Genomic DNA, 72,089 nt, shown 5'->3' on the forward strand with positions numbered 1-72,089 from the left:
GCGTTGCGGGACCATGTGGCACCACACAGGGCCCCTGTCACTAGCCCGGACCAGGAACAGCCTACCACCTCTGCCGGCGCTAGTGGACAGGAGGCCCCAACACCACGTCAGGCCACCAGAACCCCACCTCATGCTGAAGAACAACCACCCCGTAAGAGGAGCCTGAGATCCAAAAAAAAGACAGAGTAGGATGTCAAGACCCCCGCCAGCAGGACATACCCCCTGAACTCTTCCCACTGTCCCACATTGCCACCCTGTCCAACCATGAACTGCCTCTGCTCCATCCTTCCACAGGCAAAAGGACAATGCACCTGTGAGACTGAGAACTGGACTCTGCCATGGACATTACTCCACCCCCACCCATCACCCTTATAATCACATGTACCAATATCTAGCACTGTAAATAAATCACATATTGCACACAAATCAGTTTGGAGTCATGCTGTATTATTAGCAAATGTATTACATATTACTGTTCAATATCTGTTCTGTCAATTAGTGATGACAACATACCAATGTCAATACGCTGTAGTTCATGGGCAAACCAAGCAGAAGTCAGGCACTGAGTCATACAGCACTGAGAAGGGAAGGGAAAAACAAAAATTACCCAAATAGCTCTGGTGGGAACTACAGAAAGTACAGATGCAGGAGGCTATAAGCAATTGTGAAATGGCGTGGGTGATTCTTACCTGGGTGTTACTGGAAATACTGTTGTATCACTCTGTCCCTATTGTCTGTGTCGTCCTCTGAATCTTCCTCCTCTTCACTCTCCACAGGCTCCACGGCTTCTACAACACCACCATCTGGACCATCCTCCTGCAGGAAAGGCACCTGGCGTCGCAAAGCCAGGTTGTGAAGCATACAGCACGCCACGATGATATGGCACACCTTCTTTGGTGAGTACATTAGGGATCCACCGGTCATATGCAGGCACCTAAACCTGGCCTTCAGGAGGCCAAAGGTTCGCTCAATCACCCTCCTAGTACGCCCATGGGCCTCATTGTAGCGTTCCTCTGCCCTTGTCCGGGGATTCCTCACTGGGGTCAGTAGCCACAGCAGGTTGGGGTAACCAGAGTCACCTATTAGCCACACACGTTGTCTCTGTAGCTGCTCCATCACATAGGGGATGCTGCTATTTCGCATCACATACGCGTCATGCACTGACCCTGGGAACTTGGCATTTACATGGGAGATGTACTGGTCAGCCAAACAGACCACCTGGACATTCATCGAATGATAACTTTTTCTGTTTCGGTACACCTGCTCATCGTCTTTTGGGGGTACCAAAGCCACATGGGTCCCATCTATGGCACCAATGATGTTGGGGATATGTCCAAGGGCATAGAAATCACCCTTCACTGTAGGCAAGTCACCCTCCTCTGGGAAAATGATGTAGCTCCGCATGAGTTTCATCAGGGCAGACAACACTCTGCTCAAAATCTTAGAAAACATAGGCTGAGACATTCCAGATGACATGGCCACTGTGGTCTGGAATGACCCACTTGCCAAAAAATGGAGGACTGACAAAACCTGCACCAGAGGGGGAATCCCTGTGGGTTGGCGGATGGGGGACATCAGGGCTGGCTCCAGCTGGGCACACAGTTCATGGATAGTGGCACGGTCAAGTCTGTATCGAAGTATTATATGGCGTTCTTCCATTGTCGACAGGTCCACCAGCGGTCGGTACACGCGAGGATTCCTCCTTCTCATCGCAAGTCCCAGCGGACGGTGCCTAGGAAGGACAACATGGAGCACAGAGTCAGCCAAACCACAGGTACGTACAGACAGCTTGCACAGTTAAAGAATGGCAATGGGTTGAAAGGCGTGTATGTGTGGCAATGCAAGGCCTAGGCCTGTGTGTCGCAGTCAAAATTAAGCCATGTAGGCCCTTCAAATGGCGGCTGCCTGACCTGTGAAGTGGGACAATGGGATGTGAGGTCAATGCGCTGGCGGGGCACACCGTGGCGGTAGGCGGTCGAAGACCGTGGCGCAAAGCCGCATCGGTTAACATTGAAGCCTATGGGTTTCAGGAGCCAATGACGAAGTGCGCCGGCGGTCGCGGTACGCACCGCCGCGGGCGTGACCGCCATTTTCTATCTGCTTAATCACTCGAGACCTGATCATCCACAGGAGAGGACCTATACTGCAAGTGCTGCTGTGACCTCGGTCTGGAAGATACAATGGCTGCTGCGACTGGGGAAAGGGCCCCTGCCTTCACGTCTGAAGAGTTGGAGAAGCTCGTGGATGGGGTCCTCCCCCAGTATGCGCTACTCTACGGTCCTCCAGACCAACAAGTGAGTACACCGGGTGCACATGGAATGGGCTATGCCTGTGTGGATTGGTGTGGATGTAAGTTGGTGGGGTGGGGGGCGAATGAGGAGTGCAACGCCCGACAGATGAGAGCATGTGCCATATGGCAAAGTTGGTGGGGGGGGCCAATTACATCTAACATGCAGGTCATTGATGAATTCCTCCTTTCCACCCTGTACATGTCAAATAGGTCAGCGCCCATCAGAAGATCGAGATTTGGCGTGCCATCGCCAAGGAAGTCCGGAACTTGGGGGTCCACAACAGACGGGGCACCCACTGCCGCAAGAGGTGGGAGGACATCCGCCGCGGAACAAGGAAGACCGCAGAAACACTGCTGGGGATGGCCTCCCAACCTAGGAGGGGTGCCAGTCGCACCATGACCCCCCTGATGTCCCGGATCCTGGCGGTGGCCTACCCTGAATTGGATGGGCGCTTTAAGACATCACAGCAGACACAAGGGGGTGAGTATCAGCACATTCTCCTATCTTTCTGCGCAGTGGAGGCGTCTGGGTGGGGGAGAAGGGCTGTGGGTGACATAAGGCCAGGGCGCTTTCTGTAGTGTAGTCCTCTCCCTTAGGCATGGCCCTGTGCCCCCGGCCCCCACCTCGGTAGGGTGACAAGTACAGCCATTGAAGGTCCAGCATCTCCCATGTGCGCGTTTGACGTCTCTTGGCCTGTTGTCTTAGTCAGTAGTACTGAGTAGTGTACCCCGAATGCGCGGCTTAGTGCATTAGGCACCTGTGTCTGTCCTCTCCGCCAACGGTGTTGACATTGCATGCACTCAACCTGGTCTTCTTTTTTCTCCCCCCACCCTTTCTCTTCATCTTCTTGTGCATGTGTGCATTAGCATCATCAGGCGGAGGAGATTTGGCATCGGAGCACGAGGGAGCTGCAGGACACAAGGCCCCGGTGGGCCCAGGAACAGACACCGAGGGCACCAGTGATCCGGAGGGCGAGGGGAGCACCACGACGGGGACCGCTGGTGAGAGCAGCGAAAGCGACACGTCCTCGGATAGGAGCTCCCTAGGGGTGGCGGCAACATCCGTGCCCCCCGCCTCTACAGGTACAGCCGCCACCCAGCGCACCAGCCCCGCCCTCCCAGCAGCCCCTCAGTCTTCGCTCCGTGCTGGTTCGCCCAGGCTAACCTTGTCCTCTTTCCCCCCGATGAGCTCCCCCATCCATCTTCAAAGAGTCCCAAGAGCACAGCAGCCACCACCAGCCCAGCTTCGGGTGTCACTGTTGTGCATGGGTACTGGAGCCCACCCTTTGCCAGCAGTGACACATCGATCAGCAGCAAGGACACGTCCAGCCCCCCCCCGGCAAGAGGACCGCCGTGCGAGGACCGACAGGGCTGCCCCCAAGGAGCAATGTGCGGCCACTTCACCACCCACACCATCTAGGGGAGGCAAGGGCCCGAGAGCCCCATCAAAGGAGCGGAAGGGCAGCAGGAGCGCGGAGAAGGTGGACCCCACATGCCACATCCCAGCTGGGAAGGAGGACACTAAGGAGGCCAGGAGTCCGTCCCCGAAGGGTCCAGAAACGTCACGGTCCGAGGGCGACTGAGCAGGGAGTCCAGGCCAGGTCTGGCTCCCTTGACCTGCTGGATGAGCACCGCTGAACAGGGCCCGCCGTGGAGAAGAGCACCGCTGAACAGGGCCCGCCGTGGAGAAGAGCACCGCTGAACAGGGCCCGCCGTGCAGAAGAGCACCGCTGAACAGGGCCCGCCGTGCAGAAGAGCACCGCTGAACAGGGCCCGCCGTGCAGAAGAGCACCGCTGAACAGGGCCCCGCCGTGCAGAAGAGCACCGCTGAACAGGGCCCGCCGTGGAGAAGAGCACCGCTGAACAGGGCCCGCTGTGCAGAAGAGCACCGCTGAACAGGGCCCCGCCGTGGAGAAGAGCACCGCTGAACAGGGCCCGCCGTGCAGAAGAGCACCGCTGAACAGGGCCCGCCGTGCAGAAGAGCACCGCTGAACAGGGCCCCGCCGTGCAGAAGAGCACCGCTGAACAGGGCCCGCGGTGAAGAAGAGCACCGCTGAACAGGGCCCACCGTGCAGAAGAGCACCGCTGAACAGGGCCCGCCGTGGAGAAGAGCACCGCTGAACAGGGCCCGCCGTGCAGAAGAGCACCGCTGAACAGGGCCCCGCCGTGCAGAAGAGCACCGCTGAACAGGGCCCGCCGTGGAGAAGAGCACCGCTGAACAGGGCCCCGCCGTCTCAAGCACCGCTCCGCTGGGCCCTTCATCTCAAGCACCGCTCCGCTGGGCCCCGCCGTCTCAAGCACCGCTCCGCTGGGCCCTTCATCTCAAGCACCGCTCCGCTTGGCCCTTCATCTCAAGCACCGCTCCGCTGGGCCCTTCATCTCAAGCACCGCTCCGCTGGGCACCGCTGTCTCAAGCACTGCTCCGCTGGGCCCTTCATCTCAAGCACCGCTCAGCTGGGCACCGCCGTCTCAAGCACCGCTCCGCTGGGCACCGCCGTCTCAAGCATCGCTCCGCTGGGCCCTTCATCTCAAGCACCGCTCCGCTGGGCCCTTCATCTCAAGCACCGCTCCGCTGGGCACCGCCGTCTCAAGCACCGCTCCGCTGGGCACCGCCGTCTCAAGCACCGCTCCGCTGGGCCCTTCATCTCAAGCACCGCTCCGCTGGGCCCTTCATCTCAAGCACCGCTCCGCTGGGCCCTTCATCTCAAGCACCGCTCCGCTGGGCACCGCCGCATCAAGCACCGCTCCGCTGGGCCCTTCATCTCAAGCACCGCTCCGCTGGGCCCTTCATCTCAAGCACCGCTCCGCTGGGCACCGCCGTCTCAAGCACCTCTCCGCTGGGCACCGCCGTCTCAAGCATCGCTCCGCTGGGCCCTTCATCTCAAGCACCGCTCCGCTGGGCCCTTCATCTCAAGCACCGCTACGCTGGGCACCGCCGTCTCAAGCACCGCTCCGCTGGGCACCGCCGTCTCAAGCACCGCTCCGCTGGGCCCTTCATCTCAAGCACCGCTCCGCTGGGCCCTTCATCTCAAGCACCGCTCCGCTGGGCCCTTCATCTCAAGCACCGCTCCGCTGGGCACCGCCGCCTCAAGCACCGCTCCGCTGGGCCCTTCATCTCAAGCACCGCTCCGCTGGGCCCTTCATCTCAAGCACCGCTCCGCTGGGCACCGCCGTCTCAAGCACCGCTCCGCTGGGCCCTTCATCTCAAGCACCGCTCCGCTGGGCCCTTCATCTCAAGCACCGCTCCGCTGGGCCCTTCATCTCAAGCACCGCTCCGCTGGGCACCGCCGTCTCAAGCACCGCTCCGCTGGGCCCTTCAACTCAAGCACCGCTCCGCTTGGCCCTTCATCTCAAGCACCGCTCCGCTGGGCACCGCCGTCTCAATCACTGTTTATGGTTAACTGTGCCCACCATGCCTCCTCCTTGACCAGTGGAGACTGTCATCCACCTGATGGACTGTGGCTTTGCACTCCCCAGGATGGTCCAGTGGGCAGCCCACCCACTGTAGAGACATTGAGAGACTGTGGCTTTGCACTCCCCAGGATGGTCCAGTGGGCAGCCCACCCACTGTAGAGACATTGAGAGACTGTGGCTTTGCACTCCCCAGGATGGTCCAGTGGGCAGCCCACCCACTGTAGAGACATTGAGAGACTGTGGCTTTGCACTCCCCAGGATGGTCCAGTGGGCATGGTGGCTCCTCGTGGATCTGGCGTCGTGGACTCATGTGGCTGTGGTGCCCCCCCCTTCCCTTCCCCCTGAGGTGCCTGTAGTTTTTACATCTGATGCCCCTGCAGTGTTCTCTCCAAAGGACTCAGGTCTCCTGTGTGGGCTTTGCCCTTGTTTCTCAAAACTTTGGCCCACGGACATGATGAATTTGTAGGATGTGCAGGACTTGTTACTTCAGTTATACACTGATGTGTATGTCATTTGTTTTCTTGTGAATATCCTATGGACCACTGCCTGCTCTGAAAAATACCGAAACAAAAGGTTTCGGGTTTTTTTCTAAGTGCAGCTCGTTTTCCTTTAAGGAAAACGGGCTGCAGATAGAAAAAAAAAACTGCTTTATTAAAAAGCAGTCACGGACATGGTGGTCTGCTGTCTCCAGCAGGCCACCATCCCCGTGAGTGCCCATACTCGCAATGGGGTCGCAAACTGCGACCCACCTCATAAATATTTATGAGGTGGGACTTTGCGACCCCATTGCGAGTTGCAGAAGGTGTCTGAGACACCTTTCTGCATAGCAAATTGCGACTTGCAATTTGCGAGTCGCACGGACTCGCAAATTGTAAGTCGCAATTTGCTTTTTTCCTACATCTGGCCCCATAATATTAAATGCAGTTTGATGGTTCCTGCTAAACTCCGGATCCAATATGACGGCATAGTTCACTTCTACTATTTGCCACAAGCAATAACGGAATGGCTAGAGTTTCTGCGTCAGAGCTGGGAACAACAGAATCTTGAATGGCAAGAACGGGGACGGCGTGGAGTGCGCCACTCAAGCAGGAATGAGGCGGTGTAGACAAACATTCCTAGGACCCCTACCTCAGAGGGAGGGAGCCTTATCCTGGTCTGTCCAGATGGGACCTTACAAAATGAACCAATGGAATTGGTATCCCAGAACTCCTTTTCTGAAATGCATATGGTTCCTGTTACCCTGAGTGACAGTACTGTTGCTGGGTGAACAGTGGCGATCCATAAGTTGCTGATGGGTTTTTGATGGGTAACAGGTAACAAATATACTGTGGACCATATAGATTGGTAAAGGGAACAGGGTGTCCTCATTCTGCTATTGTGGAAGGAGTTGGTTATGTATATACTTCATGGCTGAGAGAGGCCTAGAGCCCAATCTACTCTGGATTGCTGAATACCGTCCATGGTCTTTCTACTTGTAGAGGTCTTAGCAACTCAAGCAGTATCTACACCCAGAGCTGATATAGTGTAGTATTTGGGAGAAGGAGAAGTGGGAGATTGGGGCTGGGTCCGGTACCCCTTTGGCCATTAGATGAGTCAGGGTGGTCCTGCACATTCTGCCTGAGAGAGGGTGGGGGAACTATTGTTGTGGGTTATGTTGCACTTCATTGTTTTGATATCTTGTGGGGCTTCCAATGCCAACTAGTGCAGTCAGTTATAATGCTGGTCATTGCCACACATATGGTGGGCCTGGTCACTTTCACAGGATCTTTATGGGAAGCCTGGAAACTAAATACAAATACTTAACCTGGAATGAATGAGGGATTAATAGGCCAGAGAAAAGACAAAGGGTACATGCGTACCTACAGAGACACATTTGTGGGTGAATTGCATTAAAAGCCTGAGGAAAATATGGTGGGGACTGATTTATGCGACGTCCTACTCTGGTTATCTGTGAGGGGACCTGACATGGATTGCTGCAGGGGTCCCTTTTCAAAAGATGCATATACAGATGAATGCTGATGGGAGGTTTGTCATTCTGTTGGACATACTGGATACGATGGGCTGTGCTTTATAAATGTTTACATGCCTAAAACTCATGATGGTACATATTTTGGCATGGTGTTAGGGCTGCACAGAGCTACCTAATGGCAGAGGATATCATGGCAGTAGTATTTTTGGATGGTAGACGGCATGGTTGACATATAGCTACCTTGTCGAGGCACAAGGCCCAACATGATAGCAGCGCTTGAACAGGCTACAACGGGTCTGGGGTTGGTGGACGTTTGGCGAGTGCACCAGCCGCAGACACTTGCATACTCCTTCTACACTCTAGCGGTAGCACTTACAGTAGACTAAACTAATGTTTTACCCAATCAGATGCTACACAGCAGGAGGTCGACTCGGCTTACTTGACCCTTTACATATCAAATCACTTGCCCTTGTTAAATATATACTCTCTACACCAGCTGATGTCTAGGATTCCGTTATGGTGACTCAGATTGGAGATGCTGATGGACCAAGGGGCATATTTATCAGAGGCTTGCTTGACTGTTGTGACACTTTTAGCAATGCAACTTGATGCAAACTTTTCAACCATATCTATGAGGTCCTGCACAGCCACTTTGCGTAGCTTTGTAAGGCCTCATAGATATTGAGTAAGGCAAGGCAGCACAAATCATTGCTTTGCCTTACTGTGCATTAGGGAGGCGCTGCAAGGGCATTGAGGTGGGTGTTCACATCCAACACCCATGAATTTTGATACACACACAGGGGAGACAAAACGAGGAGAAATATCTTTATTTCTCCTCATTCTTTCCTCTTTCTATGTGTGCTTCGTTCTGCACTACACATAGAAAGAGGAAAATGCAGTCCCATGATTGTTTATGTACTGGAAGGTGTCCCTTCCTGCACAAAAACAATTCTGCCTACAACGCAGACACCCTTGCACCAAAATTACATCAGTGCAGTGGGACAGGACATGATTGTGCTGTATTGCATAGATACATTGCATTTCTGCCCTTTGCCTTTGACGCAGGGCAGAGCGCAAGGTGACAAGTCTTTTGGGAGACACTAACAGATGCCTTAGAAGTTTATTTTGAACATAACTGCGGCAGTGCAGGCAGCAGAGCTGTGGAATGGGATGCCATGAAAATGGTCCTTAGGAGTGTATGTTTGGCAATATCAGTAGTTATATGCCAGACCCTGGAGAGAGGTTTGATGCACAGTGAAGCAGTGTTGACAACCCTTGAGAAAGCACTGTCCACCAGGCCAAAGGTCTTAAAGGACTGGAATCAATTGGAAAAACATGTCAGACTTACCGGTCAGAGGAGGCTGTGCATGGAGGGTGACAGAGGGGGGCATCTACTGGCATGGTTGATTAGATCCAAGGCCTTAATCTGACCTATATTGGTTGTGAAGGACTGAAAGGGGAGCATTGTTTCTACCGAAGAGGCTATTAATATGGTCTTCATCTGAGGGGTGTATATGCCACACCTAGTCGAACTGGCCCACACATACTTCCTGACTATCTGGAGGAGTTGCGCTTGCTGGGGCTCTCTCCAGAGGAGTATGCAGAGTTAGTAATAATCCATCTTTGCAAGTGGGTTTTTGAGAGTTTACAGTTACTGAAAGACATGATGTGTGTTTTGAAGGGAGTAGAGTATGGTAGGGTACTTTGGCAAGGACAAAGGACAGCTAATGAACTGAGAAGAAAAGACTCCTGCTCCAGACACCAAGAGACCTTTCAAAGCCTTCAACATGTCCAATTCATGGGATGTGATGTTTGACTGGAGTTCCCAATCTCAACTTTTGAGGAAGATGGAAATCTACTGATGTTGATTACATGGACTTCTCAAAGGTTCTATAGGTTTAATTGGTGTTCACCTAGTTAAAGAAGGGCAGATTTCCTTAATCCTTGGACGGTTACAGACCTCTCTACTTTTTATTCCTTTGTGTGGTTTTATGCCATACACCACCTTTCTATCAGAACTTCTACTGAGTATTCTATGATGCTGACACTTTCCTGTATTTCCTGAGACCTAATTAGTATTTCCCTATAGCTTTGTTTCGGGTATTTAGATTGATTTAGATTCTCCAATTATGAGTTAAAAGGATTGCAGCTTATATACAGACCATCCAATTTTGTTTCTCATCTTTTATATTGCTTCACCTAAAATTCTTGTACGTCTTACTTTATATATGAGTTAAACTCATTCGATGCTTTACTTAACCTCTGGTGATTCTGTACTTATATAGCATGTGTTTGAGATTCAGTTACATCAGTTTGGTTTGAAATTTGTAATAAATATTTGAACTTTATCCTCTGCCTCCTGGATTTAATGTGTGACCAAATTGGTGTCACTGTTAATTGATTTTAAGGGTTTCTTTAACTCTCCTTTACCCTTCTTGTGCCTTAAAAAAACAGTCCGTCAGAAGAAGAGAAGCAAGGATATGGGCCCTGAGCATCATCAAATAGTAGTAATATGAGAATGGTTTGGGTCTAGAAGTAAGGAGAGCTAGAACCCTCTATTTTAGATCAGTTAGTTCTTAGAGCTAAGTCCCCAGGGCCAATATCCAAAATTTTGAAAATCAGCGGAGTTCTGGGGGTTTGGGAAAGAGTCACACCAGTGGATGAGTGAGTATCAATAGGGTTGTCAGTTGCAGTGATTCATGCTTAGCCTGCGGCGGTTTGTGGAGTTTGGATGATGTTTTGCGGGGATGTTTTGAATGTTGTGTGAGTGTGGTGTTTAGTAAAAGAAGTTAAAGTTGTTATCGGGCCCGACGTGACCTAAGATCACAGGATAGTATGAAAAAGTGTAGAAGATACTATATTGTAATTGTTTGGTGGTGCTTGTCATGAGACGTTGTTGGCTTCACATATCTTTGCATGAATATGAGATATGGTTGGTATAGTGAACATTAATGCACAGGGTGAATCTATATGAATCTAAATGATAATCTGCAGGTTGAAGTTTCACTTGTAGGGCTTGATTACTTTGACTTGTGTGATTAGATACTATTAATTCTTTAGTGGAGGAGACAAAGGTTATTTGTATTGGTTTTTGTTATATGTGTTTGATGCTGAGGAGAGTACAGATTGTAAAGGAGTGTGAGCCTCTGCAAGGAGCGGGATTGACGTCATTGTGTGCCACGCTGTTATTGGTTGGTTGGTATATTTCTGCACTGGTATTGGTTGTCTACATCATAAGCGGTCGTGCTACAATTGGTTGTTGCTGCTGAACGAAAATTGTGGCCATAAATATATTTCCTGGCCCAGAACAAAATTCTATCTCTGATTGTTAACATTTGATTGATAAATGAATTGGATAAGGGTCATACAAGACTTGTTTAGAAGAGATGTCCCTATACCTAGTAGAGAGGGAGATGAGGCACCTCCCGAAGATACCCCAGGTCATATGGCAATAAATGTAGAGCTCCACACAAGTATGTGGTTTAGTCAATGGCAAAAGATCACAGAGAATGAAGGTGCATTGAGGTTTCCACGTTATGGCACATTCAATCTGAGAATAATTGAAACTTAAAGAGGGTCTTATACGAGATGAGACAACCTCCTAGAGCTGCACAATATGCGGTGCTGAACGCTTGGAAGAGTGCTGCTCGTGCTAAAGAAAAAGAGAAGTATCAGAGAAGAGCTTGAAAGGCAGTGCATACTTATGTAGATGTTTGATGGGGTGCTGAACAAAAGAGATGAAGAATTGACATGATAGAGGGAGTGAGATTGTCCAAGCCTTAATGAGTGAAGCATTCATCAGAGAGAATGAAAAGAGAATGGACAGCGAGGTGAAGGATGGATAGTGAAAAGAGGCAGATGCTATGAGTGAGATCAGTGGAGTGATTCTGGTGATAGCCTCTTGGATGTATTGTTGTCACACCATCCACCTCTATATAATAAGACTCAAGTGGAGGGTGAAGATAGCACTAATGGATTGGCTACTTCTCCAATAAATGTAGATTCTGTTTCAGGGGGTTGCTCTGGTAACTGTGCATTGTGAACCAATGGGAGAAGGTTCAGGAAATTGGGTTCCTGCTAACTATTGTACTTAATATTGCTGATGATCTTACTATTCCAGTTACGACTGGTCCTGTGGGTCCATTTGTAAGCCTGAATCCCAGGGAAGATAGCTTATCATTTGGCTGTCTCCGATGCAGTAAGTACTTTAGGTAATGCTGCAGCAAGTTCTGATGCAAGAGGATTTGCTCCTCTAGTACCAGCACATAGAAGTTCTCCATGTGCTGATTTGACTTTGAATCTTACATGGTGCAGGACCATAAGTACATATCAGAGAATGCCAGCTTCTGTTAATCTTATATGAGAGCTGCCTTTAAATTCCAGTAGCAGTATCCCTGGAGATGGGAAATTGTCTAAGATCGTTGTAGTGTAACAGAGTCTTAGTATCAAAGAAATAGACGAGTGGATGAAAGCTTTTAATACTGATACTCCTTTGAGTGATAGAAGGAGTTTCGAGTTGAGTCAGGGAGTGATTCATTCACCTGTGGGAGGGAATTTGGTGAATGTGGCTAACTTGAAGTTAGAATTAGATGAGATGATCAGTGAGAATCTTGGAAGGACTTGTTTAGACTCTTACCAAGAAAAGGAACTTGTGTTCATGTGTAAGAATGTTACCAGATGTACAGGACACGTTCATGACAAACTATCTGAGTTGACTCAAAGATATGAAATAGACTTGAACAAGACTAAAGCCTTGCAGAAGAGTTATCAGGCATGCATTTATGAGGAAGACTTAGGCCCTCATTATGAACACTGTTGGCTGAGACTGCAATGCTGGTGGCGGCGGTAATGTATGCCACCGGCATGGCGGTCTCAGCCGCCAAATAATGAAGGCTGTGGGGACCGCCACAGGCGGCCTTCCACCACCGTCAGGCTACCGCCGACAGGTAGCCTGACGATGGCAGAAATCATTATCTGACAGGGCAGCTGTGCTTGCAGCTCTGCCCTCCGGATAATTAATCCTTTTCCTCCAATCTGTCCATGGCGGGGGAGGCTGGCGGATGGGGTGCTCCGGGGCCCCCCTGAGGGCCTCTGCACTGCCATGCACTCGATTTACAGGCAGTGATCTGCGCGACGGGTGCAGCTGCACCCGCCGCACAGAGGCATTGACAGCGGATCCATGTGGATCTGCTGGCAATGTCCTGGCCCTGCATTATGCTGGGCTGGCGGGCGGAAACAATGTTTCCGCCTGCTGGCCCAGCAGAATGTTGTTTATGCAGCCAGCAAGGTCTCGAGGGGGCTGGCGGTCAGTGAAACGATCGCCAGCATGAACACGGCGGTAAACACCGCCGTGTTCATAATGACTCCCTTAGCCTATATGAGAAACTTAAGTATACAAATACTAATTAAATAGCTAATTCAGAACATTCATAAATAGAAGGAGTTTGACAAATGAGAAAGTCAGTAGGTGAGGTAAAAAATAACCAAAGAAACAGACAGGGGAACCACCTCCTCCTCTAACAGGAGAGGTGAGCCCATGAAAGTTCCCACTGAGAGAATTGGCAGGTGGAGGTTATGGTCATGTGCCTTAGAGCAGAAGTGATCTTGCATCATTCACTAATGACTTTTCCGAAGCTGAGGGAAAAGCTGGTAGAGTAGTATAAGCAGATTAAGCGATTTCTGAAGATTTCACAAGTGTTGTCGGTCAATTTTAACACTCTGTTTGACATTGTGGTTCCGAGTGACTTGTGGGTCGAGTGTAGGATAGTCGTTGAATGGCCTGAGTCAGAACCACCAAGGGGCCTGGTGACAAAAGGCCTTTTGCTTCTGGTGATGAATAAGTATCAGCAGGTGATGACGTCCTTGAAGACAAAGGTTTCAACAAAAGACAGTGACAGAACAACTCAGGAATCTAAGGAGTCAATTCATACTTAGTATGGGAGATTGTTGCAGGCATTAAAGCAGTATAATCAAATGGAGACCCTTGAATCAAAGAATATTGACATTTTCTGTTGAGGTTTGTGATTGGATTGATACTGAAATTAGCATGATGATTCAGCAGACATTTGATGTGTTGGTAGACTAAATTAGTTGATGAGATCTTCAGGCATGCAAAGTACTGCAGTGATGAAATAGAGATGGAACAGAAGAAACTTAGGGCCAGATCTTCAAGCTCCTTGTGCCTCCTTGTGCCAGAATAGAGTAACTTTTTAATGCTAATGTGGTGTTAAGGAGGGCATTTCCCTGCATCATATTTACAAAGTGGTATAATACTAGCATTGCACCACTTTGTAACCCGTTGCACCACATTATATCTGTGCCAGGTATAATGTATGCAAGGGGGGGAGTGGTCACACACAGGGAGTCCGCAAAAAATGATGCGGTGAAATCTACAAGATTTCACTGAAACATTTTTTCTGTCATTTTTTATGCCTGCTTAGGGTAGGTGGTAAACTGATGGGCCAATATTAACCTATGGGCCTCCCTAGTGGTTTGCAGCACTAGTGCCATAATTTGTGCTGCTAATACAGCAAAGCGCTATAAAAGCATCATAAATGATTACGCTATTGTAAAAACAAACACCATGGTGCACTGTGTTGTAAATATGGTGCAACATGGCATTGTTAGGTGGGGCAGGGGCAGCACAAAAAAAGTGGTGCATCGGGAGAGATGCACCACTTTCTTGTAGATGATTTGGGTAAACCTTGAGGTGTCCCAATTGATACCAATACAGGGATGGATGTGCATAGTCTGAAGAAGACAAACCATTGTAATTGTTTTAACAAGTTGGGGCATTGGAAGAGCGAGTGTCGGCTTAATCCAGCTAATCATCTCCAAAATTCAGGGTTTGTTCGGCCCCTAGGTACTAACCCATTAAGTTGCAAAATGTGCAAAGACAGAAAGTGCAGAATTTCAATGAACCACAAGCTCCAGTGATGCAGGTTCCACAACCCCGATGCCACACCGAAATGCGAATGGCCCTAGATTGAATTCTAATCAACTTCCAAATATGAACGGAAATGCATTCCAAGATAACAATCCCTTCCAACAGTACCCTATATTCGAGATGTTTGAGAGCTAAGGGTCCAGTCAGTCAGCTTGATGGTGCCTGAGGGGAAGTAAGATTGGATACTTGACACAGTCTTAGAGGTAGACCAGAGTGGTCCATTCATGGATGGTGAAGTGATTGGCCACCGGATTGTTTTTGGTTGACACTTGTGCTAACTGTTCTACTCTGAGACCAGTAGAAATCCCAAACCTACCCCTCTTGGGAAAAATGATCCAAGTTATAGGAGCTGTATATAAATAAATGACAACCCCGGAAACAACCAAAGTGCTTGTGAAAATAGGGTCCTTTGATGAAAATCACCTATTTGTGGAGTGTGATTCTAGTACAGTGAGTGTCTTGGGGAGAGACCTCCTTTGCAAGTTTAACTGTGTCATCTATTGTATCCGAAAGGTGTCAAAACGCATGATGAGGATGTTACTTTTGAATTGGTGAATGATGGTTCTTACACTTCATTGTTTACCATGATAACCATTGATGATTTGCCCCCTGATCTTGAAGACACAGTCAAGTCTGAGATTTTTCAGGAAATGACATAGGGTTTATCAAAAATGTTAAACCTGTTCGAATCAAAGTGAAGCCAAATGCTGAATATCCAAGAACACCTCAATATAATTTGACACCAGAAATGATTGCTGGGATTATTCCTGTAATGAAACTCTGATTCCACAAGGTATTTTGAAGGAGATTATGGGGAGTCAATGCAAGTCAACCATTAGGGGCTTACAGAAGCCAAGTGGTAAATAACTGTATTGTTCAAAACCTGAAGAAAGTGAACAACATTGTTCTTCCTTGTTGACCCATGGTACATAATCCAGCTGTGATTTTGTTTCAGATGCCATGGGCCATATGTACTAACACTGGAAATAGTGATTTCCTAATTATAATTCTCTTTGATCGCAATTAGGAAATCAGTACGCCTGTGAGTTTCATTAGAGATTCCTAGTGGGTCATAAATAGACTTGCTCATGAAAATTAATGAGGTAGGTCACAATTTGCGACCCACTAGGAATCACAGCCATCACAGGGATGGTAGCTTTCTCAGCTTAGCAGACCACCATGTCTATGACTGTTTTTTTTTAAAAAGCAATGCTTTTCTAAAAAAAAACTTGCAGTCCGTTTTCCTTAAAGGAAAATGAGATGCATTTAAAAATGAAAAATGAAAAGTTTTCTTTTCATTATTTAAGAGAAGGCAGAGGTCCATGGGACCACTGCCTGCCCTTGAAAAATGTTTTTACAAACATTCACAAAGGGGAAGGGGCCCATTGGCGACCCCTTCCCATTTGCATATCAGTTATCACCTACTTGCAGTAGGTGGTAAAATGAGAATGTTTTGTGACCACATTTTGGTCACAAAACATTCTTACATACCACTACGATTCGGTATTATAAAGGGATGTCCTCAAAATGCCCCTTCCTAATACCAAATCAGTATGTATTTGCGATTCCAAACTGCGTTTCTGTAACATGTTACTGAATCATAATTTGGAATTGTTACAATGCAAAATGCAATTTTTCAGTTGCAAACGGCCTGATTCTGCAAACTGGGCCATTTGTGACCGGAAAAATGCATGATACATCTGGCCCCATGTGAGGCCTAGGGTTTCAAGGTTATCGATTGGTGCTAGGCTTTCTTCTCTATACCCTTGCATGAGGACAGTCAGTTTCTCTTCGCATTTTGGTTCGGCAGTCATGTATTGCCACGGTGTCGAGTCCCACAAGGGCATACTGAGAGTCCCTCCATCTTCAACCAGATTCTCAAGAAGACTCTGAAGTGTTTGGTCATGCCTTGTAACTCAGTCTTGGTCTAATATATCAATGACTTACTGGTGGTGTTGAATACAAAAGAATCTTTTAGGCAAGATCCCATCTCATTGTTGAACCATTTAGCTGAAAATGGGCATAAAGTGTCCCAAAACAAGTTGCAATGCTGTCAAACAGAGAAGCAGTATCTTGAACACAACATTGACACAGGAGTAAGTAAAGTGTCACAAGAGAGGATTTTGACCCTTGTGAAAATGAACCCGCTAACTATCCAGAGTGAGGTCAGGGTGTTTTGGGGAATGCTGGACTACTGTCACCAGTGCATATCCAACTTTTCCTTAGCGGCTAAGTCTTTGCAAAGTCTGACACACATGGTTGTGTCTAATCCGGTACCCAGGGATAATGATTGCTTGATTCTTTCCTAGGACTGAGAGAAATTCTCAGTAATGCCCCAGGTCTGGGAATGACTGATTACAATAAGTTATTTGCACTTTCCTACAGCGAGAGGAAGGGCTGCACTCTCTCTCTTGATCCCATATCTACCGTGCTGCCAGGCTTCCTTAAAATGGTGGGAGCCATCAGTGTCAGCATAGAGAGAAGTGAAAACATAGTCAAGGGTCACCCACCAGCTGTTTACATTCCCCATTTGGTGGCGTTACTGTTGATAAGGACTAGAACACAGCATTTGACAAGGAATCGCCTTACTAAGTATGAAAAAAACATACTTGCAGTGGAAAATGTGACTTTCAAGCGCTGTACTGTTCTAAAACCTGCTACACTATTGTTAAAAATGGCACTTTCTGCAGGGTTTCCCCTGTCTTTTTTGCTTCTGACCTCTTGTTTTTTTATCCTGTGCTGAATTTCATTTTTGCTAGCTTTAGGAATCTGGGCACTTTTCCACTGCTGACCAGTGCTAAAGTGTGAGTGTTCTCTGTCTAAATTAAATTGATAATTGGTTTATCCATGATTGGCATATTTGATTTACTAGTAAGTCCCTAGTACAGTGCACAGTGTATGCCCAGGGCCTGTAAATCAAATGCTACGAGTGGGCCTGCAGTACTGATTGTGCCACCCACATGAGTAGCCATGTCAACATGTCCCAGACCTGCCACTGCAGTGCCTGTGTGGGCAGTTTTAACTGCCAGCTCGACCTGGCAAGTGCACCCACTTGTGAGGCCCAAACCTTCCTTTTTACTACATATAAGGTACCCCTAAGTAGACCCAAGGTAGCCCCATGGGCAGGGTACAGTGTATTTAAAAGGTAGGACATGTACTGATGTGTTTTACATGTCCTGATAGTGAAATACTGATACATTCGGTTTTCACTATTACAAAGCCTAGCTCTCCCATAAGTTAACATGGGGATTATCTTGAACTATCTTTCAAGTATAATTTCACATTGGGAGCAGATAGAGATATGGGGTCTGATTCACAAAGGTAAACTTAGACCAAAAGTCTAAGTTTAGACCAAAAGTGCAAACTTGGACCAAAAGTCTAACTTTACCATCAGTAAAGTTTGACTTTTGGTCTACGTTTACACTTTTGGTCTAAACTTAGACCAAAAGTGTAAACTGAGACCAAAAGTCTAACTTTGATAAGACTAAAGTTAGACTTTGATCTAAGTTTAGAGTTTTGGTCTAACCTAGATCAAAAGTGTAAACTTAGACCAAAAGTCTAACTTTACTATGAGTAAAGTTAGACTTTAGGTCTAAACCTAGATTTTTGGTCTAAGTTTACCTTTGTGAATTGGGCCAATGGAGTTTGGAGTCTCTGAATTCACAATTAAAAAATACATCTTTGGTGAAGTTGGTTTCTAAATTGTACGTTTGAAAAGTACACCTTTAGAAAGTGGCCATTTTCTTGCCTAACCATTCTGTGCCTCTGCCTGTCTATGGAATACACATCTGAGTCAGAATGACAGTTGAGCAGTTTGTGAATTCACTCTAGACAGCTACACAAAGGGAGCTGAGGTGTGCCCTGCATATCCTGATGCTAGTGAGGAGGGAGGAGCTGACACTTTCACCTGAATTGGGCTGTGCTCTTTCCTTACACAAAGCAGTGTCTAACCCCCTGGAGTGGGTCATGGGCAAGGGCAGGAAAGGCAGGGTCTTGTACACTACAAAGTCTTTCAGTTGAAGTTTGCCTACTTCAAAGGTAGAAATGAGTATAGGTTTTGGGCCTCTGAGAGCACAACTTCAGAACACGTCAGGACTGAGGACCTTGTGCCAGGAAGAAGAGCTGAATGCTGTAGGAGGAACTGCCACTCTGCCTGTTGCATTGTTGTGCTGGCCTGCTGCTTCTGTCCTGGGAGTGAAAGGACTGAACTTTGTTTTCTACATCCTGCTTTTCAATGTTCTCCAAGGGCTTTGCCCTGAGCTTACCTCCTGTTAAGAAGACCCAGGGACATCAAAGACGTCATCTCCCAGTGCCTGGACTCTTCTTTTGAGAGTCCTTACTTGCCAAGTGGTGCCAAATCCGGTCCCTGGGCAGTTGGAAGTGGAAACTTGTGTCCTGAGGAAGAAAATCCATGCATCGGAACACCACTGCTGAATACTGACGCTGGGCGTGCGGCAGAAGGATCAACGCAGTGCCTCTTGGAAGGATGCAGCTCCTGTTCCACTGCAACTGTATCATCACAGTATGCCTGGATTTTCCCACGCATCATCCCAGTGTATCATTTTTGCATCGACCACCGCACTTCAGCAAGGAATCGAGGCTGTGTGACCAGAAACTAATGTGTCCCCTTTCCTGTGGGGAGACAACTGACGCATCACCTCCCCTGCAAGTAAGCAACAAATGCAACACCTCTCCTACCAGTGAGAAACCAATTCATCACCTCTCCTGCAAGGAGAGAATCAACACATCACCTCCCCATCAGTAACAAATCAACGCATCACCTCTCCTGCACCATAAGGAACTGATGCATTGCTTTGCTTTCCGGCGCCTCACCTCCTCTGTGTCCCACATCGTCTTTGTTTTTGATGCATCCCAGGTACTATATTAAAAACAGACAACCATTGATTCCTCTGGATTAAGACTCTTCACAACACTTTAAGAGTGATATCTTGGCTTGTGTATGTTGGATTTTTGTTGTTTTATTCAGGTAAATATAGGCTATTTTTCTAAACTGGTGTGGAATTCTTTTGTAGTGTTTGCACTGTATTACTGTGTGTGTGTGTGTGTATATGTGTAAGTGTGTGTATACAAATACTGTACACATTGCCTCTGCGATAAGCCTGACTGCTTGTGCCAAAGAATCAAGGGGTAAGCAGGAGTTATATTAGGTGTGTGACTCCCTTGCCCTGACTACAGTGAGAGTCCCTATTTGGACTGTAAATCATTTGCTATGAGTGGGTCTGCAGCACTGATTGTGCCACCCACATAAGTAGCCATGTGAACATGTCCCAGACCTGCCCCTGTAGTGCTTGTGTGGGCAGTTTTAACTGCCAGTTTGACCTGGCAAGTGCACCCACCTGCCAGGCCCAAACCTTCCCTTTTACTACATATAAGGTAACCCTAAGGTAGACCCAAGATAGCTCTATGGGTAGGATATAGTGTATTTAAAAGGTAGAACACGTACTGCTGTCTTTTACATGTCCTGATAGTGAAAAACGGATACATTCGTTTTTCACTATTACATGGCCTAGCTCTCCCATAGGTTAACATGGGGATTGCCTTGAACTATCTTTTAAGTATAATTTCCCATTGGGAGCAGATAGAGATATGGGGCCTGATTCACAAAGGTAAACTTAGACCAAAAGTCTAAGTTTAGACCAAAAGTGCAAACTTGTACCAAAAGCCTAACTTTACCACGGGTCATTGGTCGAAGTTTACACTTTTGGTCCAAACTTAGACCAAAAGTCTAACTTTGATAAGACTAATGTTAGACTTTAGTCTAAGTTTAGAGTTTTGGTCTCACCTAGAGAAAAAATGTAAACTTAGACCAAAAGTCTAACTTTGCTATGAGTAAAGTTAGACTTTAGGTCTAAACTTACACTTTTGGTTTAAACCTAGATTTTTGGTCTAAGTTTACCTTTGTGAATCGGGCCAATGGAGTTTGGGGTCTCTGAATTCACAATTGAAAAATACATCTTTTGGTGAAGTTGGTTTCTAGATTGTACGTTTGAAAATTACACCTTCAGTAGTGGCCATTTTCTTGCCTAACCAGTCTGTGCCTCTGGCTGTCTATGGAATACACATCTGAGTCAGGTTGACTGTTGGGCTGTTTGTGAATTCATTCTAGACGGTCACACAAAGGAAGCTGAGGTGTTCCCTGCATATCCTGATGCGTCTTCCTGGGCTAGAGTGGAGGGAGGAGCTGACATTTGAATTGGGCTGTGCCCTTTCCTTACACAAAGCAGTCTCTAACCCCCTGGAGTGCGTCAGGTGCCAGGGCAGGAAAGGCAGGGTCTTGTACACTACAAAGACTTTCCCTTGAAGTTTGCCTACTTCAAAGGTAGAAATGAGTATAAGTATTGGGCCTCTGAGAACCCAACTTCAGAACATGTCTGGACTGAGGACCTTCTGCCAGGAAGAAGAGCTGAATGCCGTAGAAGGAACTGCCACTTTGCCTGTTACATTGTTGTGCTGGCCTGCTGCTTCTGTCCTGGGAGTGATAGGACTGAACTTTGTTTTCTACATCCTGCTTTCCAATGTTCACCAAGGGCTTGCCTTGAGCTTGCTTCCTCTTAAGAAGACTCACAGACACCACAGACTTCATCTCCCTGTGCCTGGACTCTTCTGTTGAGAGTCTTGACTTGCCAGCTGGTGCCACATCCGGTCCCTTTGCCCTTGGAAGTGGAAACTGGTGTCCTGAGGATGAAAAGCCATGCATTGGATCACCACAGCTGAATACTGATGCTGGGCATGTGGCAGAAGGATCAATGCAGCACCTTTAGGAAGGACGCACCTCCTGTTCCACTGCAATTCTATCATCACAGTATGCCTGGATTTTCCCGTGCATCATCCCAGGGTATCATTTTTGCATCAACCCCCGCTACGCAGCAAGGAATCGAGGCTGTGTGACCAAAAACCAATGCTCCCCCTTTCCTGTGGGGAGAGAACCGATGCATCACCTCCCCTGCTATTAAGCAACCAATGCAACACCTCCCCTACCAGTGAGAAACCGATGCATCACCTCTCCTTTGAGGAGAGATTCGACACATCACCTCCCCGTCAGTAAGGAACCAACGTATCACCTCTCCTGCACAGTAAGGAACTGATGCATCGATTTGTTTTGTGGCGCCTCACCTCCTCTGCGCCCCACACCATCTTTGTTTTTGATGGATCCCAGGTATTTTGTTAAAAAGAGAAAAACATTGATTTCTCTGGATTAAGACTCTTTGCAACTCTTTAAAAGTGATATATTTGCTTTTGTATGTTGGATTTTTGTTGTGTGACTCCCTTGCCCTGACTACAGTAAGAGTCCCTACTTGGATGGGGTATAATCTGACTGCCAACTCTAGACCCCATTTCTAACAACTGTTACCTGTACCAGACAATGAAAATGATGATTGTGAAGTGCAACGTGCCTGTCTCGATGTCACTGAACTATGCATCAAGCCAACACCATATATTTGGGATGAGCAACTACTTCAGTCTGATTTTGTGGCATATGTGGATGGATTATGTTTATGAGAAAATGGAGGAAGTTTGAGAGCTACCTATTTAGTCTGCACAATTTCAGGAGTTGTTGAAGCTTCCTGGCTTCAAGGAATATCTTCCACACAAGTGGCTGAAATTATTAATGTTACTAGTGCATGCTGTGTTTGAAAACAGCTGACGATTTTCACGATAGTCACTGCGGCTTTGGAGTTGTGAATGACTTCGGACAGTTATGGTCCCAGAGGGGGGCTTTTGAAATCAAATTGATCCCCAATCCCAAATGTTAACAAATGATTAATCTTTTTGAGGTGTTACAGTTGCCTGAACAGATTGATCTGGTTAAGTGCCCTGCGAAATAATTATGTGGCATTAACAATAAATATGCTGATGAGGTCGCAAAGTACTGTGCTCACAATGTCTATTCCTTTAATGGAGAATATACCAATGAGAGAATAGCTGAGGCCAACTACAATCTTTGGTTAACAACTGCAGACACATGGGAAGTAGCAAAGAGGTGTCAGGAGGAGTTGTCAGAGAAAGAACAGCAAAGTTGGGTCAGAGGAGGTTGTGTCAAGTGAGAGGTTGATGACATTTGGGTTTAAATGGATGGAAGACCTGTGTTGCAAAATAGCTTGCTGCCCCAAAGAGCTAGGCATTTCCATGGTCCAGCTCGTGGTAGTAGAGATGGCATGGTCTCATTGTTTAGGGAAACATGGTTAAATCCCAATTACAGATTGATGGTTGAAGCATTGTATCACAGATGTGTTGTGTGCCAGCAGCAACAATGTTGGAAAAACAACTGCAGTAACACTACGTCACATAGGAAGACCAAATGGTCACTTTAACAGGATGCAGTTGGACTTCGTTGAGATGCCTGTGTGTAACTGGCCAAGATATGTCCTGGTGGTCATGTGTATCTTCTCTCATTGGGTTGAAGCGTACCTGACAAGAATAAATGATACTCTCACTATAGCAAAATTATTGTTAAGAGATCTGATTCTAAGGTTTGGGTTCCTGACTTCCCTAGAAACAGACAGGGGACTCATGTCAATAGCATTGCAAGTGGAACAGAGACTACATTGTAGCTATACACCTGAGGCTCTGGGTCTTGTTGAACAGCTTAATGGGACAGTGAAATCTAGATTGGTGAAAGAGTGTGCTTCAATATCTTTGAAATGGCCTGAAGCTTTTCCTCGTGTGTTGATGAGTCTTTGCAGTGTACCTGATCGGAAGACAGGACTGTCTCCCAATAAGATAATCATGGTCAAGCTAAGAGATTACCAGCTATTTCTGTGAATGCACCTGTGAACATTACACATGAGATGATCCTTGATTACTGCAAAGGGCTAGCTGACGTGGTATGTTCTATGTATCATCAGGTCGTGCAGCCACTGCCTCTCCACATCAGGAACAGTGTCATGACCTCAGCCCTGGTGAAGAAACAGGTAAGAAAGACATGTTGGGATTCTTGTTGGTGCACGTCTTATCAAGTCATCTTTGTCACAACAACAGCTGTTGAATATGAAGGTCACCCTAACTGAATTCATACTTCCCATACCCCCAGACTTGAGTGTCACCTTGATGTCACAGTACCTTTCCCAGAAGTACTGGTGGTGACAGAGAGACAACTGGAGCAGGTTATTCAAGCTGTCGGGGATCAGGGAGAGCAAAGAGAACCTGAAGCAGCATATGCTTGGTCTGAGGGGGCCTGGAGAGATCCACAGTTGAAACTGAGATGGAAGAGTCTTGTCCTGTAGTGGTGAATCATGGACTTCAGACTCAGATCCTGAAGAAAGACCTAGTGCTGTGAGAAAGTGAGTGGAAGGTAGAGACAATTGACCCAGAAGGCAAGAAAGAGAGGAACTGAATTTACCCAAGGAGCATGTACCTCAAACAATCCCAGAGGACACTGCATATTCTGATTTTTTTTTTTTAAATGGGAATGAAGGATTGGCACTGAAAAGATCTACAAGACCTGGAGTGCCTTATTGGAGGTATTCTTCACTGGAATGGCCATGCTTTGCTGCAATTGACGGAGAGATCACGTTTTGGGAATTTTGGGATAACGCTGTAGATTCAACTGAACCTGCTGGAATTGAATATTATGGCTGAATTCTACCTTGAGTTTTCTGTGCTGTTGGATAGACTGAGACATTTCGCTCTGGAAATGATTAATAGTGAATTTGAACTGTGCATATTTTAGAGACCTGGTATTGATGTTTTAGGGCATTAAGAAGAGTACCGAGGCCCAAGTCTGCACAAAATGAGAGGGCTGTCCTTTAGAAGAACATGGAGTAGGGCAAAGGAAGACTTATGAAGACCTTTGTAAATAGACTTGTACTTTATTACATGGACTTTGTTTTGCTCCTTTGTACAAGTGAAACTTAAGTGAACCATTACTGTTGCTGCTGCATTTTATTAAAATATGTCATAATTCAGAAAAACCATAGCACCTGGAAAAAATATCCCTGGTAGACATAGGCCCTCATTACAACCCTGGCGGTGAAAGACCGCCAGGGCTGTTTTGGAGTTTGTACTGCCAACAGGCTGGGGGTACAAACTCGGGCATTATGACCACAGCGGAAGCGCCGCAGTCGCACGCCGGTTTCCTGCCACTTTTGTCCCAGTGGTTTCCCGCCACTTTTGTCCGGGCGGTTGTAATCCCCCAGGGCAGCGCTGCCCAGGGGATTATGAGTCCCCCTCCCGCCAGCCTTTTCATGGCGGTATGAACCGCCATAAAAAGGCTGGCAGAAAGGGGAGTCGCGGGGCCACTGGGGCCCCATGGAGCTTTTGTACAGCCCGTCGCACAGCCACAACACCGCCGGCTCCATTTAGAGCTGGCTCCCGTGTTGCGGCCGAGATCCCCGCTGGGCTGGTGGGCGGAAACCAGGTTTCAGCCCGCCGCCCCAGCGGGGATCTCCAAATAGACCCTGCGGGAGTGTGGCTGCATTGGCGGCCGCCCGGCAGTTTCAACTTGGCGGGTGGCAGTTGATGCCCGCCAATGTTGAAATGAGGGCCATAGATACATATTGACAGGAGTGTTAGTTTGTAACATTTATATTGATAATCATTTTGCTTATAGGATTCACCTTACCTACACAGTCTAGTATAGAGGACATTAGATCTACAAGGGCCCTGAAGACCCCATTTCCTACTAAAGATAGAATGCCCTTACTTAATGAGAAAGGTTTGCATGTAGACACCTCTAGAGGAGATATTTCATCAAATGTTTATTATAAATTGCTCTATGAGTAAATTGACACTATGGATGCAAGGGATTGCTTCACTTGTTTGCAATTACCTGCTTCCGATTCACGAGGAATCACTTATCATCACATTCCTTTGACATATGGGGTTTCCCGTAGTGTCTTATTGAGTATATTTGATAGACAGGGCAGTTTTCAGTTTTATTTTTTCGAATTATGATTCATTTCTTCCAGAAATTCCCTTGTTGAAACACCTGAATAAAAACACTGACTTCAAAGGTGCAGAAATAGTACGTAAATATTTTGTATCTGCATATCCACACAGACATAATTTGACTTGTCACATGACAGAAGTAAAGAAGAAGCTTTTGAATCCAGTGGAAGACAGAAGACAAGATCTAGAGTCCAAGCTTTAGATTGGCAGCATAAGGGAAAGTTGCGCATAGAAATCTACCAACGTTATTTAGATCCATTATTTATAGGGAAGAATGTGAACACACCTTTGAGGTAAGGGGAAATAATGAATTCTTTTTAGATGCAAAGAATGCTATGATTCCTGAAGTATATTTTATTTGCTAAGAAAATACTTATTTCAAACTACACAAGGGATAGTATGTTACATATTATTTAGGTATAATATTCCCAAAGATTTATCATGCAGAACATTTTAGAGACCCTCTGTGGGAAGCAAAGTTTAGTACTGGGAGAACTGTTAGTGCTTGGGAATTGGTAGGAGATAATTTTGGTGCACTGATTCTGTCTGTAGGTTTGATTCTGAATGATTTGAAAATTACACAGCTGTCTACCTTAGTGGATAAACATAAATAGTTCAGGAAATTCCTTATTGCTCATGATAAGATCTATGGTTTTGCAGAATAGATTTGCATTGGACCTTCTTCTTGCAAAAGAGGGCGGAGTCTGCTGAATGTTAAAAGGTAAGCAATGTTGTACTTACATCCCAGACAAAATTAAAGATTTGGAAAATAATATTCAGAACATTACTGGCTTCAAGAAGGAATTCAAAGGGTTGGAAGCTGCAGGTGCCTGGGCGGCTGTTGGAGATGGGTTTGCTGCTGTAGGCAAATAGTTTGGAAACTTGGGAAGAGGAATTGTGAGTTTTGTCCTGAAAACGTTGTTGGTTATTGCAAGTTGTGCAATAATTTTAGTTGCTGGTTTCAGAATTTTTCAGAGGATGAAATCTAAACAGGCAGTGAAAAGAAAGAGTGTGGATGAGGAGCTGGAAGATAATCAGTGTAAATGATATGATGACATGAAGTGTCTGATAATATCAAGCTGTGTTTCGAACTATGTAGATCACTATTTGGCCCCTATGGTGAAAGATTTGAACTCATATATACAAGATGCAGGAGACTTTTTGAGAGCAGTAAATGGTGTAGTGTGGCAGCCTGATTATTTGCTGGTAACGATAGATGTGGTCTCATTGTATACTTCAATCTCACATCAAGTGGGGATTAATGCAGTGAAATTATTTCTTTGGCAGAAAAGCATTCATTTCCTAAAACATTCTGAGATGTTATTGGAAATTATAGAATTATGTCTCAATAACATTCTTTTTTTGTTCAACCATCAGATCTACAAACAAATTTGTGGGACAGCGATGGGAGTGTCCTTTTCTCCAAGCTAAGCAAATCTCACGATGGGGTGGTGGGAGAGATGCATAGCTTGGAGCCAAGAGAATGATAGATACATGGATAAAGTGATCATGTGGTTGCGATATATAGATGATTTGTTCCTAATTTGGCAGGGAACTATGGAAGGATTTGAGGAATTCTTTGATATATTGAGTAAAAATGATGTTGGATTACATTTTACACATAAGATAAGCAAAAGCTCGATTGACTTCCTAGATGTATTAGTGTACATTGTAGATGGAGAATTAAAGACCACATTACATAGGAAGCCCACAGCAACTAACAGCATCCTACATGGGACTAGCTTTCACCCAAGCGCATTAATCAAAAGTATTCCTTATGGAGAGTTTATTCATATTAAAAGAAATTGCTCAAATGAAAAAGATATGAATGCTAAATTTGATGAGACCAGACAGAGATTCTTGAATAGGGGATATACATTGAAATGTATTAAACAGGGAGAGATGAAGGCAAGGAATAAGACTCGAGAACAGGTAATGATGAAGAACAGAAATGTATCAGATGAATCAATGTTGGAAAAGAATGAGATTAGACTAATCTTAGATTATAGTAAAGAGAACCAACAAATTGTGAAAATATTGAATAAATACTGGCACTTGATTAAAAAAGATAGTGATATTGGACAAAGAGTGGGCATCCACCCCTCAATTACATATCGGAAAGCACCATCTTTGAAAGACATGCTAGTTAAAAGTCATCTAGAGATACCAAAATCTCCAAATTGGCTATCAGAAGGCAGAAAGGGTTTCTTTTGCTGCAGGAAATGTAAAGCATGTAAAATCGGATGTAACAAAAAAGCTGTAACAGATTTCAGAGGAAGAGAAATTGAGATTAGAGAAAGAGAATCACATGTGAAACATCTTTTGTGGTATGTGTGTTGGAATGTCGATGTAGTCTTGGGTACATAGGCAGCACTATATGCCCTTTGAAAAAGCGCATTTTGGAACACATAAGGGCGGTGCGAAACGAGGACACTACGTATGCAATGACTAAACACTTAAAAATTCACTCAGAATTTGATTGGTTGTCCATGAAGTATTATGGTGTTGCAACAATACAAAAGCATGAACGGGGTGGCGATAGGGTTCAGAGATTACGACGTTTGGAGTCTAGATATATCATTAAGTTGAAGATTAAGATGCCATATAGGATTAACAATGATGAGGAATTGTATTGCCATCTCTTAGCTTGGTTACATAATACGGACTAGCTCTCACTATCAATAAAAAAACAATGAAGCATATTAATTGAAATAAGCGAAATAGTTTTAATTAAAAATAATTGGGAAGTGGATCCCCACAGATAAATTAGGAAATATAAGTTGTAAAACTGAATAATGGTAACGGATATTGCTGAGTTGGAAATGCAAACAATGTGGATAGTGTAGTATATTAACACATTCTAATGACAAGTAGAGTAGCTGTTGTTATGTTAGTTGTTTATTGTTTTATTATCCTTTATGTGCACTAGGTTTGTTATTATTTTTTAGTCTTTTTTGTGTTAGCAGTATACATTGGGGTGTTAAAAGGGCATGGTGGTGTTTTCAGAAACAGTATACACTATAAAGACTACATATCCCAGAATGCCACATAAGGGCATGGCTTAGAGGAACAGTATAAATAGTGCTTGCAATGGATTGGATAATCACCATGATCAAGATCGGGAAGATCAAAACGCGTTGGTGTTAGTATGTTTGGGGTCCTGTTATGGAATAAAAGAAGTCTGACTTAATCCTGTGAGTGCTGCATTTTTGACTTATTTGTCAAATTGGTGTGAAGATTATTGATTGGAGCAGGTCCCTCCCTGTTGCCGGCACCGACATGAGATGAGCGCGCCTCTTTGGACCTGTTGGAGTTGATATATATATATGTATGTATATATATATATATACTTATATATATATATACGTTCTAATGTTTGGTTTTAATATGCTGAAATATATTACTCAAGCACTTTTTTATTTGTTTATTAAGATTATGGTATCATAGTGAAACTACATGCAATCATATTTCATTTACAATTCTTGATTTCCATTTATAATTGCAAGATGCACTTGTACCCATGTATTTTTAATGTGCATTCATTTTTTATCAAGTTAGGATAACCAAAGGCCTGAAACATTTGATTTCTTATGTCTAACCTTCAACGTTGAGTTTTGCTTCTGTTGCAACATTCTATCTTTGCAGGTGCATTTGTGAACATCTACAGTTAGTGAAAGGCATGCTGTGCGTATTGAAGAGAGTGACGTATGGTAGGATATTTTGGCAAGGAGAGAGGAGAGCTAACAAACTAAGAAGAAAAGTATCCTGCTTGTGTTCCAGACACTAAAAGATCATTAAGGCCATCCTGATGTCCAATTCGTGGGATGTGAGGATTGATGGGAGTTGCCAATCTCAATTGTACAAGAATGATTGAAAACTACTGATGTTGATGAAGTGGCCTTCTCAAAGGTTCTGTAGGTTTAACTGGTATTCACCCAGTTAGAAGTGAGCAGATTCCTTTGATACTTGGAAGAGTACAGACCGCTCTACTTTTTATTTCTTTGTGTGACTTTATGCCATACACCACCACTCTTTCAGAACTTCTACTGAGAATTCTGTGATGCTGACAGTTTCCTATATTTCCTGAGGCTTAATTAGGATTTCCCTATAGCTTAGTTTAGGGTATTTAGATTAATTTAGATTCTCCAATGATTAGGTTGGAAAATAACACCTTCTATACAGACCATCAAATTTTGTTACTCATCTTTGGAATTGCTTCTACTGAAATTCTTGTATGCCTTATGCTTATACAACTTAACCTCATTTGACAATTTACTTCACCTTTGGTGATTCTGTACTTCTATAACATGTTTTTGATATTTATTCCCATCAGTTTGGCTTTAAAATTGTTATAAATCTTTGAACTTTATCCTCTTTTTCCTAGTTTTAGTGTGTGACAAAATGGATTACCATGTTAATTTTAACGGTTTGTTTACTCCTCTAGTACCCCCTGAAAAAGGTCCATCAGCAGAAAAGAAGCAAGAATATGGGCTCCTAGCATTATCAGAGATGGGCTCTTATCGTCCAATTTCCATGTTGAATGTTGATCAGAAGATTCTTAGTCATGCAGTGGCGATACAATTGTTGCCTTGTCTTCCGAGCCTGATCCATGTGGATCAGTCAGGGTTTATCCTCCAAGGAACACACTATGAGCCAAATGTACAATGGTCTGCTTTTGCGTCTTGCAAATTGTGAGTTTTAGAGGCTCGCAATTTGTGAGTCACCAAAGCTGAAGTACAAGTATCTCAGACACTTTGTGATTCGTAAATGGGTCGCAAGGGACCTGCTTCATTAATATTCATAAGGCAGGTCACAATTTGTGACCCATTTAGGATTGGCCAGCACTCACAGTGAGTGTGGCCTGCTAAGGTGACTGCTTTCAAATAAAGCAGTTTTTGTAATGCAGCCCATTTTCCTTAAAGAATGCATCACAAAAAAAAATGAAAGTTTTCTTTTCATTTTTTCAGAGTAAGCAGTGGTCCTTGAGACCACTGCCTGCTCTGACAAAAATGTCTCAACCCTATTTACAAGGCGAAGGGGTCCTTTGAGGAGCTCTTCCTGTTTGCGAATGGGCTACCACGATATTGAAATTTGTGGGACCGGCAATTGTTTTGCATCAGCATTCCCTGTCACAAAACAATCATACATCCCCCTGTGACTTGCTATTAGGAAGAAACACCCTTGGCACTCCCCTTCCAAATAACGAGTCACAATCCCTATTTTGCAAGTCAGTAATAGGTTAACAACTTGCAAAATAGGATTTGTACATGGGACAAAGCCATTTAGCAGTCACAAACGGCAATTTTTTCTGTTTGCTAGAGCTAAATAGCTTTGTACATCTGGCCCTATGTAACATCAATTGATTGACACTTGTTCTCCATTCCCCTGAATTAGAAAATGATCCTTACATGCTTGCCTTTCCGGACAGAGAGCAAGCATTTGATTTTGTATATTGGGACTAAATATGGCACGTATTGGATAAAGTAGGGTTGGGACATAGTTATATAAAGTGGTTTGAACTACTTTATGAGCAGCCAATACTGAGAGTGTGAACTGGGTGCTATGTCTCAACAGAATTATTGTTGTAGAGGGGAACGCGACAGGACCCCCGATCTTCGTCCTTGCAATAGAGCCCCTGGTGTGCAGTCTGCAGCAGAGACTACAGAGATGGGGCATACGGGTTGGTCGAACAGAACATGTTGTCTCACGTTATGTAGATGATGCTATGATTTATCTGTGTCAGCCTGACATTTCTGCCTGGATCTTCCTAAATGTCATGCTGGACTTTAGAGAAATCTCTGGGCTATGGGTGAACAGCACCAAGTCTGCCCTGTTCCCACTGGGACTGCTGAGAGGACTGTCCATGGATCAATTATGAGACTCAGAGTTGCCCTGGAAGGTGGACAGTGTCAAATACTTTGGTATATATGTAAGACATGGTGTACCACAGACTTATGAGCTGAATTTGGGTTGAGTGATCCATTGCCTTCATCCTTTGATAGAGTTCTGGAACACCCTGAAATTGTTCCTGAAAGGTAAAACAGCTCTCATTAAACTGGTGGTGCTGCTGATGTGTCTGTATGTCCTTGAGGGAGCTATGTACATAATCTCCGGATGAACAGTTAAGGAAATAGATGGTCTTCAGGTGAAGGTTTTGGTGTCTCAGAAGCACTGTAGGGTTGGACTGGAAATTCTTAAGAGGGATTGGGAAAGAGGTGGAATGGATGTCCCGGACCTAGATGTCTATTAATTGGCTGTGTACCTCCAACATGCCGTTCACCTGTTGGACGGCAAGGACAATCGGAAAAGATTGCACCTGGAGGGTACCCCTGACAGACATTAGTTGGGGGCACTGTTGATGAGGGTAAGGGGGTCCCGGACTCTCTTCCTCATATGATCAGATTGTTATGTCGGCTCTGGGAGAGAGCAGTGCAGCAAGTGCTGCAGCGTGCACCGTGACCTGTACGGACATTTGGGTAAATAACACAGTCCATGACAGTTGATAAGTGATGAAAGGGATGGTGCATTATGTTGTTGGACCTATATCCATAGGGCCATTTTATTACTATGCAGGAAGCATGGGAGTTGTTTAAGCTGGGCTGAGGTAAATTCCTACAGTATGCCAAAATAGCAGCCAAGATTCTGCAGTTGTGGCCAAAGTTCCCTGAGGCCCCTGAACCCATGCAGATGATGGCTGCTTTGCTCTCACATCTCAATCTGGCAAGAGATTGTAAGCTGATTACGCTACTGTACCGGGCTCTGCGTGCTGATAGAAGGCTGCAACCACTGAGCTTGGAGGAGGCCGGCAGCACATAAGTGTTTATCCTATTAGTGCAAAGGACTGGTTCACAATTTACGAAGTGTACAGAAGATCTCAATTAAATGCATATTTTAAACTAGTACAATATAACGTTGTACACATGGCCTACCTGTGTCCTAGGAGGCTCCACATCATATCATCCACCAGGAACCCAGGTCGTGCTAGATGTGGTTTTTCTGTGGCTAATTTCATTCATGTTTTATGCCACTGTTCAGCTATTACGAGTTATTGGGTAGACATTCTGGCCCAAATTAAACATATCATTGAGGTGGGAAGTTCCCTGCACTATTAAACACTGTCTATTGGGCGTACTCCCGAATAGGGCTAAGAAGAAAGTTAGTAGATGTTTTATAGTACTGGGCCTCATTGGGGCGAAGAGTCGCACTGTTATTAGTTGGTCAAATACTAGCCCCCCTCCCTTCAGGACTGAAGGAAATGCCTGTTGGAATGGGCTGGAGTGTGGGAGGCCCACATGCGTCAAACAGCCTGGACGAGAGGCTGGCAGAAGATCTGCTTGTGTGGGGTGTCATGACGCAGACCCTGGTGGAACCTCCGGAAGGGGTTCAGCCAGGATATTGCACTAAACCCAGTAATATGTGGACCAGAGCATGGAGTGTTGTAGAATAGGGGTTGGGAGGAATCTGTAGGAGGGATGGAGTGATAGACACCCAAGTCCTTCTACTTGGTGGATGACCAGTAGATGCACATGGAAATTCTCCTGCATGTATTGAACAGTTGCTGAATGGAAGCTTGAGGGAGGGATCAGGTGGGGAAGTTTATAATACTCAGGTTGACATCTTGTATATTAGGTTATTGTAATATGCTGTTTGCTAACATACTCAATATCTGGCATAGGCCTCAACACGTATGAATCTTGATTTCTGAGATATTGATAAACATGGGGCATGTCTTCAACTAAGAACAAATCAACACAGCAAACCAATGTGATGCAGGGCACTGTATGAAGGACAGGATTGCCCCATATTTATATACATATGGGGCAATCCTGTCCTCCCCATCTTAAGCAGTGCAGTGCAGCACAGTAAGCCATCTTGCTGTGTTCTGCTGCATCAAAGTTTGTTAAATGAGGCACTCAGTGATGATAGATCACAAATCTCCCAATAAGGCAGTCCCTGGGGCAATCTTGTAATTGTTGTGTGTTTTGCATATGGACTAGCATGCAGAATGGCAGCACTTTGCTGGAACAAATGTTGCAGCAGATACCATCACAGATCATGGTAGACACCTGTCATGGCCAGATGCCTAGCCTCAGATGTACAAGTCAAAATGACATTGTAAAGAACACATTCATACATGTGTGGGGACCCACAAAACAACGCACATGTAACATGTTTCCAGAGCTGATTGATGTGAAGTCTACATAGGCCTATTCTTGATGCAATACACATTTACCAAGCTTTGCAGAGCAGTGCAAGGAGGTTCAAAGGCTTGTAACAAAACATACTAAACTGCTGAAGTAGCAATGTGTGACATTTTTCTGAAATGTAAGACAAGGGAGATGTTTGCCAAACATTACATCACTTCAGGACTACAGAGATATGTAATGTGTGAAGCATGTATGTCATAATGCAATCACCAACGGTTGTAGACATACACAAATATATAAGTATTGTAAAATGGTGGGTGTTGGTTTAGAAATTTCTAAATCACGACTGAGAGTACGGGGTTCTTGTAATGAAGGTGGGTCGATAGTGTACCAATTGTAACACTAGACCTTCCGTGACCCTCAACTAGAGGCGAAATGTGGATGACCTGTGGTGTGGTGTGTGGTCTGGAAGGGGGATTTCCTTTACGGACTAGGTGGTCTCACACACTATATAGTGTCATGCTTCATCATATGACTACTTAGCCCCACCCAGGTAGGACAGTGCCACCTGGGCGGACTCAACCTCACTGTTAAAAGAACAGGAGGGAGTGCGTAAATTAATTTAATTTCTGGAAAAGGGATCCAGCTATGTTAGGAAATAAAAACACCTACTCAGATACCCGTGTGAGTTTTAATAGAGGGTTCTGTGTGGTGTGATTAAAAAGGACTGGGGAACCGGTGTGAGAGCAATGACTCACAAGGTCACCTATCTAAAGGAAGTAGCCGACATGTTTCTGCCCTTGAAATTGAGCTCTGGAAGGTCTCTGGGCATTCATCAGGGCGTTGAACTCAAGCGGTCCTGAGGAGAGGTCGGTATAGGCGCATAGAGAGCGCCCCCCTTTGATGCAAGTCTGACTATAAGGGGACGCTCCCTCTCCAGGATACCAGAGGCCACTAGCCTCTGTTGTTAGGGTCTTCCCCAGGTATTCCCTTGGTAAAGGTAGGCCCCTCCTTCACCCTTTTCTAGTGTTATTATTTATGCGGCGCTCACAAAGCATATGCAACAGGGATCCAACGCCATGATGAATGCCCAGAGACCTTCCAGAGCTCAATTTCAAGGGCAGAAACATGTCGGCTACTTCCTTTAGATAGGTGACCTTGTGAGTCATTGCTCTCACACCGGTTCCCCAGTCCTTTTTAATCACACCACACAGAACCCTCTATTAAAACTCACACGGGTATCTGAGTAGGTGTTTTTATTTCCTAACATAGCTGGATCCCTTTTCCAGAAATTAAATTAATTCACGCACTCCCTCCTGTTCTTTTAACAGTGAGGTTGAGTCCGCCCAGGTGGCACTGTCCTACCTGGGTGGGGCTAGGTGGTCATATGATGAAGCATGACACTATGTAGTGTGTGAGACCACCTAGTCCATAAAGGAAATCCCCCTTCCAGACCACACACCACACCACAGGTCATCCACATTTCGCCTCTAGTTGAGGGTCACGAGAGGTCTAGTGTTACAATTGGTACACTATCGACCCACCTTCATTACAAGAACCCCGTACTCTCAGTCGTGATTTATTATTGTTTATGGGAGCCGAGTACGGTTGTTTTTCCTCTGTCCCCCTTTCTCCCATATATACTCTCTCTTAGTGTAATGGTTTAGAAATTTCCCCTGCATGGTAACAGTTGCATACCCCTGCTCTGACTGCCAAACTGAATTGGTACCCGGTTCACTAATGCTGCTATATTTTCTCAGGGGAAGAAGGAATATGAGTGTGTGCCATGACATAAGCCTGTGTCATGGATTACAGATAGGTTGGACCAGGAGGGACACCCAGAGAGGTACCCTAATAGTTGTGGTGCATTACTGTCTTCGCCAGGAGCAAAATAGCAAAAGTGTGGGGGAGGCAGCTTACCAGGTAGTGATCAGTAGTAGTACACATGACCATTTTACCCTAGAGTCAGGCCTACTGGCTCACTCATCTCTTCTAAAGTTCTGCTGTTGTGTGTTTAACTCACCCCTGCCCAACATCAGTTTGATCTGGAAGTGTGTGTGTGTGACAAAATCATGTGCAGCATGCGTGTGCTCATGCAAGACATACACAAATCATAGCGTGAAGTGTGGAACAGTGTGCCCATGGTTAATGTGTGTGTGCTTTTAGTGTGACATACTCTAGTACCGTACATATGGACTTTAGTACTGAACAGTGTGCCTGGTATGAGTGTGTGTGCTGATGTCAGTATGCTGGTGGTAGCACAATATATGTAATTACAATACTGGGCACTGAATGTACTGTGACTGTACTGTGAGTGCAGAAATACCTGCAATACTATATAACAGATGGGACCTTGGGTTACTTTTTGAGTAAGGTCATGGCTGCCTTGGGAAAACATGAGGAGTAAAGGAATCCCACCAGACTGAGTTTGGTGGCCCAGCAAAACTGCAAGCTGGGTGGGACATGGACTGGCATCTCAGTACTTCCCTACATATTTGATGAATCAGTGATATATCACAAGAAAGGGGCCTGGATACATCTCAGGAAGAGAGAGATTTGGCTGAGTAGGGAATATAAAGGTGTGGGGCAGAGGGCACAGCATTAACCAATTAATGCATATATGACTGTAGCTGACATCCAGGTGTTTGCCTGCATAACTCATATGTGGAAGACATCAGCTTTGGAGCCCTGCATTGCTGTATTGCCCTGCATTGCCTCTGACTTGGTGTAAGAACTGGGTCTGCATCCCTGTAAGGAAATGCCTCCTTGGCATGGTTGCCCCCTGACTTTTTGCCTTTGCTGATGCTATGTTTACAATTGAAAGTGTGCTGAGGCCTGCTAACCAGGCCCCAGCACCAGTGTTCTTTCCCTAACCTGTACTTTTGTATCCACAATTGGCAGACCCTGGCATCCAGATAAGTCCCTTGTAACTGGTACTTCTAGTACCAAGGGCCCTGATGCCAAGGAAGGTCTCTAAGGGCTGCAGCATGTCTTATGCCACCCTGGAGACCTCTCACTCAGCACAGACACACTGCTTGCCAGCTTGTGTGTGCTAGTGAGGACAAAACGAGTAAGTCGACATGGCACTCCCCTCAGGGTGCCATGCCAGCCTCTCACTGCCTATGCAGTATAGGTAAGACACCCCTCTAGCAGGCCTTACAGCCCTAAGGCAGGGTGCACTATACCATAGGTGAGGGTACCAGTGCATGAGCATGGTACCCCTACAGTGTCTAAACAAAACCTTAGACATTGTAAGTGCAGGGTAGCCATAAGAGTATATGGTCTGGGAGTCTGTCAAACACGAACTCCACAGCACCATAATGGCTACACTGAAAACTGGGAAGTTTGGTATCAAACTTCTCAGCACAATAAATGCACACTGATGCCAGTGTACATTTTATTGTAAAATACACCCCAGAGGGCACCTTAGAGGTGCCCCCTGAAACTTGACCGACTATCTGTGTAGGCTGACTAGTTTTAGCAGCCTGCCACAAACCGAGACATGTTGCTGGCCCCATGGGGAGAGTGCCTTTGTCACTCTGAGGCCAGTAACAAAGCCTGCACTGGGTGGAGATGCTAACACCTCTCCCAGGCAGGAATTGTCACACCTGGCGGTGAGCCTCAAAGGCTCACCTCCTTTGTGCCAGCCCAGCAGGACACTCCAGCTAGTGGAGTTGCCCGCCCCCTCCGGCCAGGCCCCACTTTTGGCGGCAAGGCCGGAGAAGATAATGAGAATAACAAGGAGGAGTCACTGGCCAGTCAGGACAGCCCCTAAGGTGTCCTGAGCTGAGGTGACTCTAACTTTTAGAAATCCTCCATCTTGCAGATGGAGGATTCCCCCAATAGGGTTAGGATTGTGACCCCCTCCCCTTGGGAGGAGGCACAAAGAGGGTGTACCCACCCTCAGGGCTAGTAGCCATTGGCTACTAACCCCCCAGACCTAAACACACCCTTAAATTTAGTATTTAAGGGCTACCCTGAACCCTAGAAAATTAGATTCCTGCAACTACAAGAAGAAGGACTGCCTAGCTGAAAACCCCTGCAGAGGAAGACCAGAAGACGACAACTGCCTTGGCTCCAGAAACTCACCGGCCTGTCTCCTGCCTTCCAAAGATCCTGCTCCAGCGACGCCTTCCAAAGGGACCAGCGACCTCGACATCCTCTGAGGACTGCCCCTGCTTCGAAAAGACAAGAAACTCCCGAGGACAGCGGACCTGCTCCAAGAAAAGCTGCAACTTTGTTTCCAGCAGCTTTAAAGAACCCTGCAAGCTCCCCGCAAGAAGCGTGAGACTTGCAACACTGCACCCGGCGACCCCGACTCGGCTGGTGGCGATCCAACACCTCAGGAGGGACCCCAGGACTACTCTGATACTGTGAGTACCAAAACCTGTCCCCCCTGAGCCCCCACAGCGCCGCCTGCAGAGGGAATCCCGAGGCTTCCCCTGACCGCGACTCTTTGAACCTAAAGTCCCGACGCCTGGGAGAGACCCTGCACCCGCAGCCCCCAGGACCTGAAGGACCGGACTTTCACTGGAGGAGTGACCCCCAGGAGTCCCTCTCCCTCGCCCAAGTGGAGGTTTCCCCGAGGAATCCCCCCCTTGCCTGCCTGCAGCGCTGAAGAGATCCCGAGATCTCTCATAGACTAACATTGAAAACCCGACGCTTGTTTCTACACTGCACCCGGCCGCCCCCGCGCTGCTGAGGGTGAAATTTCTGTGTGGACTTGTGCCCCCCCCCGGTGCCCTACAAAACCCCCCTGGTCTGCCCCCCGAAGACGCGGGTACTTACCTGCAAGCAGACCGGAACCGGGGCACCCCCTTCTCTCCATTCTAGCTTATGTGTTTTGGGCACCACTTTGAACTCTGCACCTGACCGGCCCTGAGCTGCTGGTGTGGTGACTTTGGGGTTGCTCTGAACCCCCAACGGTGGGCTACCTTGGACCAAGAACTGAGCCCTGTAAGTGTCTTACTTACCTGGTTAACCTAACAAATACTTACCTCCCCTAGGAACTGTGAAAATTGCACTAAGTGTCCACTTTTAAAACAGCTATTTGTGAATAACTTGAAAAGTATACATGCAATTTTGATGATTTGAAGTTCCTAAAGTACTTACCTGCAATACCTTTCGAATGAGATATTACATGTAGAATTTGAACCTGTGGTTCCTAAAATAAACTAAGAAAATATATTTTTCTATATAAAAACCTATTGGCTGGATTTGTCTCTGAGTGTGTGTACCTCATTTATTGTCTATGTGTATGTACAACAAATGCTTAACACTACTCCTTGGATAAGCCTACTGCTCGACCACACTACCACAAAATAGAGCATTAGTATTATCTATTTTTACCACTATTTTACCTCTAAGGGGAACCCTTGGACTCTGTGCATGCTATTCCTTACTTTGAAATAGCACATACAGAGCCAACTTCCTACATTGGTGGATCAGCGGTGGGGTACAAGACTTTGCATTTGCTGGACTACTCAGCCAATACCTGATCACACGACAAATTCCAAAATTGTCATTAGAAATTGATTTTTGCAATTTGAAAAGTTTTCTAAATTCTTAAAAGACCTGCTAGGGCCTTGTGTTAGATCCTGTTTAGCATTTCTTTTAGAGTTTAAAAGTTTGTAAAAGTTTGAATTAGATTCTAGAACCAGTTGTAGATTCTTAAAAAGTATTCCAACTTTTAGAAGCAAAATGTCTAGCACAGATGTGACTGTGGTGGAACTCGACACCACACCTTACCTCCATCTTAAGATGAGGGAGCTAAGGTCACTCTGTAAAATAAAGAAAATAACAATGGGCCCCAAACCTACCAAAATACAGCTCCAGGAGCTTTTGGCAGAGTTTGAAAAGGCCAACCCCTCTGAGGGTGGCAACTCAGAGGAAGAGGATAGTGACTTGGAGGACAATTCCCCCCTACCAGTCCTATCTAGGGAGAACAGGGTCCCTCAAACCCTGACTCCAAAAATAATAGTCAGAGATGCTGGTTCCCTCACAGGAGAGACCAACACCTCTGAAATCACTGAGGATAACCCCAGTGAAGAGGACATCCAGTTAGCCAGGATGGCCAAAAGATTGGCTTTGGAAAGACAGATCCTAGCCATAGAGAGGGAAAGACAAGAGATGGGCCTAGGACCCATCAATGGTGGCAGCAACATAAATAGGGTCAGAGATTCTCCTGACATGTTGAAAATCCCTAAAGGGATTGTAACTAAATATGAAGATGGTGATGACATCACCAAATGGTTCACAGCTTTTGAGAGGGCTTGTGTAACCAGAAAAGTGAACAGATCTCACTGGGGTGCTCTCCTTTGGGAAATGTTCACAGGAAAGTGTAGGGATAGACTCCTCACACTCTCTGGACAAGATGCAGAATCTTATGACCTCATGAAGGGTACCCTGATTGAGGGCTTTGGATTCTCCACTGAGGAGTACAGGATTAGGTTCAGGGGGGCTCAAAAATCCTCGAGCCAGACCTGGGTTGACTTTGTTGACTACTCAGTGAAAACACTAGATGGTTGGATTCAAGGCAGTGGTGTAAGTAATTATGATGGGCTGTACAATTTATTTGTGAAAGAACACCTATTGAGTAATTGTTTCAATGATAAACTGCATCAGCATCTGGTAGACCTAGGACCAATTTCTCCCCAAGAATTGGGAAAGAAGGCGGACCATTGGGTCAAGACAAGGGTGTCCAAGACTTCAACAGGGGGTGACCAAAAGAAAGGGGTCACAAAGACTCCCCAGGGGAAGGGTGATGAGACAACCAAAACTAAAAATAGTAAAGAGTCTTCTACAGGCCCCCAAAAACCTGCACAGGAGGGTGGGCCCAGAGCCTCTTCACAAAACAATGGGTACAAGGGTAAAAACTTTGATCCCAAAAAGGCCTGGTGTCATAGCTGTAAACAGCATGGACACCAAACTGGAGACAAGGCCTGTCCCAAGAAAGGTTCCACTCCAAACTCCATCCAGGTAACACTGGTATGGCTAGTCTCCAAGTGGGATCAACAGTGTGCCCAGAGCAAATCAGGGTCCACACTGAAGCTACTCTAGTTTCTGAGGGTGGGGTGGATTTAGCCACACTAGCTGTCTGGCCGCCTAACATGCAAAAATACAGACAGCAACTCTTAATTAATGGGACTAGAATAGAGGGCCTGAGGGATACAGGTGCCAGTGTCACCATGGTGACAGAGAAACTGGTTTCCCCTGGCCAATACCTGACTGGAAAAACTTACACAGTCACCAACGCTGACAATCAGAGAAAAGTACATCCCATGGCAATGGTTACTTTAGAATGGGGAGGGGTCAATGGCCTGAAACAGGTGGTGGTCTCCTCAAATATCCCAGTGGACTGTCTGCTTGGAAATGACCTGGAGTCCTCAGCATGGGCTGAGGTAGAACTAAAAACCCATGCAGCAATGCTGGGTATCCCTGAACTAGTGTGTGTGAAAACAAGAGCACAGTGCAAGGCACAGGGTGAACAAGTAGAGCTGGAGTCTGGAAGAATGGCCCAGCCTACCAAGAGAACAGGAAAGTCAGTTGGGAAACCAACTGCAACACAGCAAAAGAAAGGGAACCTCTCTTCTCAGGAAGAAGTTCTGCCCTCTGAGGGAACTGAGCCTTTGGAGATTGAACCTTATCAGGTTGAGCTCTTAGGCCCAGGGGGACCCTCAAGGGAGGAGCTGTGTAAGGGACAAGAAACCTGTCCCTCTCTTGAAGGCCTTAGGCAGCAAGCTGCTGAAGAGTCCAAAGGCAAGAAAAATGGAACGCATAGGGTCTATTGGGAAGATGGACTCCTGTACACTGAGGCCAGAGACCCCAAACCTGGTGCCACTAGGAGAGTGGTAGTGCCTCAGCTGTTCAGAGAGTTCATCCTAACATTGGCCCATGACATTCCCCTTGCTGGACATTTGGGACAAACCAAGACGTGGGAGAGGTTAGTCAACCACTTCTACTGGCCCAATATGTCCAACATGGTTAAGGAGTTTTGCCTCTCCTGCCCCACCTGTCAAGCCAGTGGTAAGACAGGTGGACATCCAAAGGCCCCCCTCATTCCACTTCCAGTGGTGGGGGTTCCCTTTGAAAGAGTGGGTGTGGACATAGTTGGTCCACTAGAACCTCCCACAGCCTCAGGAAATATGTATATCCTGGTAGTAGTGGATCATGCTACCAGGTATCCTGAAGCTATTCCCCTTAGGTCGACTACTGCCCCTGCAGTAGCCAAGGCCCTCATTGGTATCTTTACCAGAGTGGGTTTCCCTAAGGAGGTGGTGTCTGACAGAGGTACCAACTTCATGTCAGCATGTGGAATGAGTGTGGAGTGACTTATAAATTCACTACACCTTACCATCCACAAACTAATGGCTTAGTTGAGAGATTCAACAAGACATTAAAGGGCATGATCATGGGGCTCCCAGAAAAACTCAAAAGGAGATGGGATGTCCTCCTGCCATGTCTGCTTTTCGCTTACAGGGAGGTGCCACAGAAGGGAGTAGGATTCTCACCCTTTGAACTTCTGTTTGGTCATCCTGTAAGGGGACCACTTGCCCTTGTTAAAGAAGGCTGGGAGAGACCTCTCCATGAGCCTAAACAGGACATAGTGGACTATGTACTTGGCCTTCGCTCTAGAATGGCAGAGTACATGGAAAAGGCAACCAAAAACCTTGAGGCCAGCCAACAGCTCCAGAAGTTTTGGTATGACCAAAAGGCTGCACTGGTTGAGTTCCAACCAGGGCAGAAAGTCTGGGTTCTGGAGCCTGTGGCTCCTAGGGCACTCCAGGACAAATGGAGTGGCCCTTACCCAGTACTGGAGAGGAAGAGTCAGGTCACCTACTTGGTGGACCTGGGCACAAGCAGGAGCCCCAAGAGGGTGATCCATGTAAACCGCCTTAAGCTCTTCCACGACAGGGCTGATGTCAATCTGTTGATGGTAACAGATGAGGATCAGGAGGCAGAGAGTGAACCTCTCCCTGATCTTCTGTCATCAGACCCAAAAGATGGCACAGTAGATGGAGTGATCTACTCAGACACCCTCTCTGGCCAACAGCAAGCTGATTGTAGGAGAGTCCTACAACAGTTTCCTGAACTCTTCTCCTTAACCCCTGGTCAGACACACCTGTGTACCCATGATGTGGACACAGGAGACAGCATGCCTGTCAAGAACAAAATATTTAGACAGTCTGACCATGTTAAGGAAAGCATCAAGGTGGAAGTCCACAAGATGCTGGAATTGGGAGTAATTGAGCGCTCTGACAGCCCCTGGGCTAGCCCAGTGGTCTTAGTCCCCAAACCTCACACCAAAGATGGAAAAGAAAGAGATGAGGTTTTGTGTGGACTACAGAGGGCTCAATTCTGTCACCAAGACAGATGCCCATCCAATTCCAAGAGCTGATGAGCTCATAGACAAATTAGGTGCTGCCAAATTCCTAAGTACCTTTGACTTGACAGCAGGGTACTGGCAAATAAAAATGGCACCTGGGGCAAAAGAGAAAACAGCATTCTCCACACCTGATGGGCATTATCAGTTTACTGTTATGCCCTTTGGTTTAAAGAATGCCCCTGCCACCTTCCAAAGGTTGGTGAATCAAGTCCTTGCTGGCTTGGAGTCCTTTAGCACAGCTTATCTTGATGATATTGCTGTCTTTAGCTCCACCTGGCAGGATCACCTGGTCCACCTGAGGAAGGTTTTGAAGGCTCTGCAATCTGCAGGCCTCTCTATCAAGGCATCCAAATGCCAGATAGGGCAGGGAACTGTGGTTTACTTGGGCCACCTTGTAGGTGGAGGCCAAGTTCAGCCACTCCAACCCAAGATCCAGACTATTCTGGACTGGGTAGCTCCAAAAACCCAGACTCAAGTCAGGGCATTCCTTGGCTTGACTGGGTATTACAGGAGGTTTGTGAAGGGATATGGATCCATTGTGACAGCCCTCACTGAACTCACCTCCAAGAAAATGCCCAAGAAAGTAAACTGGACTGTGGAATGCCAACAGGCCTTTGACACCCTGAAACAGGCAATGTGCTCAGCACCAGTTCTCAAAGCTCCAGATTATTCTAAGCAGTTCATTGTGCAGACTGATGCCTCTGAACATGGGATAGGGGCAGTTTTGTCCCAAACAAATGATGATGGCCTTGACCAGCCTGTTGCTTTCATTAGCAGGAGGTTACTCCCCAGGGAGCAGCGTTGGAGTGCCATTGAGAGGGAGGCCTTTGCTGTGGTTTGGTCCCTGAAGAAGCTGAGACCATACCTCTTTGGGACTCACTTCCTAGTTCAAACTGACCACAGACCTCTCAAATGGCTGATGCAAATGAAAGGCGAAAATCCTAAACTGTTGAGGTGGTCCATCTCCCTACAGGGAATGGACTTTATAGTGGAACACAGACCTGGGACTGCCCATGCCAATGCAGATGGCCTTTCCAGGTTCTTCCACTTAGAAAATGAAGACTCTATTGGGAAAGGTTAGTCTCATCCTCTTTCGTTTGGGGGGGGGGTTGTGTAAGGAAATGCCTCCTTGGCATGGTTGCCCCCTGACTTTTTGCCTTTGCTGATGCTATGTTTACAATTGAAAGTGTGCTGAGGCCTGCTAACCAGGCCCCAGCACCAGTGTTCTTTCCCTAACCTGTACTTTTGTATCCACAATTGGCAGACACTGGCATCCAGATAAGTCCCTTGTAACTGGTACTTCTAGTACCAAGGGCCCTGATGCCAAGGAAGGTCTCTAAGGGCTGCAGCATGTCTTATGCCACCCTGGAGACCTCTCACTCAGCACAGACACACTGCTTGCCAGCTTGTGTGTGCTAGTGAGGACAAAACGAGAAAGTCGACATGGCACTCCCCTCAGGGTGCCATGCCAGCCTCTCACTGCCTATGCAGTATAGGTAAGACACCCCTCTAGCAGGCCTTACAGCCCTAAGGCAGGGTGCACTATACCATAGGTGAGGGTACCAGTGCATGAGCATGGTACCCCTACAGTGTCTAAACAAAACCTTAGACATTGTAAGTGCAGGGTAGCCATAAGAGTATATGGTCTGGGAGTCTGTCAAACACGAACTCCACAGCACCATAATGGCTACACTGAAAACTGGGAAGTTTGGTATCAAACTTCTCAGCACAATAAATGCACACTGATGCCAGTGTACATTTTATTGTAAAATACACCCCAGAGGGCACCTTAGAGGTGCCCCCTGAAACTTGACCGACTATCTGTGTAGGCTGACTAGTTTTAGCAGCCTGCCACAAACCGAGACATGTTGCTGGCCCCATGGGGAGAGTGCCTTTGTCACTCTGAGGCCAGTAACAAAGCCTGCACTGGGTGGAGATGCTAACACCTCTCCCAGGCAGGAATTGTCACACCTGGCGGTGAGCCTCAAAGGCTCACCTCCTTTGTGCCAGCCCAGCAGGACACTCCAGCTAGTGGAGTTGCCCGCCCCCTCCGGCCAGGCCCCACTTTTGGCGGCAAGGCCGGAGAAGATAATGAGAATAACAAGGAGGAGTCACTGGCCAGTCAGGACAGCCCCTAAGGTGTCCTGAGCTGAGGTGACTCTAACTTTTAGAAATCCTCCATCTTGCAGATGGAGGATTCCCCCAATAGGGTTAGGATTGTGACCCCCTCCCCTTGGGAGGAGGCACAAAGAGGGTGTACCCACCCTCAGGGCTAGTAGCCATTGGCTACTAACCCCCCAGACCTAAACACACCCTTAAATTTAGTATTTAAGGGCTACCCTGAACCCTAGAAAATTAGATTCCTGCAACTACAAGAAGAAGGACTGCCTAGCTGAAAACCCCTGCAGAGGAAGACCAGAAGACGACAACTGCCTTGGCTCCAGAAACTCACCGGCCTGTCTCCTGCCTTCCAAAGATCCTGCTCCAGCGACGCCTTCCAAAGGGACCAGCGACCTCGACATCCTCTGAGGACTGCCCCTGCTTCGAAAAGACAAGAAACTCCCGAGGACAGCGGACCTGCTCCAAGAAAAGCTGCAACTTTGTTTCCAGCAGCTTTAAAGAACCCTGCAAGCTCCCCGCAAGAAGCGTGAGACTTGCAACACTGCACCCGGCGACCCCGACTCGGCTGGTGGCGATCCAACACCTCAGGAGGGACCCCAGGACTACTCTGATACTGTGAGTACCAAAACCTGTCCCCCCTGAGCCCCCACAGCGCCGCCTGCAGAGGGAATCCCGAGGCTTCCCCTGACCGCGACTCTTTGAACCTAAAGTCCCGACGCCTGGGAGAGACCCTGCACCCGCAGCCCCCAGGACCTGAAGGACCGGACTTTCACTGGAGGAGTGACCCCCAGGAGTCTCTCTCCCTCGCCCAAGTGGAGGTTTCCCCGAGGAATCCCCCCCTTGCCTGCCTGCAGCGCTGAAGAGATCCCGAGATCTCTCATAGACTAACATTGAAAACCCGACGCTTGTTTCTACACTGCACCCGGCCGCCCCCGCGCTGCTGAGGGTGAAATTTCTGTGTGGACTTGTGCCCCCCCCCGGTGCCCTACAAAACCCCCCTGGTCTGCCCCCCGAAGACGCGGGTACTTACCTGCAAGCAGACCGGAACCGGGGCACCCCCTTCTCTCCATTCTAGCCTATGTGTTTTGGGCACCACTTTGAACTCTGCACCTGACCGGCCCTGAGCTGCTGGTGTGGTGACTTTGGGGTTGCTCTGAACCCCCAACGGTGGGCTACCTTGGACCAAGAACTGAGCCCTGTAAGTGTCTTACTTACCTGGTTAACCTAACAAATACTTACCTCCCCTAGGAACTGTGAAAATTGCACTAAGTGTCCACTTTTAAAACAGCTATTTGTGAATAACTTGAAAAGTATACATGCAATTTTGATGATTTGAGGTTCCTAAAGTACTTACCTACAATACCTTTCGAATGAGATATTACATGTAGAATTTGAACCTGTGGTTCCTAAAATAAACTAAGAAAAGATATTTTTCTATATAAAAACCTATTGGCTGGATTTGTCTCTGAGTGTGTGTACCTCATTTATTGTCTATGTGTATGTACAACAAATGCTTAACACTACTCCTTGGATAAGCCTACTGCTCGACCACACTACCACAAAATAGAGCATTAGTATTATCTATTTTTACCACTATTTTACCTCTAAGGGGAACCCTTGGACTCTGTGCATGCTATTCCTTACTTTGAAATAGCACATACAGAGCCAACTTCCTACAATCCCTTTAATCCAGAAACTCCCATTATAAGTGGGCTGACCTCCTGTTATGAAGTCTCAGGAACATACAAGACTTCCAACCATCATGCTTCTGCATCTGTACTCTGCCATCTGTCAGTCTGCCCTGCCAAGTGGTGCCACCCTATTCCTAGACCTTTAGATGTGAGCCTAAGGTGTTTGCTCCAGCAGAAGCCACATAACTTCTATCAAACTTGCACAACGTTTTTGCTACGCAGGTCAGAACCTGCACCAGGTATAATGTATGCAAGGTAGGCATTCCACTACAAGTTTTCACTTTGTCATTCTACACGTTCACTGCGTAAAAAATGTAACACCTGCTCAGAGCAGGCGTTGAACTGACGCAAGCCTTTTTGCAATGGGGGTCTTACATGTATTGCTGGATTAGAGTCATTTTTGTGACCTAATGGAGCAACACGTAACTTTAGCGCCAAAGGTGGATCAGAATTTCTGACGCATCTGTGGAAAATGTGCGCCATAGAGCTCTGTGTCACAAATATAGTGCTATCATGGTGTTTTTAGGGGGCGGAGGGCAGTGTAAGAAATAGTCCATGCATCAGATTCTTGTAAATGAGGTCCATAGACCTTTTAAAACTGCTAGCTGTTTTTGACACCTTCAAACAATTGTTTTCTGCCATCTTTCCTTCAGAGACATGCTTGATTTAGAGTTTGATGATAAATGACGTCCTCCAATTTCTGCAGTAAACTCTAAATCCAAAGTAGAATTCCCTGACTGATGTTCCGCCTCACTACTATTCCTATGATCACAGTACTAATACTGGTAGATTTTACTCCACATTTATGTAATTAATCACAAAAATCTTAAGTAGGCCCAGAGACATAAAGTGCTATCAAGCATTTTTCACAGGGAGAAAGCAGACTGGCCCTTTTTCATTCTCTTTCCTGACCAACCTTTGATTTATGATGTGTCTCAAGGTTGTCTTTATTTTTCAAGATTTACAGTTACATACAAATTATGTCAAATATCATCCCGCCTAATAGCTTAATTGTTTACAACTATAGTTTACAAGCCATGCTGAACCTGGGGAACACACTGCTATGCTGTTTTATTACTGTCTCACTTATATAGAACAGTGTATGTGTGATTACTACTGCAAGTTGAACCCATCTAACACTGAAATTATCATATTGGGTCCCAACTATGAGTTCCTAATTTACAAACCCTGTCAATCTGTCCTGGGATCAACTCCTCAGTTGGTAACAAACATAAGTTATTTTGGTCTCTGTGCTTTCTTAGACTGATGCAGTTTCTGTGCCTGACAGCAGGAATACTGTAAGGATAAAGTCCTCTGCTGTGTTTGGATGAAGTTCCCTCATACATTTCTTACAATTTCCCAAAAAAGGCCTTGTTAATTTTTAACGCTTGTTATGTCTGACCACAGAGACTAACAAATACTAATGCTAGTGTGCCCTACTACACTGATGTAGGTTGATGGAATTCCCAAACTGTCCCTGTCATTTACTTAACCTAGAGACCTCCTTTGGATGGCTGTGGGAAGACAACTGGGTTGGTGTAGCATATTGAGTTAAAGTGTATGGCCATTTTATTGCACTCTGGGGTGATCGTTATTTTCATAACCTCTTTTGCAGACAATGTTGCAGCTTGTATTGAGACATCCACCCTCAGTTCAAGTGTTTATTATTATGCATGTAACAATACATTTATATGTCCTGATTATGCCTGCAGGTTAGGTAGCCCTCCACTGCACAGCAAGTACATGATCCTTGTTCTTGTGGCTCTACTGGAACTATCAGTGCCCTTCAAATGAGTTGTTCTTTTACTTATACAGAGCTATTCAAAGTATGCAAACCAAGCAGCCTGGCTCTGGGTTTGCCTATGAGGTAGTCAGGGACCATGCTGTACCCCCAGAGTATTCAGAGAATGGGAGATTTGAACAATACTTGTATACAATTGAGTCGAACTGCTTACGAATTGTACTATTCTACACATGCTGTTACTCCAAATTTGCTTGACTTCCAAGTGGACCTAAGACTTAGGAAAGCCTTGACAGTGTGCATGAATGTTAGTGTGACCACTTTCTTACCAACTAGGGTGGGATTGGTCAATGTTCCTCACTGAAATATAACATGCCTTCATGCCTCTTTAACCGGTCGTTGACATGCCAGCCAACTTAGAGAAAGGCAATATCAATGTCAGTCCAGATCCACACTGCTACATCCACTTAGATCTATTGATCATCCCGCATTAAAAAAAAGAATTGAATCTTGCATGCAAATGAAAAACTGGACCTCAGAATAATGGTTACTTGTGACTCAACAACCTGGTTATCCACTCAACCTTTCCTTTACAAATGTTACAAACGTTACAGGAACCTTAAGATACTTTTTTGATACTTATTATGAGAGAACAGTTTTAAAGAGGTCTATATGAACAATTTGTGAAAACTACATCTACTAACGCCCTCTGTGATAGCTGGGCACGGACTTTGACTGCTCACGATGCACAGTCACACAGACCTCAGATATAACTGTAAATGTTGTTGTATCCGTTTTTCTAACTACAAACACCCAGAACACACATGGCATAAAACTTGGCCATGAGCATGAGACTATAGATTTTGGCCATAGACAGATTTAAGGTTACAGACAAAGAGCTACATCTGCAGTGGTAACAAACAAATTAAATAATCATATAAACTAATAGAAATGGAGAGGTCGGCCATGGAGTCTCAGAACAAAAATTACAGCATTGACACAAAAAACAAATGTCATAAAGATTTCTATGTCTAGAAAGCACACAGTCACCACTCCTGAATGACATTAGGGAACACATTCATAGTCTGGTACCAACCAGAAAAACCAGCATCTGGCAGGTCCTACATCCTCCCCAAGATAAACAAAGAGAGCATCTTGGGATACCCAATTAGCGCTGCATCTTGTACACTATTGGAAAATGCGTCTGCTGGGTAAAAACATCTTGAAGCCCCTACTAAGAAAGACTCCCGGGCTACAGCCAGGCAACACTGATTAACCAAGCTAAATGCTATGAGCTCTCTTTCACATTGGAATATTATTGGCAAACATAAATGTGGAGTCATTGTACAAAAACATTCCACTCAAGAACTACACTATGGCTTGCAAGCATAATTTTGAAGCTCTGAACCCTCTTGGTGATACCATAACCTTGTACACAGAAATCATCTTGACTGACAGCTGATTCACATTCAGAAATGACAAATATTTTCAACTCACTGATACTGCCTTGGGGGATTGGATGGCTCCACATTTTGCAAATCTGCCCATGGCACAACTAGACTGGCTTGGCTGCCACTTACTATTTCAGACTATTAGGACTCCTCTGGGAAATAGAAAGTATTCTCTTGATTTGAACTCAGTAAAGGAACCCTAAACAAGTTCACAGTCAAATATATGAATTTCACTCAGCCATCAATTACGAACAAGGCTAGGATCAATGCAGGGTGCATTTCCTGGATGCCACTATCACAAAAAAAGAAAAACAGTTATATACTACTATTTACTGCAAACAAACAGAAGTTAGCAATGTGCAGAATAGCAGCCGTTACCTGGAACACACAACGTATGGCACAATATTCAGCCAACCTACACCGTACACCAACAAACACATCAGAGTATGGCAAAACCTTAGATACTTTGAGAAGCCATAGGTGAGGCCACAGAATTGTGGTCAACCAAATCCACAGAGTAACCAGGACCCCTTGGAAGAACCTCTTGGGAAAAAAGCAAAAGAGACACAAATTAGAGCCACATTAGTGGTGAAACCATAGTTATAACCCATAAACAAAATCCCAGAGACTAACAGCCCATTCTACTGCTATTTATGCGTACATATATATACCTATATGAATATACACATTTTCACTGAAAAAAAAAAGGTTACCGGGATGTTATAGAATTAAAGAAATGTAGAAATGTACTTACAAAACACAGTTTACAGGGACGTTATAGTTAGGCTCACTTTTAAAACGTACAAAACTACAGAACTTCTGATGTTATGGTTAGAGTTATTTTAAGTGACTATGACTGGTCCCTTAAAGTAATATAATGTGCGCCCCCACCATGTATAGTTTTCTCCTCAATAGTTTCACTGCAAATATTACATTGACATGCGGTAATATCTGAGGTAATTACCAGTACATGGCGCAAGATATAGTTACCTTAGGGCACAAATTTCTATGTTTTTTAAAATTCAATTTCCTTACTATAACGTCCCTGTACCCTTTGTTTTCTTTCAGTGAATGTCTATGGTTTATTTAACGTAACATAATTTTAATTGCTATATGTTACTCCAACTATGGCCAAAGGCCATGTGCGGTGGGGGTTGGCCACAGGGCCTTTGGCTGTGTGTGCAGTAGTTGACCACAGGGACTGAAGCCAGGCCCTGGGGCCAACCCACTATAACTACCAAATCTAGAGCCATTTAGAATTAGCAAAGTTCTGACAGATAAAAAAAAAAAATTGATAACTAAAAAGAGTAAGATCACCTTTCACTTTGTACCTTAAACATTTGAAGTGGAAAAGGAATTGCAATATGGAAATAACCGCAGGCAAACCCAGACTGGAACCCTCAATCTTCACTGTGAGAATCTGAGAAATAAACCACCAGGCCACGGGTGCTCCCCATTCTCCAGACAACACTGTGACAGGTAACTGAAAGATTATGATGGGAAAATAATGTGAGTGGTCCATCACTAGGAATGTTTAACAGACCAAAAATAGTCAATAGAAACCCTACCATGAGATACCAGGATTTGAACCTTAAACCTACTGAGCAACAGTCCAAGAGCTTTTACAGTAGGCCAGTAGAGACTTTGCTGTGCTCTGCAGCAAAACATATCTATATATTGGAGCCAAACACCTTGCTTGCGTGACGCTTTGAAGTTATTGGATGGAGAGAGGAACTCTCCACTTTCAGCAAGCGGAAGCAGTTTTAAAGCTCTCACTTGCTGAAAGCCGAGTGTTTGCTTTCACTTGGCGGGAGCTATCACAGCTTGTGCCAAGCAAAAGCAAACAGCTACCTCCTGCGGGTGGGCACCTCGGGAGGAAGCAGGTTCCAGCCCTGGGGGATGGTGGTCCTCAGGGCCATGTATGGCTCCATGAGGGGAGTCGTGTGCTCCAACTCCATCTTTTCTATTTTGCACCGGGGAGGTGGTGGTCCCCAGGCTTGGGGTTGGCACTGACCCCCTCTTTAAATCATTTTGTAGCCTCAGGGAGGTGGTAGTCCCGAGGGCCTGGGGGGGGGGTTTTACAGGACTGTATATTATTTTTTAAATCTGTGGTCCTGGGGAGGTGGTAGTCCCTGGAGCATGGCAGGGCTGTGCCCCCACCACATACTTTGTAAACATAGCCCCGGGGCTGTGGTGGTCCCCGGGGCCCAGGGGGCCTGCAGTACCACCCCATTACATTATTATAAATCTAGCCCTGGGGAGGTTGTGGTTTTCAGGGTGTGGGGGCCACACTGACCCCCTCATATTAATTAAGCATAGCCCTGAGGAGGTAGTGGTCCTCAGGCTTCTTAAAGCACTGGGAGGGAGGGCCCCCGGGACCTTGCTCACCAGGGGACCAAAACATTTAGAAATGCAGAGACTGTGGCCCAGATTTATACTCTGTTTGCCTTGAATTAGGGTCATTTTCTTTTTTTACTCTAATTCACCGCAAACTTAACTCCATATTTATATTTTGGCGCTAGACAAGTCTAACACCAAAATATTGGAGTTAAATTCATTTTTTGGATGCGTGAACCTACCTTTCATCAATAATGTACAAGGTGCATGTTTCCGTCCGAAAAATGACTCTAAGGCCCTAGCGCCTTAATTATCCTCCTGTGCAAAAATGGTGCACGGGAGGGAGGTGGGCCTAAATAATGGTGCCAAGCCTGCTTTCCACCATTAATTAATGCCTGGGTCAAGGCAGGCATTAGAGAACCTTTGGACCCATTTCCATGTGAAATACCATGGAAAGAGCCCACAAGTGTCCTCCTCAAGCCCCAGGAACACCCCCACCCATACCAGAGGGACACCAGGCAATGGGGGAACCCAACCCCAGGTAAGTATAGGTAAGTATAGGTAATACATTTTTTTTATTTGTAAAGTGCCATTGGGGGCCCTGAAATCAATCAAACAAACAAATTTCTTAAGCACACTACTCACCCGGTAGGGTCTCATGGAGCTGGGGGGGGGGGGGGGGGGGGAGTTCCAGCTCGAAAAGCCAAGTTTTGAGACCAAGAAATGAGAGGCTCTCAATTTTAGGGTAAAAATGGATGTGTGGAGCCTAAGCAGGAAAATTGTCCTCTGTGTATTACCCAGTGGTGTTTGATAGGCTTCTTAAACTCTAAGGGGCTGGTACATGAATCGGGCCACTTATTACCACAGTCTGCAGTAAAGGCTGCATGTCACGTGTGGTCACTGAGTTTCTAAGTGGATTATTTAATAAAACCAAGGGCAGTACAGATGTGAACATCTTTGTGATATATCCCTACAGATGCCCTGTGAAGCATTAACCTTACCGACGGTAGGACTTTATGCATGTGGTTCCCTGCTCAATGATTTGTAGGGTGGAACTAGAGAGTTAGAGTTAGGTGAGTAGGGATCCTTGGCCCTGACGAATGCCTCAAACCTGAAGTGCCTTGTATAAATGGGCAGAAACATGTTGGCTTGAATAGGTGACACAAAACATTATTATTGTGATTTCACTGTACGTTGATTTTAACAATACCTGTGTTCCCAACTAATGAAGGCAAAATGCAAGGGGTAGTACACAAGGTATTTTTATGAATCTGGATCCAGGTCTTTTTATCCAGTAATTATTTATCAAGAATTCCCTTCTGCTCAGAGGAGACAGGTGGTTGAGTCCGCCCTGGTTACATTGGTCCTACCAGGGTGTGGAGTAGAAGACAAGGACGAAGCATGACACTAATAGGCAGTGTGAGAATAAAAATTAACCTTCATAGGTGTTCCTGTGTGAGGGAACCATACAGGAGGTTTCCTAATAGGAGCAGTCAAATTTTTGCGTTATACACTCACACACCCATGTAAACACCCATAAAGATACTTATATACCCATTATCAGATCCACAGTGATTTTGATGAGATAGACTATGTAGAGAAAATACCTTACAAGCTCTTCTATGACAGCACGCTGAAGCAGGACCTGGTGCAAGACTTAATGATTCTGCAGAGGCAGAGCTAAGGGTTAGTGAGTATAGTATAGTGGGTATAGGATATTGGGCCAGATGTATCAAAGTACCGTTTAGGAAAATAGCCTAAATAACGAATTTTAATAAATCACTATTTGAGAAATGCAAAATGGTATGTAGGAAAAAGTGATTCCCTAATAGTCATTTCTTAAAATTTGCAGTCGCCGTTAGGGAATCGCAAATAGGGAACGAGGCTCCGTTCATCCCTATGAGTCTCAAGGCCCATAGGTGCGAATGGTTTTGCATTTACTAATTTGAGAAGTCCTTTTAGGAATTTGCAACTTATGTAATGAAAATCCAAGACTGCTGGGGGCCCAAGGACCCCCTCTGATCTACCACCCCAAAACAAAATGTGCACATATAAAGCGCTCACATGCTACATGTCACTTTAAAAAATGCATTTTAAATGCATTTTTTTAAACTGAACATGGTTACCACCAGCTTCGAGTTGGTGGTAAATGCACTTCAGAAATGCCCAGTTCGCAATTAGGAAATGCATAATACATGTGCATAGGTAATCGCAATATTCCCTATTTGTGATTAGCAAAATTGAGTCGCAATTTTAGGGAATCTCTATTTTAGCAATTCCTTAAAATTGGACTGCGAATGCCTTTTGTAAATCGTGAAAAGCTATTTTGCATTTGCAAACGGTGGAATTTTGCAATTTGCACCGTTCGTGAATGCAAAATAGTTTGATACATCTGGCCCATTGTCTCTAAAATCTGAATGAATATCTGAAAAAGAAATAAAGGAGAGAAGGCAAGAGCCTATGCTTGTATAGCTGCATAATATTAACCCTGCAAAATATTACAGTCACTATGGGGCATATTTGTACTCTGCACCGAGTTAGCGCCATTTTTTTTTTTACTCTAATTCAGTGCAAAACTAACTCAATATTTATACTTTGGCGCTAAACCCATCTAGCGCCAAATTTATGGAGTTCAAGTCATTTTTTGGACGTTGAAATCTACCTTGCCTTAATGAGAAGAAAGGTAGGTATTCCCGTGAAAAAAATTACTCTATGGCCTTAACGCCATATTTATACTCCTGTGCAAAAAAGGTCCACTGCAGGGAGGAGAGGTCAAAAAGTGGTGCAAAGCTTGCCTTGCCCCATTTTTTAATGCCTGGGTCAGGACAGGCGTTAGGGTACCTGTGGGCCTATTCCATGGAATAAGCCCACAGGTGCCCTCCCAGGCCCCAGGAACACCCCCACAACACCAGAGGGACAGGTGAGGATGGGGGACCCCATCCAAGGTAAGTACAGGTAAGTACAGGTAAGTATTTTATTTTTAAAGTGCCATAGGGAGCCCTGAAATGGGACCCCATACATGGCACAGGGTGCAATGGCCATGCCCAGGGGACCCTGGTCCCCTGTGCTGGTCATTTGGGTGGTGGGCATGGCTCCTGTCTTTTCTAAGACCGGAGTCTTATGGTATGGATGGTTTTGCATCAGAAAATTACTCTAGGCAGGGTAGAGTCATTTTTTTTTTACTCTAACCTGCCTAACGTCTTTTTTTGGTGAAAAAAACTCTTCTTCCATACCACCAGCCCCACCCGACTGATGTCATTTTTTTACACTAGCCTATCCCTTGCACCATTCCATAAATATGGTGCCTGGCTTGGGCACAGAAATGGTGCAAGCCGGTGCTAAACTTTTTGGTGCAAAACTGCGTTAGTGCAGTTTTGCACTAAAAAGTATTACTTGGAGCTTATATCTCCTACCACTAAATCAATAAGATCAGTAGTATAGCTAAATATATATATTTCCTATTCTCAATTCATCATCTACTTACCTTAAAAATATATTGATAGTTGATGTAATTCTTGCAATATTTTTTCCATGAGCTCTAGCACAGAAGATATAGTGAACAACTATTACAAAGGCTCTCAAAGATCAGTCCTGCAAGCTACAGTAAATGAGTATCCTTGATACATAACAACAGTGGAGACAAATAGATGGCATATGTGAAGTCTTTCTTGAAAGGAAAATAAAGAATTATGAACAGTCAGGAGGAGCAGGCTCTGGTTGGAGCAAACAACACTTTCCTACAGTAGAAAATGCACTTTTGAGGAGGGCTGTATAACGTCTACTAAAAAGTACTTCTGGCAAGGAGACATTCAGAAGAATCTTACAACTGTGAGTTTAAACAAGAAAGCTACGTGCAGACTATGCAACAAACATTCTCACTTTTTCAACAAATCTGCGGTCATTGTCATTTATAACTTGAAAAGTACGACTTTTAACTTTGATGATTCCAATCCAAAGTAGGATTACTTTAAGTGTAGGTTGTAACCAGGAGTTATGACACGTTTGTTACTGTAGGAATCTGCAGGGTAAGGGAGCATGTCTCAGATGGGGATGATGTTTATGGCAAGGGCTCTGCGAAGCTGGGATTCTGCCTCCTCCATGGTCTCGTTGCGTGGCCTAGTGCGACTCTTCACAGATTTTAAACGTGCACCGTGGATTGTTGAATAATGAGGCAAAACTAAATTTGCAGTTAGGATTAAAAAGTGACAGTGCAAATCTGAAAATGAACGAAGGGGAATATTTATGAGGGGATTGTGTCACTTTTGCACCATGCAACATGGTACATGCATGGCACAAACCCCAAATGTGACTTATGAAGCCCTCAAGGCCACTTTGCATGCCCTGAGCGGCTTCATAAATCTGGAGTAAATCTACACAGCGGAAATCGCTGCTTTGCCTCACTCTGTCCTGGGATTGTGACCCATGGGTGTTGCATGGGTGTTCCCACAACATCGATTTTGACGCATTCCCAGATTTACCAGAACTGGTTAACCTGGGAATGTGTCAGAATACTATGCCTTCTCAGGATAGGTATAAGGAGGAGAAATATATGTATTTCTCCTTGTTACTTCCTCTTGTATGTGTGCTAAATTCTGCAGCACATATAGATAGAAGAATATGCCTCAGGGGATTGTTTTTTGTGGATGGAAGATGCCCCTTCCTGCACAAAAACAATCCTATGTGCCACAGAGGCACTCGTGCACCATGGTGCAAGGGTGCTTGTGTTGGCGCAAGGCGGCCCAAAAGGGCACCATCGTAGGAGAAAAGGCAGGCATGCGCCATATTGACTTAAATACTGCACACTCCTGCCTAACGATTAATAAGATATTGTGCAAATGTGGCCATGCAGTGTATACCTCTAATTTTTGGTGCAAATCTGGGAAGGTGTTCAAGATTTCCGAGGGCAAACCTGAAGACTCATTGAAGATTAGTGAACGATGGTACAGACTCTGAACATGCATAGCGGTGATAATGTTTTACATATTGTAGACATTTTTCACACTGTTGTTCTCATTCCTTTGTAAGTCTTGCACTCTCATAACAGTGCTATTTCTTGAAAGATTATAGCCACTCTTGGCACAATACTCCCTATTCTTTGTGAAATGTTGCTCAAGCATAATGGTGAGAATGAGAATTCTTAATATGTTAAAGGTAATCTTGACACGATGATGCCCAGCCATGGTGTAATGATTGCACTGGCATTTTTGTGGGTAATTCTTGGTATTTGTGTGCATTATTATGGCAGCTGACGCCTGTAAAATGAGTGAAATCTGTTTGGGACTTTACGTATTTTGAGCCATTCATTCATGCATTCGCTCGCCTTTAATTACCCATGCACTTTTTCACTCACACACTTTTAACCGATGACTCATTCTCAGATTCATCCACTCAACATCCACACAACCACACACATAACACCGCCAAGAAGTGAAGATTTTGTATTTGCAAATTGGCTAGAGGTAATACTTTGTCAGTGCTTGTTGCACCTGACGGGCGGCCAACATAAGTAAAAAATGTAAGGCTCACTCGTCATATTGTGCAGGGTGGCCAATTATTTTTCTTTTCACAGGGATCTCAAGGGTTCAAGGTCAGCAAATTAGCGACTACGCCCCATTCTTCACATTTTTTTTAATTGGCAGGGCTTCAAGAACATCATCAATGACAAGTGCTTTTTGATACGCGTTCAAAAGTGCAAATCTGGGCGCTATCTTCTTGTAACTGTTGAGTGCCTGCTTCAAAACGTAGTTTATTAACACTTTTCGGATGGTTATACATCTTCTGTATTATTAGGTGCAGACAAGAAAAAAACATAATAGCTATGTTTATGTCTGGAACAAACTGTGCGCTTGGAAAACAGGCGCGTGCATCCTAAAAGATTTTAGGTAAGTGTCGCAGATTTATCAAACTGTGGTACAGCGCTGACCTTTCAGTGTTATTCAGAAAGGTTTGCCGATGTCAGCGAACAGAGCTAAAAAGAACAACTTTGCAGAAAAATAGTTGGCATTTATTTCGCTGGCACGTTTTATTTCTTAAATAATGCACACCGTCTCTGTTTCACCATAATTAATGATTATTTACCGAACGAAATTTGAGAACAGAAAAACTAACCTCTATGATCTGTAAGTATGAAAATGTTGTGAGAGCTTCCCCCTATAGTGTGCTATCGTCTAGAGTTATGCACCTATATACATTAACGTCGATTCACAAAAATGACAGGGGTAGAAGTGACCCCGTTATGACCTCAATGACAGATTTTTGGCACGCTGTCACCCTCTCCTAAGATGTGTGTGAACTGTTTTTTTTTATTATCGCCAAATTTCTTTCTCTCCTGTTGCTGAGTCTCAGCTGACTTTATCATATGTTCTGTCTCTTTTTATGCTCTCTTTCACCTTTCTCCCGCCCCTCCTGCTCCCTAATCTGTCCTTTCTCACTTGTCTCTGTCACTATATTATTGGGGTCTATTTCATCCCTCATTGTCCCTCTCAAAAACACATCCTCCTAACTTTGCCTCTGGATCTCTCATCCTTCTCCCTGTGGTGTCGTCCTTCTTTTCGTTATTTGTTATTCTACCTTCATGTCACCTCAAAGCCTTTTACCTCTCTCTCTTTCTATCTCCTTCTCTCCCCTATATTTCTTTCCTACTCCCTCAATAGGCTCAGGGGCAGCAGGGGGCACGTAGACCATCCACACAACTTACAACAGTATATCATTATTTTTCAAGTTAGCTACTGTCCTTTGAGGTGAAGGGGTCGCAGGCACAGCGGTAAGGGTCGCAGGAAGTAAGGCAGGGTTCGCAGCTGCGGCCCCTGGCGACCCCCTAAAGGACGCCCATGCCTATACATACCAAAATATTAGCCATTCGTAGCATTGCAGCCTTTAATTTGGATATACAGTAGAGGGCTATAGTAGAAGCACGGCAGGATTTATCAGACTTTACCGTACGAGCAAGTCCTGTCTTCCATTGATTACCGTGGAGTTTCCATTGCTACTTGAGTCATCCGATTCCTTCAAGGTGAAAGGTCACGAAGTTCGTTGTGTCGAAAGTACTTCTAGTCACATGCCACCTGCTTAAAAAATCACAGGGTTCAATGCAAAGTGATAATATTCTTTCGTATTGTATGTTTTTGTTGTGGATTTAAACCCCACCGGTGGGAGGCTGGCTTGATGCACACGGCTAGTCAATCTCACAGCGTGATTGAGAACAGATGTAAGATCAGGATGCAAAGTAGTTTTCCAGATCTTTGCTCCCAGCATGCCGCGCGAGCCCAGGCCAAGCATTAGGCAGCCAAGTGCTGACATATGTCATGTAGCAAAATATCACTCACAGCCACAGTTCAAAGGCCCTGCTACCCTCCAGAGCAATTAATGTGGTATCTTGTTCAATTGTGCTTGAACCAAACCCATTGAGCCCCCGGGAAGGCATGACCAAGCAATCACTGAGCTGAGACACGAGCAGCGGGCGGCAGCGACAGTACCCAAGTGGCAGCTAGAGTTTCACTCCCCGCAGACACAATCCCACCTTAAAATGCTTTTTTGATCGTCAATAAGTGGATCTCTTACAATGCAATTTTACTCGTGTATCAACTTTTTAAGCATATCTCGTTTCAAAACACAGATTGTCTTCCTGTTTTGTGTTCCACCGGGGGCTGTCAGTTCTCAAACTGAAAATTCATTTTTGCTTATTGTTTGATTTGGAAATGTGAGGAAAACGAATAGTGCAGACGAAAGTGGAGCATTTTGAATTTAGGATGCTCTTTGTACAAATCCCCATGTGTCGAGTGACAGCCTCAGGACCAGGGGTGCACACGAGGATTTACTAATTTCATACATCTCCGGCACAGTCACCTGTGAATGTTTATGATTCCTTTAAATAAATAAATGCTCCAAAATCCTAGGCCTCGGGCCATGACTCACCAATTTACTCATTTTCTTTAAATGATTGTCCAGGTGCCACTTCACTCTGCTAACGTGAACCGCAGGTGAATATGTTGTTACCCAATCAGCAGACAGCTATGTCACCCCAAACACGTGCAAGACAAGAATGTAATAAAATAATAACGTGAGTCCATACCTATGTTGTAAATTTTTAGCGTATGTTTCATTTCAGCTTTAATGGTCTCTGACAGACTTGGATTTAGTAAACGGATGCCAAAGTCAGAATAATGAAATTCATATTTATAATGAAACAATGTATAGTTCCTAATGCATTCCCCTACCATGGATACATTTTTTAAACCAGCATTGACAAAGCCAGTAGATCTCGCTTGCATTTAGAGTTCTACCTAAAACTTTAAAAAGTAGTTAAAAAAAAACAAATACGGTAAGCATGAGATAAATAATGTATTGTGCGGTTGTTCAGTGTGGTTTTAGCATGCAAATATTCCCTCATGTATTACTATGCAAGTAATCTTTAGAAGAAGGAATGATTCAACAAACAGTCAATACCATGAGTCAATTCGCAAATGCTCCAATGAGCAGAGCAAAATCCCACTATGTATATACAGTATTGCAAACAAACAGGTGTTGCAGAAAACTGAGCTTTGTAGCAAGATCTAAACAGCAGAAGTGGATGTAACGCTCCCAGGGACTTGAAGTTCATTGTATTCTGTTCAGAAACATTTTATGAGAAACTTTAGTGATTTGAATCTGAATGATTCTGTAATACATTTCCTTGCGTTTGTTTTGGGGAATAGATCTCCACAGAATTAACCATTAGTACACTAAGCCAGCAAGCTAGCCCAAAAGCATAGATTTTGATTTAGTGGAGTGCGGTAACAGGACATCTGCCAACAAAGGTGGTCATTCTCAACGCACTAGCATCTCATTTCGAGAGTGGTAAAAGGCAGTGCTCTAGATGACAGATCGCCTGACTTTTGTGTCATCTGGAAGAGTCATATGTCACCTGTGATGGTGGGGACAGAAAAGTTAACAGATGTACTGCTCAATTAAGGGTAGCCCGTTCAGGACCATTTTTGCTAGCATTCTTTCCGCGCAATGCTTACATTGAAATTATTGCAGTGCCCCAGAACAAAAACCTACATACATATCATTGACTCTTGTGAAAAAGTATCCCAGCACTTCATGGACGCTTTGAAGGTGGGTCTCCGAAATGGACCTCCATTCTAGGACTACACTTTCGAGATCCATATTGATCAGGTGAAGGTGGTGGGATGTGGAAAGTATGCAATCTGTTGGAATTACTGGAACTAAGGGGCAGTATGGGGGGCAGTGTCAGGGTGAATATTTTAGTGTTGTTACCGGGCAAGTATGGGCATAATGAGAAGGAGTGGGTATCCTAAGGAATTCTTGTTCCCAAGTAGTTCCTTTTATGTAAGTGGGTGCCATTTCGTTGGAGAACACCTTTAGCACAGTCAGCCATCTGTGCATCTGGCGTCCAATCTACAACCTGTGTGGCAGAAGAAGTGCTCCAAGTACACCAGTCACTGTCAAGTTTCAACCCCCCACTCCCTGCACTTATGTATGCATTTTACCAATTCATGCAAAGGCCATGATGTCCTATCGGAATTATCATTCTGAAAATGTTGGCAATCAGTAGCAACTTCTAGCCCCACAACATTGCTTTATTAGAGGGTTTTCATTTTAAAGGTTACATACAGGGGCTTCCGTAGCTCTGGCACATACTGAATGCTGATATTTGGTATTGCCCCCTTTCCTAATCCCTATTAATAATTTCAAGCTAAAATAGCATTCTAATAGAACTGTGTAGAATCAATCAGTTAAAAATAATAAACAAATTATCAGTGAATTACGAAAGCACATTTCATAAAAATATTGACATAGAACAGAGATATTTATAATAATTTAAACATTGAATATATTTCCTCTGACATTTAAGGAGATTTCAATCAGGCTTCAATTGTAGGCTGGCACACAAATTGCAGTATATGTTTATTCACTAGAAAGTTATCAACCCACTGATTACACAAATCATGCACCGGCGATTAGACATGTGCCCCGCAGAGTCACCTGCTGTAAGACAAGCACAGCTGCAGAATTCAAGGATGACTGCATGAATGGCCCTGTTCTGTTCCTAAATGCAGCTTTGCCGATTTCAGGACGAGTGAAATGCAGACACATTGATCCTTAAAGTCAAATGCAAATATAGAGAGATATGAAGTACATGCGTTGCTTGAATTGAAGGAGACAGGTAATGATTGATAGATATCAGTTAAGTCCAACACACAAAGGGTGATGGGGGCAACGCTTACAAATAAGCTTTCATCTTTGGTTGCTTTTCTTTTGGATCGGAGAGGATTTACCTTGTCAGTTCGGGTTGAACTGTTCCTATCAGAGCATAACTAAGTCTGTTTTGTACATGACTTGGTCTACTCTAAGGTATTGGACAAAATAACAATGGTTTGGAATGCTGCCCCAAGCTATTGCTAGCGGTTTATAAAGTTTTCAAGCATTCTCCCCAATAGCTTTTGTGTGTTTATTGTAATGCCCTAAAAGGCCTAGGGTATGCCCAGACATGGGTCCCACGCTTATTGTGCCACTGAACCCAAACGGTGCCTGACTGAAGAAGCTTAACTAGGTCGAAAACTCTCTTGGATTGTTTGTGTCCTGATTCAGAGAGTACCTGGATTGTCAATCGGCACTGGACTGTTTCTATCGGAGCAGGACCAAAGCTGATTTGCAGATGGCAGGATCTAATATGAGGTAGCTTAGAAGGCCAAAGAACAATCTCTTAAATGCTGCCCTAATCTAATGTCAATGGTAGACATTTGCAAGTATTCCTCCCATCACTTTTTGTGTGTTAGATGTTGCTTAGGTTACAATTACAGTTGCCCCAGAGAGCTTTGAGTGATTTATTGGACCTAATCAATATCAACACCATGAGGTAATGTATTTAACTAGTCACTAACATTTGTTCTGAGTTTTGACTCAAAAATAACAGACAGAACTTGGTGGCTGTCACACCAAACTTCACAAGTCACAATATTCACCAGACTTATTTCAAGGTAACTGTTGGCAGGTTTGACCTGGAGATGTTTATCACAGCCAGGAGAGCTTGCAATATAGAACCTGACCACCTTGGAGTGTGATAAGCTAGAACATGAGGCATGGTACCAGAATTGAGCTAGAACGTGCCCCTACTGCAACAATATAAAACACCCTGGACTGCAAAATAAAGTCATTTGGCACCAGCACCAGAGAATAGCAACAGTATGCATTGGTGGCCAGAGGCTCTTTAGAGACGTGCCAATAAAGACTGTGTAGTACAAGAACACAATGTCCTTTTCCTGTGGGCATTTTATCGACCAGCCACTGAGGGAAGTAGAATGGAAAGTAGCCTGAGAGTGAACTGCAGAACATGAATAGTGGACTGATAGACTTACTAATCAAATTTGTCGCAATGCAGTGACTGACTAGACTGGCACTCAGGGGCACATAAACAGGGAGCCAAACCCTTGCCTGTGATCGTGAGAAGAGCGGCAAAATGCCACCACAAGGAGGAATTACACTATTGGAAAGCACAGAGCACAACCAGTGCAACCTGTGTGGTGCAACCTGTGCACCACAAAGGTTGCAAAGAAAGCATTGACCACTGAAGCCATATCCATGGAGAGGAGCAGCCCAATACTGCCAACACCCAATGTAAAATGCATGGAGGACAAAGTAGATTTTGTATTGGCCCCCATCCAAACCATCAGAAAGGCCAAGGAACCTATAACTGATTCTGTGGAGACTGACCTCAGCCTTCTAAGAGACGTCCAGAGAAAGCTTGCGAAAAGACTTAAAGAGCTTTAGGGAATATTCTGCCATCCTCATCCAACTCCAGAAGATCTCTAAAAGCAAGCCCTTGACTTGACAGAATGTGTCAGTTTTCTGGAATACAGAATGGAAGACACAGAGGGATGCTCAACGAGGAATAATATATGCATTGTGGGGTTGACAGAAAGTGGAGGACCACAACATGGAACTGTACCTGGAAGAATGACTAATGACAGTGGGACTCTTCTTGGTTATATAGATTACATTGACAAATTGACATTTTGGACCTGCCCACTGAGAAGTGTTCTAAGGATCACTCAAAAAGGAGCTTCCATAATAAAAGGTGTTAGTTATGAGAGACTCCAATACTGCACATGTAGTTGTGGGACCATGGGAGACAACAGCAAAGTAGAGGCAAGATGCAACAGGCACACACTGTCACTTGTTGAGTTAATGGATCATAAACACACTTCAAGCATTAGCCTCTTAAAAAACAGCTAAACATGATTGAATACATTCATAACCATAGAGGATGCGGTCCACAGTACCTTGTTGCAAGAAATTAATCTAACAACAAGAAAGGTTACTAAATTTAGAAAAAATGGAAAGGGAATTAGTGCACCAACATCATCAGCACCCAAGCCCTCGCTTCAACTGACTACATCATCCTCGGCGACCTGAACTTTCACTTAGAAAACAACAACAATATCAACACCACCAACCTACTCGACAACCTCGGCTTTAAGCAACTCGTCACGTCGCCCATCCACACCGCAGGACACACACTCAACCCCATCTTCTCAGCCAGCAACCACGTCTCCTTCAGCCACGCCACCGAACTCCACAGGACCGACCATCACTGCATTAATTTCTCCTTCCAGAAGCCGGTCATTCACCACCACACCACTCAACCCCCCGCCACTACTGGAACGAAATCTCGACAGAACAGCTGATCTCCACCCTCGCCCAGGCAGCACCTCCTAGGACCCGGGACCCCAACTCAGCCACCACCAACCTGCATCAATGGATAGACGACTGTGCCAACACCCTCGTGCCGCTCAAACAACCCTCAGACATCCACCACAGAACCAAGGCCAGCTGGTTCACCCCTGACCTACAGGCCTCGAAACGGGAATGCTGAATAATGGAGAAGACCTGGCACCTTGAACCTACAGAATCCAACCACATCGCCCTCAAGACTGCCATCCACAAACATCACCAGCTGATCCGCACCACCAAAAAAACCTACTACAAAAGCCACATAGACACCAACTCTCACAACAACAAAGAGCTCTTCGGCATCATCAAAGAGCTGTCCAACCCCAGGCCCTGCTCCTACGAACCCCCGCCATCACGGGAACTCTGCAACTCCCTTGCCACTTATTTCCATCAAAAGATTGAAGACATCCACAATAGCTTCAACCCCCAGACCCACCAGCCAACCATAGGCAGCCACGACCCCAACGCACCAAGCGACACCAACCTCCTATGCACCTAGACCCACGTCAACAATGAAGACACCGTCAACACCATGGCCTCCATCCACTCCGGCTCCCCCTCGGACCCTTGCCCACACCAGATCTTCAATAAAGCCAGCGACATCATTGCCCCCCACCTACGCGCCATCATCAATAGCTCCTTTGAGACAGCCACCTTCCCGGAAAGCTGGAAACACGCCAATGTCAACGCCCTGTTGAAGAAACCTAAGGCGGACCCAGATGACCACAAGAACTACCGGCCAATTTCCCTCCTCCCCTTCCCAGCAAAGGTCATTGAGAAAATCGTGAACAGCCAACTATCCTGCTTCCTGGAAGACAACAAAGCGCTCAATACCTCCCAATCAGGATTCCGCAAGACCCACAGCACTGAGACCGCACTCATCGCTGCCACAGACAACATCAGGACCATGCTTGACGAAGGCGAAACCGCAGCGCTCATCCTCCTGGACCTCTCCACAGCCTTCGACACCGTTTGTCACCACACCCTTCGAACACGCCTCCACAACACCGGAATCCGCGGCAAGGCCCTCAACTGGATCTCTTCGTTCCTCTCTGGCAGAACCCAGAGAGTCTGCCTTCCGCCCTACCGGTCCGAATCCTCCAAGACCATCTGTGGCATCCCCCACGGATCCTCCCTCAGCCCAAAGCTTTTCAACGTTTACATGGCCCCTCTCGCCAACACCACACAAACTCACCACATCAACATAGTATCCTACGCAGACGACACCCAGTGTCGCGTGGGCTCTCATTATCCTAAATGAGACTACTGGATTTCTAGGCAGCAGGATCGATAACGGTGTGGGCGACTGAGTCCGACCCACTTGTAAAGAACTCTGTCACCCTAAATCCGGTTTCTGCTCCGGCTAACTAGCAGTGCCTCATTTCTCCCATGGGGAAGAAATGATTAGGCAGCCGAGCGCATGACATCTTTGGAACTTCTCAGGGAAGTCGTGGTCACTCAGATCCAAACCAACTCTCTCATTTACAATATGGTCTCATATACAAATGACAAAGACAGTATAAGTTTTATATAATGTTTTAATAAAACGACTGTATTTTAAATAATAAGGCGTGAGCCACAAAAACCAGAACAATACAACATAGTAGGATTGAAATAGTCACCAGGAGAGTAAAACATAAGAACAAAGCTATCATAGTGCCTAACAGTTTCTACTCTCCCTCTGCTTGTTCTATTTAGAGCACAGCATGTTAAGCTTCTAGCTTGCCTTTTTGAATCACTGGGGAGAAATCAGCCCTCATACCTGAGCAAAGGCCTGTGATCTGGTTCAGCATCTGCAACGAGGCAGTCAGCGTCTAGTTGTGGGTCTCTGGTCGGAATCTCCCTCTTGCATGTATTGGGACAAGGAAGTGATTTTATAACTAACATGTCATCGTGATCACAAAATGTCGCTACGCAGGAATGCCAAATCTAAACTCCTACCACGTCTATCGGCAATGTACCAGACTGTATCCTTGACTGAAGCACAGAGTGAATATGTTATGGAGAACTCCAGTGCTGAAGTAGGCAAAACAGTGTGATATGAATAAAAAACAACACCGTAGAACTGGCTATTTGAAAAATAACAGTACGAAGCCTAATAAAAAGCATTTAGAGCAAAGTGCACAGAGGCTCTAAGCTGTCAGCAAATGAATAAAATACATTCAGGGCAAAGTGCACAAAGGCCTAAAGCCTGAAGCTAATGCGCAAAGGATACGTAAAACTAACCACACTACACCAGCTGATCATCTCCCTCACGAAAGACCCTACAACCGCAAAAAACAACCTCCACAATGGACTTCACGCCATTGCCAACTGGGTGGAATCAAGCCGCCTCAAGTTAAACACCGACAAAACAGAGATCCTCATCTTTGGCAGCAACCCCTCCGCCTGGAACGACTCCTGGTGGCCTACCTCCCTAGGAGCCGCACCCACACCCACCACTTAAGCACGAAACCTGGGAATCATCCTGGACTCAGCACTCAGCATGACTCAGCAGGTCAACGCAATCTCCTCTTCCTGCTACAACACCCTTCGCATGCTCCTCAAGATTTTCAAGTGGATTCCCGTCGAAACCAGAAAAACAGTCACCCACGCCCTGATCAGCAGCAGACTGGACTACGGAAACGCACTCTATGCAGGAACTACAGCCAAACTACAAACGAAAATGCAACGTATCCAAAACGCTTCCGCCTGCCTCTTCTTCGACATCCCACGCCGCGACCACATCTCTGCCCACCTCAGAGACCTACACTGGCTACCGTATCGAAGAGGATCACCTTCAAACTCCTTACCCACGCACACAAAGCCCTCCACAACACAGGTCCGGCCTACCTCAACGACAGACTCACCTTCCATACCCCCACCCACCATCTCCGCTCTGCCAGCCTCGCCCTCGCCTCCGTCCCCCGCACTCGCCGCACCACCACCGGAGGAAGATCCTTCTCTCACCACGCCGCCAAGTACTGGAACTCCCTACCGCTCCACCTACGCCAGACCCAGGACCTCACGACATTCAGGAAATGCCTCAAGACATGGCTATTCGATCAGTAGTCCGCCCTAGCGCCTTGAGACCCTGAGTAGTGCGCTTTATAAATTACTTGATTGATTGATTGCACACTAATTACTGCATCCACCAGAGAGGTCATGATATGTTTCCGATCCACGGTCTCCTTTTCTGTAGACAAGTCCATTATTGACACGGAAGGTCAAGTGTGTAAGTCACAGATAGACTTGCGGTTGTACATGTATTAACAACCAGCATTTATACACCTACATGTAAACAGGCAGCATTTTTACATAAATTACCTCTGAGGTTGGTAATACTGACACACTTACCTATAAAACTGGGTGGAGAAGTTAACTGTGTGTACGTACGTCTGGACACATCACACCCACCTCTCCACAATTTCTCCACTGTGCAAAGGAGATGAGCCTTTAATGAGTGAATTGATCATCGAGGCCTAACTGATGCGTGGTGCAACAAGTAACTTAGAGCAGCAGTTCTTAACTTGTCGTCCAGGAACCACCAGGTTCTGCAAAACCTACACGGGGTCTGTGAAAGCTTAGACTATGAAATAAATATAATATTAATGATTAATAAATTGTATGTACATAAAGAAGCAAAATCGAATTTTTTGAGAAATGGTTGTTTTGATAATTTTGTGTGTTGTTTTGTGGTTCAAACCATCAAAATACCTTAGGCAGGGCTCCCTGTATTCCAATAATAATTTAATGCATGTTGCCCCATTCCAATGATGACTCAGTGGGGGTGCCCAGATTCTAGAAATGATTAAGTAAAGTTTGCAAAAAGTCAAAAGAACCACTGATTTAGAGAATACAGAATACAGACTCCCTTATATCACCAAATACAGTCATACAATCAATAAGAAAAATGTAGAGATGCAAGGGAAATTATTTCAGGGGATACTCTAATAATCAGCATGCAGAGGGTGATAATGTAGAAAGATTACTTGTGGAGTTGGTAAAGAGAGATACACAGGAGATCTCAGAGGGCCACTTCGAATTTAGGATGACACCCTAAATTCTTAAAGAATACCCTTGCCACCTTTCAGAGTTTGGTCAACAGAGTTCTAGGTGGGTAGGAGACATAACAGTCTTCAGCTCCAGCTGGGAGGAACACCTGTACCACTTCCAGGAAGTGTTATAGGCCCTGCAGTAGGTGGGCCTAACTATCAAGGCCAGTAAATGCCAAATAGAGAAGAGTTCCATGGTTTATCTGGGCCACATGGTGGGCAAAGGAAAGTGCAGCCCATTCAGCCCTGGATTGAAATTATCTTGGCATGGCAAACCTCTGAAACACAACGTGAGGTGAGGTTCTTACTGGGCCTTAAAGAATACTATAGGAGATTTGGTACAGGATATGGCACCATTGTTGCTCCCTTAACTGTGCTCACTTCAAAGAAGTAGCCCAGAAAGATGATCTGGGCAGAGGTCTGTCAGAAAGCTTTTGATACTCTCAAGGAGGCCCTGTGTACAGCACCTGTACTCAAGGCTCCCAACTTCTCTATGGAGTTCATAGGCTAGACAGATGCTTCAGATCATGGCATTGGGGCTGTCTTTAACACATTTAAATGAGGAGGGACCAAACCAGCCAGTAGCCTACAATAGCAGAAGGTTACTTCCCTAGGAACAAATGTGGAGTGAAAATTGAAAGAAAGGCTTTGCTGTGGTCTGAGCACCGAAGAAGCTGAGCCCAAACCTGTTTTGGATTCACTTCTGGGTCAGACAGACCTCAGATGGCTCATGCGAAGGAGGGGTGAAATTCCCAAACAGTTGAGGTAGTCTGTCCCCTGCAGGGAATGGTCTTTATGGTAGAATACCATTCTTTGTCAGACCACACCAATGCTGGTAGTCTATCCAGGTCCTTCTGTCTTGATGAAGAGAACTCCCAAGAGGACGTTTAGTTCTGCCTACTTTCAGCTTTGGGACACATGATACACCAAACATTTTACCTTCCTTTTCCATTTTTGCTTATCTCATTTTTGCTGTCCTTAGAACTCTGTGCACTCTACCACTGCTAACCAGTGCTAAAATACTTGTGCTCACTCCTTCAAACATGGGAACAATGGCTTATTCCCCAATTGGAATACTTAATTTGCTTATAAGCTATAGAAAGGTGGCTCTACATGTACCCAGCGCATGTGTATTAAATACTACTGGTGGGCCTGCACCACTGATTGAGCACCCACTTAAGTAGCCCTTTTAAACATGTCTCAGGCCTGCCATTGCAGCCTTTGTGTGCAGTTTTTAAACTGCCATTTCGATCTGGCAAAATAAACTTTTTGCCAGGCTCAAACTTCCTTTTTAGTGCATATAATTCACTACTAGGGTAGGCCCTGAACAGCCCAGAGGCCAGGGTGCTGTGTATTTAAAAATTTGACATGTAATTTTAAGTTGTGCAAGTCCTGGTAGTGAAAACTCTCATATTTGTTTCTTACTACTGGAAAGTCTACCTCTCTCATAGGATACCATTGGAGTTATTTTATTACATTTAATAAGCTATAATTTTGATATGGGACCAGGTAACAGTTCATGTTTCGTGTATTTGGATTTTTGAAGAAAACCCCTCTCTCGTGGTAAAGTCAGATTTTAAATTACAGTCTTGAAAATGTAATTTTTAGAAAGTTGGCATTTTCCTGTCTTAGCCATTTAGTGCTTGTAGCCTGTTGCTGGGTCACATGACTGGGTGTAGCTGACAGCTGAGCATTGTGTATTCTTCCTAGGCAGCTACATACAATAGAGAGATTAGGGGTGCCTGGATGGGGTGTCACTGGCAGGATGGAAGGGCAGAGCTGGGCACATCCGAACTTACACATGAAAAGGCTTTGTCCTGCCTCCACAGAAAAGGTTGCAAAGCCCCTGCAGTTAGTCTGGAGCTGGGACAGGGAAGGCAGAATGCTTCGGGACTTCAAAGGGAAGCCTCAAGAAGCTTCTCTCACCTTCCAGAAGAAGGGAACCAGCTATGAATATTGGACCTCAGACACCACCTCTTCAGTGCACTTCTGGACCTGTGGATACTCTGACAGAAAGAAGGACTGCTGTGCTGCTGAAAGGACTGCCACTCTCCTTGAGTGCTGCTCTTAAGGACTGCTGCCCTGCTGTGCTGACCTGCTGCCTGCTGTCTTCTTACTGGGTGAGAAGACTGGACCTGCATCGGTTGAACCAAGGACTCCAAAGTGACAAATTGGCTGGCCTTCTCACAAGAGCCGCAGGAACGGAAGGCTCTAACATCCTTGAACCCAACACCATCTGAGTGTTATCCTGCCATCTCAGTCCTGGATCCTTGGAATTGTGCCTGCCTAACTGTGGACCTAGCAGAACTGACACATCTCCTCTGATGTGCTGCACAAACCCCAGCAGAACCAGCACAAACCCTAGCAGAACTGAAGCAGGGCCTCTGCTGTGAGAATTCTCCTGACACAAAGACACTCCATTGACTTTGTAGCCTGCGTCAGAACCACTGCCTGTGTAAAGTTTTCCTTATGCAGGCCTTCGCATCTCTCCTTGGCGGTAGCATTTACAAAGATGCAGGCTTTTGCATTGCAGCCTCACAGCTCCTCGGAAGCGATGTAATGCCTTAACCGCTCAAGGCGTTCCCAACACCAGACTTCGCATTGCAAGCCTTCATCCTCAGCAATGTTATACGACCTTGCATCGCTGCTCTGCAACACATTGGAACCAACACATCGCCTCGGCTGCGCGATGCATCCTTGTACGGAACCTCACAATGCTCCGCAACCAGGACCTAAGGTACTTTGTTCAGCAGTCCTAACTGGATCCCTGTAGTCAGCCCAATCTCCATTGTGGTCACCTGAACTTGTGACTTTGTCCCGGTCCTTGCAACCAGATATCACTGTTGGTGCTTTGTGCCTTTTAGTGCTTTTTTTCACTGAAATCTTTAAATCTGCATATCTCCGGTTCTCCTAATGAGTT

This window comes from Pleurodeles waltl, chromosome 11 (assembly GCF_031143425.1).
Source record: "Pleurodeles waltl isolate 20211129_DDA chromosome 11, aPleWal1.hap1.20221129, whole genome shotgun sequence".
Lineage (NCBI taxonomy): Eukaryota > Metazoa > Chordata > Amphibia > Caudata > Salamandridae > Pleurodeles > Pleurodeles waltl.